At 42.5% G+C, this 72,089-nt stretch overlaps 1 protein-coding gene and 1 long non-coding RNA gene across 2 annotated transcripts; one reads left to right on the top strand and one right to left on the bottom strand.

The window, feature by feature from the left end:
• The first annotated feature begins 27,224 nt into the window (after positions 1 to 27,224).
• LOC121501588 lies at positions 27,225 to 48,794 on the top strand. The gene is made up of 3 exons (XR_005990645.1): positions 27,225 to 27,354; positions 37,332 to 37,477; positions 48,717 to 48,794. It is a non-coding gene; the product is annotated as an uncharacterized LOC121501588 (long non-coding RNA).
• A 3,491-nt stretch (positions 48,795 to 52,285) lies between these two features.
• On the bottom strand, positions 52,286 to 66,988 carry SLC30A10 (solute carrier family 30 member 10). The gene is given in 5 exon segments (XM_041723074.1): positions 52,286 to 57,477; positions 59,856 to 60,095; positions 64,641 to 64,718; positions 66,247 to 66,326; positions 66,328 to 66,988. Coding segments are annotated over 5 exon segments (1,419 nt in total). The 5' UTR covers positions 66,849 to 66,988; the 3' UTR covers positions 52,286 to 56,977.
• Positions 66,989 to 72,089: the final 5,101 nt, after the last annotated feature.

Here is a 72,089-nt window from a genome sequence, read left to right as displayed (position 1 = left end):
CAACCTTTCCAGTTGGACTCCTTAACTCTGTTTTATTAAGAATGATGTCATGCACTACTCCTTAGTTTCTTTAAAAAAAAAAAAAAATTCTCCATTTCTTTCCCCATAGAAGCATCTAACCATAAAGATAGTCTTCAGACTGTAGCCATTTGAAACTTATCCAGTTGGTTTCAAACCAACCAACCACAGGAGGGAAAAGGCCAGAGAGGGGAGGAGGGGAGGTTGACACGGATGCTAATAACAGTACTCCTGGGTAGGAAGGCCGCCAGTCTGAAGGCACTCTGGCAAACACGTAACCAACGTTGCATTTCATTTTACAACAAGTTCAAGGCACAGAGTTTCTTATCTCCAAGCAGTGATTGGGAAGATAGGCTCGACGGTGGGGTAACTGACCCAGGATCACCATGTTTCACATGTCTTGCCAGAACTCCAGCCACCGGGCACCAGTACCCAGAGCCCAGTGAGCGTCTGCAGGCTGCAGACCATGCCAGGGTCTTCGGGCAGGTGATCAACACCTCTGAGCTCCTAAGTCTCACGGCAGGACAAGAGGGCCTGAAGTGGGGGAGAAACCAGCCAGCCACGGGGAGCCACGGGGAGATCAGTCCCTCTGCCTGCTGACTGTCCTGGTGCTTCCCAGTGGACATCCACCCCCAAGGGGTGGCATGCCCCATTCTCAGGAACTACAACAACCTATCTTTTCTTTTTTTCTTTTTGATTTTTTTTATGATTTTATTTATTTATTCATGAGAGGCACAGAGAGGCACAAGAGGCAGATGGCCACAGTGGACTGGCCTGTTTCTCCTTCCCACTGAACCATTAGCACTTTAAGGACAGATGTCCTGTCTACTTAGTTATCATCCCCTAAGTTCCAGGGATGCTGTTCTGGGCACAGGGGGCTTGAAAAACACTTTGTCACACTGACCGCTCATATGACAGGTTTATCGAACAAGTTGGCACACAATGGGGCGTCACCAAAGCAGGGCTTTATCTGCTCCCCTATTGCTTCCACAAACCAGCCCCATAACCAAGGCCTCTCTCTCACCCCAGATGACACCCTGGGGAGATCCCACAGCTTTCCCAAGCACTCTTAGGGAATGTAACGTGCAACTGATAAGCACCCAACACCAGTCCAGATTAATATTACATACAAATTCCTGTACAGTGGGAAATTTGTCCCCCTCTCTCATGACCCCCCAGCTCGGGCCCAATCCCAGAGGCCATTGGGGAGGAGGAGACACTTCCCGTTGTTAATCTACCTCCTCCCCCATCTGGTACCTGCTGTTCCTCTAGTATCAGGCCTAGGAAGAAGACATAAGAGGAAGAGTACAAAAAAGTCACATTTGACAGGCACAGCTATATATTTGGCACCCAGCATACTCTCTTTTTCATAGATTTTTGTATGTTCTTTATTGTTTTTAAAATATTTTATTTATTTAATTGAGAGAGTACAAGCAAGCACATGGGCAGAGGGAGGGGGAGAGGGGGAGGGAGAGAGACTCTTGGGCACATTCCACCCTGAGCACAGAGCCCAACAGGGAGGTGGGAGGGGGGAGAGCTGGATCTCATGACCCTGAGATCATGACCTGAGCCAAAACCGAGAGTCAGACCCTCAACCGACTCCGCTACCCAGGCTCCCTTTATGGGCTCTTTAAAGGCCTCTCCTTAGCAAGGGCCATGCTTTTCCTCCTGCTGTGCCCCTAGGACACTTTCTCGGGCATGGGGGGCCTGGGGTTGCTAACTACCAACCCCTCTGTGCAGTTCCTGTGCCTCTGCAGGAGGCTCTCCCGGGAAGGATACCTGTAAAAAAAGTTGCTTGCATTGATTGGCTCCACACTGGGCCCCAGGAAACCTGCCCATTTTCCCAGCGGTTGAGTAAACAAGCTATTCCCAGCATATCTGTCTCCTTCCACACAGGTACAGATTCAGCCTGCACCTGGTGACTTCAGACTCCCCCAGCAGGTGTAGTAACCATGCCTTTCATTTTCTGCTCTCTGATGCTGGGACATCGAGGACTTCCTGACCCTGAGAAACTGGGCCTCCAAGAGGTAGCCAGTTCCCAGAGACCATAAACAATTTACCCGCTAGGGCACCTGTCACATATAAAACCAACCAATCTAGAGCCCACATCCCCACACACCTCCTCTATCAGGCTCTTACCCTCCACACCACTATTTACCTGCACCAATCACCCCAGAACCAGGTACCAATTAGGTAGGGAGAGCCCCTAGGACCAGAGCCCCTGGTCCAATTGTTCACCCTGGCTAATTCTACGTCTGCTTACTGTGTCACCATTCCTTCCTACAGAAACCATAATAAAGCCTCTTACTCACAGTTTGTCCCTCTGCCTGCTGACTGTCCTGGTGCTTCCCAGTGGACATCCACCCCCAAGGGGTGGCATGCCCCATTCTCAGGAACTACAACAACCTATCTTTTCTTTTTTTCTTTTTGATTTTTTTTATGATTTTATTTATTTATTCATGAGAGGCACAGAGAGAGAGAGAGAGAGGCAGAGACATAGGCAGAGAGAGAAGCAGGCTCCATGCAGGGAGCCCGATGTGGGACTCAATCCCATAACCCCAGGATCACGGCCTGAGCCAAAGGCAGACACTTAACCACTGAGCTACTCAGGTGTCCCAACAACCTATCTTTTCAATGACAGGAGTCTCCTGATCTGTTGGCCTTACTATACCTCACATTTTCTATTAATACACTATATTTTACATAGGAGGGCATCAAACACCAGACCCTACATTTTTCCAAGCTCCTGGGCACATTGACTCAACCTTTTGAGGCCCTGTGCATGGCTTAAGTTGTGGGGACTCTCTACTCATGCCCCTGAGAAGGAGTAAGGACAGGCTACAACCCTCACCAGAGGAATCCGTGCCCTCCAGTCTCTCTATGAATAACCTCCAACATCTTTTATAACCTTGAGGTGGGTGATGAGTGAAAGGTAATGGAATCATGTTGAAAGTCTGTCACACATACCCTGTAGGTGCTGTACCACCTGTGAAACCATTCTCAGCTCTGGGCATCAGTTAAACTAGACACACAAAGAGTCCCATTTTAATATTCCTTCACACAGGCCTCCTGGATCCATGGGTCTCCTCATTTTCCAGCCGTTGGAGAGTCACAAAGTTGTCAAAGTTGTGTCTAGAAGGAGCTTCAGTCATCAGCTACAAACTCACTCTTATTTTATAACTGACAAGGCTGAAGCCATCAATAAGTGAAGCTTTTTATTTGAAAGCTTTATAGGAAATTAGAGAGAAGAAAGCATAAAGAAAGGAAAAGACAGGGGCACCTGGATGGCTCAGTTGGTGAGTGTCTGACTCTTGTTTCTGCTCAGGTCATTGTCTCAGTGATAAGATCAAGCCCTGCATCAGGCTCCATGCTCAGCACAGAGTCTGCTTACAACTCCCTCTCCAACTTCCCTCTCCCCTTTCTCTCTCTTGAATAAACAATTCTTAAAAAAAAAAAAAAAAAGGAGAAAGATAAATAAAACCAAAGCAAAACAAAATAATCCAATGATAGCAATAATAAAAATTTCACCTAAAACCTGGCCATATATCAATGTATCAAGGTAGACATCAGCTTCACTGAGGAGGGCGCAGTTTCTGTGTTCCAACACACCCCCATGCACATGTCACCATTATCCTGTATTGTCACTGTTGTCCTGCTCCTTGTCTCCTCCCTAGACCAGGAGCCACTCGAGGACAAGATCCAACTTGGCTTCAAAAATCCATCAAAAATTACTTCCATAGTCAAGACCCTGGAATAAAAAATAGGAATAAGTTGTGGTTTCTGCCCTCAAAGAGCTTACAATCTAACTTCAGCAGGTGAAGGATGAGGGGGATGAAAATAAACAGATAATTTCATTTAAATTTAATAATTTAAAACAGTAAAGGTAATCACTGCAGGATGTCCAAGATCATACGAGAGCGTAAGAGGCTAGCCGAACAGGCAGGGAACATCTTCCTGCAGAATGACAGCTTTGTCTTGAAGGATGGAGGGAAATTAACCTGTCACATTTGAAAGGAAGGGATGACAGAAGGGCGCTTGCAGCAGGAGGCAGGTCCTGAGCCTAATGTCATGCTGTGTGCCCAGAACCACCAGTCATTTGGTCTCCCGGAGAGTCCAGTTCAAGACCAGAAGCAATGGGAACCAGCTAGGAGGCAGCCTGGGTAGAGGAAGGGGGTGGTGAACCACATGAGAGGGAGCTTCAATTTACTTCAATTTACTTAAGTTCATGGGGAGTTGCTGCAAGATCAGGATGTGCTGGGGAGACCTGCAGGTGCTCAGAGAGAGAGCAGCAGGAATAGGGATTTGAAGAGGGTGCTACAGATTGGAACACACCTGCACAAGCATGGAGTCCCAACAAGCTATGCTTTTCCAAATGTATCAGGTCAAATTCCCATTCTTTGTCCCACTTCACTTAGCTCCATGGCTTCTAGAACCTGCAAAATGGATTTGATCTGCCAGGCTTAAAATTAAGACAATCTCTGACGAATCAGGCCAACCGGTCACCCTACCAATGTTGCTCATGTTGAGAATATTCCAACCAAGTGTTGTACGTGAGCCTCCTGGAGGCACCAGAACATAACCAGGAAGGAGAACTCTTTACTGAGCTAAGATCTTGGCAAATCCTTTCTGTGCTGTTTTCTTTGTGGTGAAAAATAAAATGTTTTTAATTACTTGCTAACTATAGCATCTCCTTCTCTAAAATATTATGAAGATTTGATCGAGGAAGTTCAATCTGGCCTATATTTATTTTATTACATTTCATAGGAATGGATTCAGGGAATAATTGTACTCGGTGGTGGAAATGAAAAAAGGATGCAGGCCCAAAACTTCAAACCCCCTAGGCCAGCAGGCAATTGGTTTACAGCATGCAAATGTCTTAGTGGGCATCCCCATGGATGTCATTTTCCTCTGGAGCTTTAAAACTTCAAATCAGAAGTTCCCTTTCACCAAGGGTCAGCCCTGCAAAATTGCTCCCCATCCCCACAAACCATACTCCCTTTTGGGATTCCCAAGCTGAAATCGATTTCCTGAATTTACCAAATGCTTATTCTCATTACTGTTTTATATCCTCTAATTGAGGAAATTCTCTCTTTCCAAAGGCGTAACTATTTCCAACAAGATCCCACTGTTTCTCTGCAAGAAGCATGCCAGGAGAATTGCTGCTATACATTTCAATACTTTCTTATTTCTGCCAGCCAAAGGAAGGAACTTCACCAACATCATCCCCTCCCTCAATCAAGATTTATTTATTTCCACATCATCACAGGAAGCAACAGAGGTAACCTGCTGATTCCCTTGGAGCAAGAGGCTTGCAGGCCAAAGTTTTAAATTACTGTTATTTATTTATTCTTCCCTCTATTAGAAGACCTCTCTGCAATGGTCGGTATCTATCTCCTCACCCACCCAAGTAAAAACACTCACTTAGGGCCAAGTGTTGGGGGTGGAGGGGTGGGGAGGCGGGGAGCCATTGTAAAGGAATGCCAAATAACCAGAGCAGTGTATCTAAAGTGAGTGGATGCTCTGGACTGGTGTCATAATTACAACTATTATTATCTTATTAGATCTGTATAGAAAACACCGTGCTTAGACAAAAGAAAAGCTCAGCGGTAAGCTGACTTCCCCATGGTTATATAGCTAGAAAGCAGCAAATTATGGAGCTGCAGACTCACAATCTTGAAGCCGCCTGACTCCACACCCAGTATTTTTTGTTTTTTGTTTTTTGAAAGAGAGAGAGGGAGAGTACAAGCAGGGTGGGGAGCAGCAGAAGGAGAGGGAGAAGCAGACTTCCCACAGAGCAGGGAGCCCGATGCGGGCCTCGGTCCCAGGACCCCGGGATCATGACCCGAGTCAAAGGCAGACCTTTAACAGACTGAGCCACCCAGAAGCCCCACACCCAGTGCTCTTTCCTGTGTGTCTGCCATACTGGAGAGGAAGTAAACATTTTCCGTGCTAAGATCTGATTGGACCTATGGCTGCATTACAACAACATATGGCCTTCAAGAGATAACAAGTGCTGGCGTAGATGCAGAGAAAAGGGAACCCTTGTGCACTAGACAACTGTTGTGCAATCCAACTTGTTGGATTGTAAATTTCCACAATGGAGGATCTTCAAAAAATTAAAAGCAGAACTACCCTATGATCCAGCAATCCCCTTCCGGAAATAAATCCAAAGGAAATTAAAACACTAACTCAAAAAGTTATCTGCATCTCCATGTTCATAGCAGCATTATTTACAACAGTTAAGACATAGGAACAAACTAAGTGCCCATCGGTAGATGAATGGATAAAGAAGGTGTGGAGTATATATACTAGGGAATATGATTCGGCTATAAAAAATGAGGAAAACCTACCATTTGCAACATGGATTCCCATTCCCAACATGGATGGACCTTGAAGTCATTTTGCAAAGTGAAATAAGTCAGAGAAAGACAAATACTATATGATCTCGCTTGCATGTGGAATCTAAAAAAATAAGACAAAGTCCTAGAAAAAGAAATCAGCCTTGTGCTTCCCAGAAGGGGCAGGTGGAGGGAGAATTGGAGGAAGGTGATCAAAAGGAACAAACTTCCATTTATAAGATAAATAAGTACTAGGGGTGTAATGTACAACACGGTGACTGCAGCTAACGCTGTTTCCTGGTACATGGGAAGTTGTTAAGAGAGTAAATCCTAAGAGTTCTCATCACAAGGAGAATAAATTTTTTTAATTTTCTTCTCTCTTTCTTTGTATTGTACCTAAATGAGCTGATGGATGTTAACTAAACCTGTTGCGATAATCATTTCCCAAGTTATGTAAATCAAACCATCAGGCTGGATGCCTTAAACTTATACAGTGATGTACGTCAATGATTTTGCAATAAAATTGAAAAAAAAAGATATAGTCCTTAATAATCAGTGCTTTTAAAATTATATAAAACTTCAGATTTGTAAAAACCATCCCAGCTATAGTGCCTTATGATACTACTTTATACCTTGTCAAATAAATCCTTCCTAAGCTGAAATGCAACCCTTCTATAGCACTATTTATCTATTCAAATAATTCCATTGACATCCCACTTCCAAATGATAAAGTGCAAATTCCTTGGTGGGTATCAGAGCCCTTTGTTTTGAAACAGGGACTTTGGGCACTGAATCCCTATGGCTTCTTCTGGTTCACTAAGCTGGAACAGATTGTGGTGGACCAGAGGGCAGATCTAAGCTATCTGCTCTATCATAGTTAAAGCTGAATGGTAGGTACCCTCTGGGTACTTCCGGTATGCTTGAAATTTTTCCATAGTAAAACTTCTTTTTTTTTAATTACACACTTATAGTACAGTGTTTCCCAAACTTCAGGTTCCATGGAACACCTTCATAGTTTTGGCCATCTCTTAATTGTATTATTATATAATAGCATGTATAATATTTGTCTTTATATTGACTTCAAGGTGATCCACTGTTTTAACAAAACTTGTGCTATTAATGAAATCCTAGGTTTAATGATATCATTTTCTACTATACATTATAACTGATATATAACTATCAGAATGAAAATATTCTTATATATGCCATGAATATCATTCATACCAACAATGGTATACAAATCTTACTTTGGGAAATACCAATAGGAGAAAAGCATTGAGCCTTGGCCCTTCCTTATCAAGAACATCAGGTACTTGGGGCATCTGGCTGGCTCAGTTGGTAGAGCATGTGACTCTGGATCTCAGGGTTGTAAGTTCAAGCCCCACATTGGGCATAGAGATGACTTTAAAATACTTTTTAAAAAAAGAGGGCAGCCGGGTGGCTCAGTGGTTTAGCACTGCCTTCAGCTCAGGGCGTCATCCTGGGGTCGCAGGATCGAGTCCCACATCGGGCTCCCTGCATGGAGCCTGTTTTTCCCTCTGCCTGTGTCTCTGCCTCTCTCACTCTCTCTGTGTCTCTCATGAATAAATAAATAAAATCTTAAAAAAAAAGAAAAAGAACATCAAGGAGTTCTACTACATTGAAACAAAAAGGATGTTGAGGACAAGAGTAAGTACTGCCTGTGTAAAGTCTGAATTTGGCCAAGCTGAGAAAGATCTTGAACACCACTCCACTCTGGAAATTTCTGTTATTCCATGTTTTTCATGACCTCAACAGTTTTGAGGAGCACTGGTCAGGCAACTTTTAGAATATACTTCAGTCTAAGATCATTGAATGTTTTAATCCTAGTTAGACATGGGTTATGGGGTTTGGGGAATCCACAGAAACAAAGTCCCTTTGTCATTACTCAGGGTGTATATGACGGCAACATGACATCACCAGGGGTGTTCACCTTGATAATTTTGGTTAAGGTTTCTCTACTGTAAAATTACTGTTTTTCCTTTTCTATATTTTATGCATTGTAAATGAGTCACTAAGTCCAGCCCACACTTGGTTGGGGTGCAAGGGTGCAGGAGGATTAAGCTCCATTTCCCAGGGGGATAGGACACCTACATATATTCTTTGGAATTCTTCTGAAAGGAAGATTTCTCTCTCCTCCATTTATTTATTTATTTATTTATTTATTTTTATAAATTTACTTTTTATTGGTGCTCAGTTTGCCAACATATAGAATAACACCCAGTGCTCATCCCATCAAGTGCCCTCCTCAGTGCCCGTCACCCAGCATTTATTTATGTATTTATCTCATTATCTCTAGCTGTATAGGCTCATGTATATTTATCTCATACTCTGGGTTACAATTCAATACTATACGTATTTTTTAATTATTCAACTTGTCCCAGCTTTGGCCATCAGGAGCTCTTTCAGGTTGGTGTTTATGTCCCTTTGACAAGCCTCTATCCTTTCGTGTTTTGAGCACTTCTTTATTTCCTGCCACAACAAGATTCTCCAGGTAAGTCTTCTATTTTCCAGGCTCTAATCCTAGAACCAGCTATTTCTCCAAGGAAGCCTTGTTCATTTTATTGGAGAACAGTATTTAGAAAACAAGATCTGGGCATAACAGTATTTAGAAAACAAGATCTGGGCGCTGGGTGTCTTATGTTCCGGAGTGTCACTACTTCCAAACCAGAAGGCTTTCTTTTAAAACATAAATAAGAGAGAAGAATGGGGGCAAAAGGGATACAACAGTCACCAGGTTTTTGTTGTGCTGATCCCAGTAATGGGCAGAGCAGTGATTTACATTCTGGCTCCTCTTAGAAAACAAAAGAAATCCCACAGATTAGTTAGTTGGGAGGGACAGTGAAGGTAGATGGCTCAGAGGACGCCAGAATTTGAGAGAAATAGAAAATGGAGCAGTGGAAAGAGCCATGGATGACAATTCATCCCCATTTGCTGAGTACAGGCCTGCTATAAGCCTATTACTCCAGTGTAAGTATTATTAATAGCACCCCCTTTCACTTTTAAAAATGTCCTAATTTGGACAATAACTAATCTGGTCACCCTAGAAACTGCCTTGAGGATAAGGTTGTGGTGGATAAATCACCAATGAAAAATTGAGGGTGTTTCGCTATGTCAAACAATGTAACCATTCCTTTTGCACTCTTACAGAAATTTCCGTGAAGATTTAAACCATTTTCCAGGGCACCTGGGTTTCTCAGTCAGTTAAGTGTCTGCCTTCAGCTCGGGTCATGATCTCAGGGTCCTGGGATCAAGCCCTGCATTGGGCTCCCTGCTCAGTGGGGAGCCTGGTTCTGTCTCTACCCACCCCCCACCCCCTGCTCATGCATGCACTTACTCTCTCTCACGCCCTCTCTCCCTGTCAAATAAATAAATAAAAATCTCAAAAAAAAGGGATCCCTGGGTGGCACAGCGGTTTGGCGCCTGCCTTTGGCCCAGGGCACGATCCTGGAGACCCAGGATCGAGTCCTGCGTCAGGCTCCAGGTGCATGGAGCCTGCTTCTCCTTCTGCCTGTGTCTCTGCCTCTCTCTCTCTCTCTCTGTGTGTGTGTGTGTGTGTGTGTGTGTGTGACTATCATAAATAAAATAAAATTTAAAAATCTCAAAAAAAAATATTTAAACCATTTTCCAACATTCCTTGTATTTCAAACAATGTTTCTGTTAAATTTTCTGGCACCCACTTGGCCTCCCTGGGCAATGACCTCCAAAGAGGTCAAGAGTGTCCATCCGAAGAGCCCATGGTCTTCTAAATCTATTAACCCAGCAACTTTGCTGGATTATCTCTGAGCTCCCCTTTGGTGCCTTAAGGGCAAATACTACAAATGGAAAGGAAAAAGTTTACCTTCTAATCATCTTTTCTTACCCTCGCAATCGTCCTTGAGCCTGCCTTATGGATTACGTGTTCACCTTCTGGCCACACCTTCCTCCACAGCATGTCCTTGCCATCCCTCGAGCCGTCATCTTGAAGGACACAGAGTGGAGTACAAGCCGAACTCCATCCTGTAGGATTCAGATTTTGAAATTTGGAACTGACATTTGTACAGCAAAAATGTTTCCCCTTACATAAGAAAGGCAGAGAAAATCATTCAGTGTAATTTGAAAACTCCAGTTGTCCACCCAACGAGTAAAACTTCCAGTATTTCCTGGCAACAGCAGAATGCAGGGAAAATGCGAAGTGCTAAATTTGGAATCTAGATGAACACTCACTCTTAAATAGGTTTTATAAAGCAAGACTAGCTCCAGGAATTGTGGTCCTAGAAAATTTAATCAACTGCAAAAGAGCCGTAATAGTTTGTGCAAGTTTGAGAATTAAACGGTTTGAAATATTTGGACTACAAGGGTCTCCTGGTTTCTTTCAAACTAAGTTGCTCCAGCAAGAGTTACCTAAGTGCAAGCAAGCCCAGGTGACATTTTTATATTTCCAGGAAGGTCTTGTGCCAAGATTCAGCCCACAGAGAATGATCAGGTCTTCATTAAAACTCCCAGAAGTAGGAATTGAGAGCAGGAAATAAGACATGCTCCCTGCACCAGCATGTCAAGCACCAGGACTCAAATTGTAAGAGCTGCTCAGGAAACAGATCCCAGTCCTGGCAGAGGATGTGTTATAAAGCCCTTGGCTCCCATGGCCGCTTCCCTACTTCCTGCAGTAAGGAGAGAGGGTCGGCCCAGAGGTCAGAAGGCAGGTGTGAAACAGCCTTGCTGGAGTGGCTCCCTCGGCCTGGCGTCCCGGGAGTGAGAATGTGGGCCAGAGCCAAACCCAAGAGTATGTAGGGGTTGGCCTGAGGTTTCTGGGTGGTGCCCCTCCCTCCCCACCTCTTTCTTGGCCTCAAGGTCAGGCCCTGCCATGGGCTGATCTCACTCCTGGTGGGTATTGGAATCACCTGCAAAGGCTTTCAGGCTTCACATGCCTGCTTTCACAACTCAGAGCAGTAATTCCAACAAGAGTTTCATCAGCTATGTTCATCACTGATGCCCTGGTTGTTGGGGTTTGGGCAAAGTGAGAGAGGAACTAGGGTGGGTGCCGGTGCTGGGCTGTAGGTCAAGGGGCTTGCACTGTTTTTCTGATACCGCTCTTGACATACCACATGATTTGAGATACATTGCTTGGCCTCGTTGGGATCCAGTTTTCTAAAGTGCAAAATGAGAGTTAGGAGTAGGTAAGTATAGTATAATGGGACGTACTCAGAACCAGGAGTGTCACAAGTCCTGATTTTAAAGCCAAAGCGCATGATTTAACCTCCCTGCACCTCAGTCTTCTTGCCTTGGAAATGCAGGTGAGACATGCCAACACCTTTACTACAAGGCTATCTTGAGGGTCAAATAAGATGATGAGGAAGGTCTTGAAGAACTAGGAAGTGATGCATAAACATACAGCTGGACTCCATTGTCGCTGCTCTTATCATCTAAGCACTCTGCATTCTAGAGTCATGATTTCAAAGGTTTTCAAATTGAAACCATGGTTAACTATCCATGACACCTCCATGGCTCGTCCACAGTCTTATTTCTATTCTTCTTTGAAATGGGATCTTAGGGCAGCCCGGGTGGCTCAGCAGTTGAGCGCCGCCTTCAACCCAGGGCATGATCCTGGAGACCCGGGATCGAGTCCCACGTTGGGCTCCCTGCATGGAGCCTGCTTCTCCCTCTGCCTCTCTCTCTCTCTGTTCTCATGAATAAATAAAATATTTTTTAAAAAAAGTGGGATCTTAGAATAAATGAATGAACCAAAAGCTAGCACCAATAGCAACCTTGGGTTTTTTTTTTTTTTTTTTTTTTTTATGATAGTCACAGAGAGATAGAGAGAGAGGCAGAGACACAGGCAGAGGGAGAAGCAGGCTCCATGCACCGGGAGCCCGACGTGGGATTCGATCCCGGGTCTCCAGGATCGCGCCCTGGGCCAAAGGCAGGCGCCAAACCGCTGCGCCACCCAGGGATCCCGCAACCTTGGGTTTTAAAAAAAAAAGCACTGATGGGTCAGGTGAATCAGGGTGAGGGACAACCTCTTAAGCCCCAACTGTTCACCAGCAGCTGGGTGGTTTTTTTTTTTTTAAGATTTTATTTATTTATTCATGAGAGAGGCAGAGACACAGGCAGAGGAAGAAGCAGGCTCCATGCAGGGAACCTGATGTGGGACTTGATCCCGAGACCCTGGGATCATGACCTGAGCCAAAGACAGACAAGTCAACCACTGAGCCATGCAGGCGTCCCGCAGCTGGGTGTTTAAAAGCAACTTTTCTCATGTTAAACCCCATGGAATGCAGAGTGCGCACAGAAAATACTTATGCACTCAACTCAACAAGTGTGAGAAGTAGAATTTGGATTTGGGGATATTCTGCATGTGTTCTTAGAAGCACAGAAATGGGTCAAATGTCTCCATCACTGTAGAGCTAGAGGCCCCAAGTTGGTGTTCCTGCTTTTAAACTTTTGGGGGTGGGAGATAGTTGGTGTGGGGATGGTGTCACAGGTGTGGGCCTTTGATCTGATAGGTCAAAACCTATCAGATTGTGCGTTTCAAATATGTGCTGTTTATTCTAGGCCAATGACATCTCGGTAAAAGTATTTTTGAAAGAGGGTGGGTGGTGTTCGACACAGAAAAAAACATCTTAAGAGATAGATGCATTCCAACTGTTAACAGTGGCTTTGGGAATAGAGAGTTTGGTGGGCATGAAGGGAGTAAAAAGAAAGCTTTGCTTTTCACTTTCATACACTTCTGTATTGATTGATTTTGTTATCACGATCGTGTATTTCAAATTCTATAAATTAATTTCAAACTATGTCATTTAAAATTGAGATTTTTTTTCAAACTGCTTATTTTAACATATTACTTTCCAACTGTATAGACTTCTGGAAGGGAAGGAGACATAGAGAAAGCCATTTTGCTTAAGAGTGGGGAGGGAAGGGGAAATTGTACCACAAGGTACTGCACGGGGAGGGGCAGGCCCAGGTGGGAGGCTCCAGAAGGAGGCTGGGATCATCCAGGAATAACCCGAAGAATTGCTTCAGAACAGCTTTAGGAAGAATGGAGAGGCCTCCCTTCTACACAGATTCCACCACTAAGTGCTGATTTGATTCCCAGGTGGGCCTGGGGTAGGGCCCAGGAATCTGCATCATGGCTCTCAAAGTGATTCTGACGTGTGGCATCTAATGATACTAAAAGTTCTAAAAATCTGGACTGGTTGATGTTCAGTTTTACTTAGAATAAAAACTGTCCAGTAGATGGTGCTGCTGTCTCTGAAACTAAACTGAGAAACCATCCAATATAAAATGCAGGCCTGGGGTATTTGGGGAGGCCAGGCTGTGGAGAGCCTAGACTGGCAACCAAAGAAGTGTGAGTTTATTGTCTATTCACTCCAAGGTCAGTCCATGGGGTGAGCAAGAGAAAGGAATGATGAAAGGCATTTCTCAGAAAAGTTAATAGGAAACCAAAGGATGAGTTGTAGAGACAGTGGTTTTCTTCAAGGGTGAAAAAAAACAGAAGGACCTTGAGCTTCTAGAGTCTACAGACAAGTCATAAAATTAAGTTATGATAAGTAATTATTATTGTATACTGTATATAAATTATTCATACAATGTGCTATTATTTGTTTATTATAACTATTGCTACAAGCACTCGGTGCCAGGACTCTTAAGCACGCCACATAACATTAACTGTTGAGTCAGCACAACAGAGCTATGAAGTAGGAATTCTTAGTATCCCGTTTTTACAGACAAATAACCTGAGGTTGAATAACTTGGCCAGAGTCACCCGGTTGATATAGGTGGTGGGGCTGCAGCTCAACCTCCAGTGGTCTGGGTCCACAGTGTGCTCTGATCGTCTCCACTGTGCGGTATTAGGTTTTCCAGCCTCAGCGGCAAATAACAACCATGACGACAATGATAATACCATGGCACAAAGAGGGTGATCATGAAAGCTGTGATGGGAGAAGAAGGTGACATAATGAGCCTGGCCTTCCTCTCATTGGATTGAAGGTGAGCCCAGGGCACCTGGCATTCAAACTACTGAGGTCATTTGGGCATTGAAAAGTGTGCAAGTCACTTCTTCCTAAAAGCTAGACTCTCTAGTTGGCCATAAATTGGCAAAGCGCAGAGGTGCAGTGAATGGCAGAAACTTGGCAGGAAGAGAAAAGAGAGAGGAACCACGCTGTGGACTGTGACAAAGCTGCCCGAATAACAAGATAGGAACAGGAAGTCTATGGAACTTCCCAATCCCAAGAGCTGCTCCATCCATACCATCAGACAACAAGCAAATTCATGGTGAGCTCCTGAATGAAGATCCAAGGAATCACTAGACTTCCCAATCTATTTTTTTTAATTTTTTTATAAATGTATTTTTTATTGGTGTTCAATTTGCCAACATATAGAATAACACCCAGTGCTCATCCCATCAAGTGCCCCCCTCAGTGCCCGTCACCCAGTCACCCCAACCCCCTGCCCACCTCCCTTTCTACCACCCTTAGTTCATTTCCCAGAGTTAGGAGTCTCTCATGTTCTGTCTCCCTTTCTGATATGTCCCACTCATTTTTTCTCCTTTCCCCTTCATTCCCTTTCACTATTTTTTATATTCCCCAAATGAATGAGATTTAACTTGAGGATTTTCTGTTGAAACACTACCACACACAAACACACACAGATCATCTTACTGTGTCATTTCGTGCAAATCCTTGCTAGCTATACAACCTTGGGCAAGATGCTTAATGTTCCTTTGCCTTGGTTTCCTTGTCTATAAAAGATGACTTCCCACCTTGTAGGAGAGTTGACAACAACCAACGCATGAACACATGCGAAGTGGTTAGAACGAGGCCTGATACATAATCAGCGCTCCATACATTTTAGCTCTTATGTTCACGTTACCTATTATCTCATTTGAGTCATAACATCCTTATGAGATGAGATGGGTACACAGTATTATTTAAATCACTTACAACTGGGTTTCACAAAGGCTTTTATGAGGCTTTCCCAGTCACACAGCCAGCCAGTCCCTGAGAGAGAAGGAAAGCCATCGACATCCGGTAGATGGCAACCAATGTTTGCACTTGCTGTCACTGTCATTGAACAGTGCTCACTTCAGTCAGAGTTTCTGACTCCAATCCCAAATTGTATTTTCTTTCTTTTTTCCTTTGTTGTTTTTTTTTTTTCCCTGCACTCAAGTTCCTATGGTGAATAGCAACATAATTTAAATCTGGAGTCCTAGCCAGATTCTGTTTGTGACTCCTTCATTTGTAAAGGACTTCAAATGCCCAGATTATCCAAGTCTTAATAAAGCAAAGTAAACTTAATGCCTCCAATTAAAAAAACTAAGGCTTAAATATTCAGCTTACACGGAGTACATCCTCATACCTTTGATCAACTTCATTTTTTACACTTTTTATTTAGAGGCAATGCTTTTTTTTTCTAACTTTCAGAGGCAGACCCAAAATGTTCATACTGATAAATAATGCAATGTTAATTTTTAAATTATATTCTTTTAGGGTGTTGGTGGGGTGGGAAGCAATGAATATTAAGGGATGAGGAGAATGTGGAAGAAAGGAGCAATGGGAATAAAGTTAAATAAATGGAAGTTGGGTTCAAGACATAATCATTCCTATTCATAATTTTGAGAAGACACACTGGACTCTATATCACACTCCACTCAAGAACTCTTATATTACAACTCTGTACATGTTTGAAAGTTAGATACTTTAAGTTTCTCTGAGAATCAAAGGGGAATATATATTTACATGAATTTTGATGTTTTAAGTTCAAATCATTGGAACAATAAAAAAACTTCCTAAAATAAGTCTTTTGGTAGTCTTCTTAAATATAAATGCAATAGACGGGTGCCTGGGTGACTCAGTTGGTTAAGCATCCAGCTCTTGTTTTCAGCTCAGGTCTGATCTCAGGGTTGTGAGTTCAGGCCCTGTGTTTGGCTCTCCATGCAAAATAATAATAATAATAAGTAAATGTTTGAGTTTCTCTGTCATGATACTTTATTAAATTTTTAAGCCAATGCAGAATTTGGTTCTTTAAGCAAAGTATAAATTGAATTTAGAACGAATCTTCAGCAATATATGTTTTTTTTCCTGTGGTGGCAATTTTTGTAGAAAAAAATAAATCTACATCCTCCATTTTCTATCATTTTTTTAAAAGATTTTGTTTATTTATTCCTGAGAGATACAGAGAAGCAGAGACATATGCAGAGGGAGGATCAGGCTCCCCGTGGGGAGCCTGATGCAGGACTCAATCCCAGGACCCCAGGATCATGACCTGAGCCAAAGGTAGATGCTCAACCAGTCATCCAGGTACGTCAATTTTCTATTATTTTTAAATGCTAGATTTTGAGTTTTAATCTATGGGTAAGAATCCACATGCAGGACAGTGAGTGCTCAGAGATATCCCTGGATAGATGGGATCTGACGATTAGGATTATAGAGGGTTCGGAGAAATTCATCTTCTTTCCAGGATGGTGATGACAGTGTAGGAAACCAAGGCAGAAAGCTTAGAGTACATGTTCTGGGAGAGTGGGTCCCAACCCCACCTTTAATGTGACAAAAACCTAACACTGTGCCGTCTGCCACTTGGGCTGCAATGTCCGCCGTAAATCAGCAGTGTGCTCAACGCTGACGTCAATGCCTCCACATAGTAAAACGTAGACTCACTTCTGTCCCTTTTGTTGAAGGAAGAGGGATGTGTCTGCTTGTTCATGTGTTTGCTTGGAATTTCCACAATTCAATCAAGAAATGAACTAACACAAGCTACTATCAGTAAATCCAACAAAGTAGCCAATATTTGTATGCTCCCATTCAGCAAAAATAAACCAGAATATTCTTCCCCTTGTTTCTGGTAACCTCGGAAGCCACCCCATGAGCAGAAAAGGCCTTCTACCCTACAGGGCCAGACATTCCCTCCTGCCTGCCCACAGGAAGCCTCTGGGCGATCCTGAGCTTCCCTCTGCTGATGAGTGTCTCAAGAGGAACAAGCCCCAGAAACCATGAGTTGTGTCAAGAAACAAAGGCTGGTGTGTAGACTGTGTCCCTCCAATTGCCAACAAACAGGAGAGAAAGCTTGGACACTTAAAATGACCCTCTTCGGATAGGCCCAGCTATGACACAGGTTCTTGTGTTTGAGGCTGTTTATAGGCTGCTCTTGAAAATATTTGAGAGTCATCAAACAATAGGAAAAGCACAAGAATTCCCCTTATTGATCTGTCCCTTCTACCTGAGTATCCTAGGCTACCTCCTCCTTCCTCAGAGAATTGCTTTCAGGAAACACCTTTAAGCTGAGTAAACGGACGGCCAGACTCTTAATCCTGGGTCACTCCAATTCAGCAGCTTTTATGGGGCTGTTATCACACTGGGGTCTCACACCTAAGGTTACCAGGTTTGTCTGCTATTACTCTCAGTATTTGCTTTGGCAAACCTTGGTTGTGAGGGTAATTTAGTTACACATAATCACAGTCTAAGTCGTGTGTGTGTGTGTGTGTGTGTGTGTGTGTGTGGCAAGAAAGAGGAATTCACTCTCCACAGTCAAAGATCATATTAATATCCCAGATGGTAGGACCTAGGACACACACACCCTTGTAATGCCCACACACCCCACCAGCACCTCCAGTGCTCAGCACAGCATTTTCTGGACAGGCTGATAGTCAATGTGCAGAGAAAGATTAAATAACCGAGTCTATATCTACAATTAAAAGAAAGGACTTAGGTTCACCTTCCATTTTGTTTGATCAACAGATAAAAGTGCCGAGTAAATCATGTTTTGCAGTGGCTCACACATATTATACATAATCCTGCCCTAGGATTTTTAGAATCCTGGGTCCATATTGTAGAGGAGGAGGTATGTATGGTTGAGTTGCAGTAGCATCAGCAAGTCCAAGACTGCCAAGTGGAAGAATCGGAAACCACTTGACTGATGGAGAAGAGGAGCTCAAGATAGGTGGAGGGCAGAAAACACATTGACTTTGGCATCAAACCAACCTAGAGCTGAATTCTAACTCCAGCTGGTTTTTTTTTTTTTTTTTTGAGAAGGGTAATCTCACTGAGCCTTACTTTCTAATGTGTTAAATGAGGAGTTAATGATGCCTCATTTTCAGAGATGTTGTGAGGATTCAGTGAGCAAACCTGGAAAAGCATGTGACATATTTCCTGACTAGCGAATCTTTGGAAAGCTTGGATTCCTTCATGGTGGAAAGCTTGTGGGAGGCACAGAGTGACATATGAAAATATAAAGGTACATTTCCTTTAAAAAATATGTTTACATTGAAAGGAGCACATGTAATTTTGACTTAAAGTATTCAGTTTTTGCTTCTTCATACATCCAGATGGCTAGGCTGTGCCATCCTGGGACTAGACCTCTTGCCTCAGCTACTCATCCCCCGCCCCAAGCTTTGGAAGCCTGTATCAGCAGCTAAACTCACCTCATGCACCCTCTACTTTCTCTTCTTAGGCCCTTTATTTCCAGCGACGTGGTCTATTGCCCATCTTGGGTTGAAGTGATATCAAAATCTCAAAAGTAACACTTCTCAACAGAGGTGCTGAGTCCTCTGTTGAGTCCTCAACAGAGTTCATCAAAGTGTTGTCCCAATTCTTCGTGGCTCAGGAAATAGATGAGTAAGTTGCCTACCTTTCTGATTGGTGGTTCCCTACTTAAACTTTGTGGTCAAACAAGAACTACTTCTTTAGCGGTTCTCAAAATAATGGGATTCAAACCCAAGTCCACATGTCAATCGGGCAAGTGTAATCTCTATTAATCTGATTTACCATAACATTTATTTATCCAGAAAGTACTTATTACCGTTTGTGAAATGGAATTGCAACTTTATCTCATCTACAGTTTGAATTTGCAAAGGAGAAAACACAGATTCTTGGGCAGCCCAGTTGGCTCAGAGGTTTAGCGCCGCCTTCAGCCCGGGGTGTGATCCTGGAGACCCGGGATCGAGTCGCACGTCACGTTCCCTGCATGGAGCCTGCTTCTCCCTCTGCCTGTGTGTGTGTCTCTCTCTCTTTCTCTTTCTCTCTCTCTGTCATGAATAAATAAATAAAATCTTTAAAAAAAAAAAAAAAACACAGACTCTGGTTTCAAATGGCCTAGTTTTGAATTCTGGTTTGGTAAGAACTGTGCAACCTGGGGGAAATTTCTAAACCTCTCTGCTTTAATATCCTAATTTAAATTTAGCACATGCCTCAGGCATAATAAGTATTCAATAAATATTAGCCTCAGTATTATATTTATTTCAATATTGCTTCCCTTCTTATTCTACTTCCCCTGGTTAATGGGAATAATGTCTTAAAGACATCTCTAAGTAGATGTTGGTCTCTCCAGGAAAAATTGTCCATTGTCTTAGATTGTTTGGTCTTTCACACCATCATCCCCCTTTCTTCTCCAAGGCAGCCTCATGAAGAGGTGTGGCCCACAGAGCCTTGTGACAGAAGGGGAGGATCAGGGTCCTAAGGCATGATGTCCTTTACTTCCTCTGGCCTCCAAGGAACCTATCTTCTGTGCAGGTGCCAGGAGCCCTACTGGGCACAATGTCAGTTTGGAACTAGTAAACTCACAGTCAACGTCTTGGTCCACAGAGTCAGACCTGCTCCTGGGAAGCCAGGACCATCTTCCTTTCATGATTCTGTCTCATCTCCATGCCTTCCTAGCACAACTGATCTCCTAGAAGGCCAGATGCTACATCCACTCAGCTCCAGCCTGGACCACCTGTCTTGCAGGTACTACAAGAGCCACCTTGCACCCATCACACTAACTCATTCTAGCCAAATCGCCAGCACCCCCTCCACACCATTTGGTCCTATCCTTGACCTCTGTAGACCATGGAAAGCTCAGAAAAGTTAAGGCCAAGGATGTTCCTCTGCCTCTCAATACAGTGATCCTAAGCTTATAGGGCCTTTCAAGGTTGATGCTGGAGCAGCCCATGAGACACTTTCCTCTCTCAGACAGTGAGGACAGCACCCCTAGGTCACTGGTATTCTCTTCAATCTATCTACCACTCTGAGGGCAAATAAAAACCCACCCATCTAACCACTCTCCTCACCTCCTCACTCTCTTTCCTTCCCTCCTATCATAATCCTCTGACCTTTGATGTCACCAGTATCATAGCAAAGCAAGACCAATGGCCATGCTGGCTGGTGTCCTTTCTTTTACTATACAGTAACTCTGAGAGCCTGGCCATTCATCATTTTAAAAGAGATACAAAAGAATTGAGATATCTCATTTTGATATCAGAAGTCAAATATTCCTTCTCCCCTAAACAGGAAGAAGCCCCAGGCCAATCAGTGAGGATAAGAATTCTGAACAACATAGGAGAAAAGTTCATAAATATATTCCGAGATGCACTTTCACTTTTTGTGTAGACACAATGTTGGAGGAAGGAGTACACACAAGGATAAATAAGGGATGCTTCTTGCTAAGATTCTGATCCAATGATAATTCTAATCACCAATTTCAATGCTATGGGGAAGTAGTTCATCACCACCACCAGGCATCAGCTGCGTCCTACAACTTAACTCAGTCCTGACACTATCGATCTAGAGATGATGTCGGATCCCACAGATTAGTGGATCAGTCCTACAGGATTGGCCCCCTCCACTTCACACACCCATCACAAGCTCGGGTTGTCCCCTGTGCTTCTGACAGGAGGTTCCAATGACTCTCTCCTTGGGCTCAATAAATCTACTAGAATAAAAGCAGCTCACCGAACTCAGAGAAACATTTTACTCAGTGGGTTACAGGTTTATGATAAAAGGCTGTAACTCAGGAATAGCCAGATGGAAGAGATGCATAGTGAAAGGGCACAGAGCTTCCACGCCCTCGGAATTTGCCAGTCTCCCCACACCTCCATGTGTTCACCAACCAGGAAGCTCTCCCATCCAGTCCTTTTGGGTTTTGTGGAGGCTTCATCACATAGGCACAGTTGATTAAATCACTGCCTTTAGGTCATTGAAGTTAATCTCCAGCCTCTCTCCCTCCCCAGATCAGGGAGTGGGCCTGAACCCTTTCAACCTTCTAATCATGCAGTTGGTTTCCCTGGCAACCAACCCCCAAGCTTAGGTGAGATCCAAAAGTCACCTCACTAATATAGCAAAAAACACCTGCCTCTCGTGGCTTAGAGAATTCCAAGGGGTTTTAAAGCTCTGTGTCAGAATGGAAGACAAAGATCAAATCTATATTTCTTCTTAGAAATCAAAATATCACACTTGCCCTCAAAAATCTCCTAATAAAGTCACCTGCCTGACTCACAGCTGACCTTAGATTTTTGAGCCCTGCTGAACCCGACTCTGAGCAGCAGAACCAGCAGACCCTCAGAGCTGGAAGCAAAAATAAATGTTCACTGAAGTGTGTCATTGGGGTTCAATGGTTGCTTATCGTGCAGCACCGGTGTGGCAAGAGATAACCAATTCAGAAACTGTCACAAAAGGGTAGAGCTGTCATCGCAAAAACCAACAATATGTGACATTGGCATTGGAGACTGGAAAACAGGAAGAACATAGAAAAAGCAGTAGGAAACCACCATGAACAGCCTGGGAAAATGGAAATCCAGGTTGTGTGGTAGAAAAACAGTGGGTAAAACTGTCACTTGTGGCAATTTGGGAAAAACTGTCTGCATTTGAGCAAGATGATTTCCAGGGCCAAGTGCTCACAGTGTCAGCTGGCCGCTCCTAGGTGCTTATGATACAGTATGGCAAGAAAGAGATGAGCTAAAGAAAAACTGGCCTGGTTGCAAGGATAATGTTCAGGGACTGTGGAGATGTCAGAACTTGCTGAGTTGCAAAATAAAACAGGTTTCTCGGGGCACCTGGGTGGCTTAGTTGTTGAGTGTCTACCTTTAGCGCAGGTTGTGATCTCGGGGTCCTGGGATCGAGTTCTGCATCGGGCTCTCCGCAGGGAGCTTGCCTTTCCCTCTGCCTGTGTCTCTGCCTCTCCGTGTGTATCCCTCATGAACAAATAAATAAAATCTTCAAAAAAAGAGAAGAGTTAAGACAATGCCTCGTAGCCCCTCTTCCCCAGACAAAATGACTTGTACGAATGTTAAGGATATTGTCCCAAAGAAGCCTAATCCCTAAATAACAATAAATAAGTATCCAGAGGCACATCGCAAAAATAATTATGAATATGGCTTTTATTGACTGGAGTGATCTTGGAATCACATTCATAAGAAGGCTACAGTATTTTTAAGGGAGTCGCATTGGGTCAAGTGCCACCAGCCTGAACTAAAAGTGAATGAGGTTGCTCAAAACACAAAAGGGTCTCTGGGACTTAACATTCTTAAATCAGGTTGAAAAAAACTGCTTAAATGACATATTTTCCACTGCCCTCTTTAGAAGTGGTGAGTAGGATAGAAAAAAAACTATATCTCAGAGGGCAGAGCTAAGAGACATACAGGACAGTGTTCCCTGGGGAAGCCACCCCAAATAGCAGAAGCGGGGCCTAATAAAGAAATACTCCTCATTCCAAGAGGATCTGCAAACATCTTCCCAGGGGGGATTTCAGTGGCTGCTATGTGACTCCCCTTTTTGAATGAGAGTGTTTATTGTCATTATCCTCTCCGTGTATCACTGTTGAATTTGGGACAGGTGTGGAGGGAGGCAGTGGGACAACACATCTTTTCATTCAAAGATCTTCAGGTCAAAAGGAGATTTTGACATCCAAGAAAACAATAAATGGTTATAATTTAAACAATAAATGGCCCAAGTCTATCTCATAGAGGGTCCAGTGAAACCATGGACTGAGAAACCATGAAACCTTCCACTTGTTCCCCTATTTATAGAGCAAGGGCCATTGTGGGAGGAAGAACAAAGTGAAAGCCTCTGAAACTGAAGGACAGTAAATCAGAAGTAAGATCAGCTTCTTCAGGGCGTCAGAGATTATCACCACCATCGAAAACCTGGAGGATGCCAGAGCATGGAGCCTCAGCATACCCACCTTCATTCATCTATCTGACGTCTGTAACCATGAGATGGATAGTAGCAGGTAACAGCGAGCTGCCATACTCTTAACCAGGTGAGAGCCCAAACCTCAGTGAACATGTTAAAGCTGTATCTGAACAGAAGCAATGAGTAGACTTTGTCACTTAATATGTGCCTACTAGTTGGGCGAATGCTTCTTATCCACAGCAATCTGGAGCAAGGATGGAAAGCAGTTTGCCCTTACATAGAAAGGGCAAACACACTGTCCTGCCTTGCGGTAAAGACAATTCTCCTGCTCTTTGTCATAATACATTCGGCAGGGATCCTGCTCATCTTGACATTTTACAGAAATTCACCCTACTTCCATATGCGTACAAAATCATGCTAACCATATCCGTTTATCAGGAAGTGGCTACCACACTGGATGCTTTAGTACAGAGGTTCTCAAATGTTTTTGATTTCAGCGCTCTCTTGACACTATTAAGAATGATCGAAGTTGCCAAAGAGCTTATGTGGGTTATAGCTTTCAATTGTTACCACATTAGAAATTAAAATTTAAGATATTTTTAAATATTATTAATACATTGAGAGATAACACACTCAATACGTGATAAGTAAAAACCATATTTTTATTAACAATAACCATGTTTTCCAAATGACAACGAAAAAGTAAGAGTGGTATTGTTTTACAGTTTTGCAAGTATCTGGCTTGATAGAGAACAGCTGGATTCTCCGAGCTATGTCTGCATTCAATGTGTTGTTCTGGCTGAAGTATGAAGTCCGTGGAGAAAATCTGGCCTCACAGATGTAGTTGGGAAAAGGAGTATTTTGATAGACATTTCAGATCATCATGGATAGCATTTTTTTTTAAGTAATCTCTATGCCCAGCGTGGGGCTTGTGCTCACTAACCCCAAGATCAAGAGTCGCACACTCTACAAACAGAGTCAGCCAGGTCCCCCTGGATATGCTTCTCTGATCTACACAAAAACACAAGAAATGATCATTTATTTAAAGTTAGTTGCAACATAGAATCTGAAAACTTACCAATGAGTTTTTACTCTATAACATTAAAAATCAATGTCTCATACTTTACATGAGTCTTTGACTTGTGCCTGATTTTATAATATCATTGATCATGTGGAAAATATTGATTGAGTTACACAGATATTTCGAATATTGACACGCTTTGTTATGCAATATCAACAAATTGAATTTATTAACATTACCACCACTCCAATATGGAAGTATTGGGAAATTTTCACCCCTGGGTTAAAGTGGTCTTACACTGAGCTCATTTTGATACCTCAGTAAGAAACCTTAACTATCATGGGGTCCATGATCCTCTATAACAAATAGAACTCTTTAATGCAGATATTACTTTGCAAAGTTTCTTCATTTTCCCATGGTAATAGTATTTAAAATGGTGGCCAGTTTCCAAGGCTAAATCACAAGAATCTGCTTACTTGAACATCAGCCAAAAAAGAGGTGGAGGTCAGGAGGGGTAGGCAATAAAGGGAATACAACATTGTTATTATGATATTAGCATTTAAATGTATTGAGGAAGATAAATTCAATTCATACATATTATCTATTCATTGTAAGGGTCAGTGTTGAATAAAGGAAAGTTTGATCATAGAAAAGTAAGACAAATGGGGACTTTTGTAGAATTACTTTTGTGACTTTCTGGACACTTGCAACTGACCACATGAAAGTTTTTTATTATGCATGTTAACTCTAGGAGTCTCACTTTGCTTTTCCGAGGGGGTGGTACCTGATAGAGATGCTTAACTGATACAATCTTAATGATACACTCCGATCACACAAGGTTATTTATGAGATTCTTTGTGTGGCAGCTAATAACCCTTTAACCCAAATTGTTTTCTCAACTTTAAAACACTAATTTGAAAGTCTTGTTAAATAAAGTACAGAGGGTTTTTTTTTTTAGCTGAGTTCCTATCCAATTACAAGATAGATTATTCAAGCTTAGAAAGTAAAAATTAATTAAACCCATATTTAAACCATATGTATCCCAAAAGAGCCCTTGGAAACACACAAGTGTTTCCCATGGAAATGATATCAAGAAAAGCAATATCTATTATCATCTAGTATCTAATATGTTGTAATGCTTTTCTAAAAACAACAGGAAGTCATTTCCTAATATGATGTTACACGACTCCTTTTCTCTGACTCCTGTGGAAATAGAAAATCAGGAACACGCCTGATTGCCAACGTTGTTTTAATTAAGCCTGTGTCGACTACAAGACTGGTTTATTATTTATAGCCAGATTTCTCCCACAATGAGTTCAAGGCAGCTCTCAAATGAATTTATTAGAACCTGACCCTCAAGATTTTAGTTCCTGATGAACACAATGAAGATGATGCCCCAGTCATACTGAAATGAAAGTCTAAATTAGGTGGAGATCTATTTTCAGGTGTAAAAGCAAAGACCTACGTGAATTTAAACTCTTGCTTTTGATCACAATCATTCTCTCTCTAGCCCTGTCTTCTTGCCCAGCTGCAGTTAAAAGCTTTCTGGCTTCCTTATTTTGTTAAAGCCAGGAAATTTTGACCTATGGAAAAAATGAACTCCTCCAAAACACATTATGCATTCAACTCAAACAGAACCACCTCTGGTTCCTACAGGCTGCAGAACATGGCTCAACTATTCTTCCCTATTCCAGAAGTTTCAGATGCTGACCTTTGAAGGCTGAAATCTGGCCACATTTCAGACACGGGAGTGCTGAGCTTGGGCACCCCCAGGAAGCCCTCCATGGTGCTCTCAAGGAAGCTATTGTTAAACATTATGCTCTTCTCCAATCTGACTACATCTATTTTATCCTATCAGAAAAAGTCAAGGGTTTGAAATGTTAAGAATAATGACTACTGAAAACTTGTCTGCACAAAAGCAAAAGATCATTCCAAGACCTTAGATAACATCGCATACGGCAGGTTCTTTATTTTTTTATTAGAGTAGCACAAAGAATGTCATACAACTTTATTATTTTATGATCCTTTGAACCCAAGGACCTCTTCCACCCTTGTTGCATGAACCCAGTAAACCCTTCCAACATCAGTGGATTGGTGGCAAGTTTTCGGTTCCATTTGCTTACACTGTGCTGCTGATAGACACAGGGAAACTGCTTGTTCACCATGGTCATCGAGTTCAATGGGAAGGTGGAGTGGGTGGCAACTTGGTAGTGTGATATCCAGAATTCTAGAAATGGTAGGTTCAAAACAAAGACCACCTCCTACGAATGGTTCAGGGCAAGGGTGAGGCAAGTACACTGGGGGCAGGCAGGGGCAGGTGGTGGGGAATGCAGAGCCAAAGCCAAAAACTCAGTAATCAAGATAAATCATATCTCCAATAGAAAAAGAAATAGAAATCAATGCAAAAAAAAAAAAAAAAACCATGATGAGCAACTTAACGACATTTTAAACACAGATGGAATTGGACCCTCTACTTGACTCATTTGGCCTCACTCACCTCCTCCTAATCTTGGCCCTTCTGTACTCATTCAGCGATCCCTGAAATCCCACACTTCACAAACCCCATTTTTTACAGCACTGCCTGCAATTAAAATGCAAATCTCCCCAAGGGAGCAGCATAATAAATCTCCGCATGTTATATTTCAGTGTAAAGTAGTCTACGAAATGCCTTCCAAAAAAAAAAATAACAGATTTGGGGAGGCTGGAAAGAAAACAAGAGATTACTGGCACTGGGTCTTCAGGGGGCAGCCAGTGAGACACAGCAAGTTAAAGCCATTTCTGTCACTGACAGTCCCAGACTGAAGCCACTGGTTTTGGCTTCTCACTCAACCAGATTTAGGCATTTGTTGTATATTCCAGATCCTGAACATAAGGGGGCGCTACCAGGACGGAGATGAAGGTTCAGAATTAATTTCTGCTTATAACTTCTAAAACTCACTAGAATCTGTTGCAGTCCTGCAGAGAAAAGCACAGAATTTTTCTCAACAGGCATACTCAGCATTTACAGACTTTTTTTGCTGTGGTTGTGAACTTATCCAAGTACAGAGGATTTGTAAAAACTCATCCAATTCAAGAGGACCTATGGAAACTTTCTCTGGGCCGCAGGGTGAGTAACAAAGCCAGAATAAATGTATATAGTAATAACAATAACAATAAAACTATCAGTTTTTTCCTTCATAGCCATCACTTGCAACCAATATAATTTTTTAAGATTGGTTGCAGTATTTTATATGAATCCGAACTCCCTTAAAATTTTAAAGATGAAAAAAAATTTAAGATGCTTATTTTCAGTTAAAATACTCAATAGGCTACTTTCTCAAGCAATGGTAAGAGTATCTCAGGCCACCAAGACCAAAATAATATGCAACAGAAAAGAATTTACTCAAAACATCTTTGTAGATTCAGTAGGATTCCCCTTCTAACTCTAGATACATGGTTTCTCTTCTCCAAACCAAAAGTGTTTATTTTGTTTTTAACTAAATCTACTACAACAAATTTACATACTAAAATATCAAGTAGTCTCTTCATTGCATTTATGGGGATTTTTCTCCTTTCTAAAGTGTCTAGAGATGAAAGAACATGGTGTTCATATCTCAACCTTCCCTGTTTTCATTGTTCCTGGTCCTGCAAAAAAATACGCAAATATACCAAGAACATATAAAATACAGATCTTATGAAACCAACAGCTAATTTTAAGGTTTGATGCTTACATGAGGGGCAGTCCTTTATCTGGAAGAGAAGAAAGTGTTTAAATCAATGCCAGAAAACTCAGACTCTCCCCAAATTAAATGAAATGGGCAAATCAGGTCCTGCCACCAGGAATACAATCAATGGCAATAAATCAAGGAAGCAGAGAGGTCTAGCAATCACTCACAATCTTACAAAACTAAACTTTTAGACACAATGTGATTTGTGTGTAACATTAGCTTTGATAGCAGAAAATTGCAAAATATGGGTATAAATTCAGAGGGAAAGAGGAAAGAATGATCAGTGTCTTCTGTAATGAGAGAAATTAACTTACAGGTCTCTATTATATCTTTAGTCTTAAGGAAATCAGAGACAAAATGTATGCATAATATACACATTTCTTACAATATGAACTGGGTGAGATGCAGAAGATATTTCAAGCTGATGAAGGTGAAAACGAGTATTTAACAAATATTAGTAAAAGTAATACACTAAGAAGTAAACTTTCAAAATTACAGGTTAGCCAACCTCTGGAAAAATAATTTCTTAGAAAACAATTGAAATAGAGGTGGGGGAGAAGCATTACTAAATCTAAAATTTGAGAAGATCTTCGATGATTTTAATGTTGATCTTGAAATCACCTCTTCTGTTTTCTTTATTCTAGAAGCTTCGCTGGTTTTATATTGCTGCATATTAAACTCAACCATGTCAAAAAATTATTAAGCTAATCAGTGATTTATCCAAATGTTTTCTTTTTTTATACTATGCATTGATAAACATGAACTTATCAATTTTGGACAGAAATGAACTCTATTAGACTAAAACAGTCAACCTTGGAAATCCTGATTTTGCTCAGAAAAATCTCATGACAAACCTGTAAAATACAAAGCACAATCTTAGCTCACATACAGGTCTTAATCCCAGGTGAGACTTCAGAATTCTGTAGTCCTTCTGTGAGCAATTAAAGAGTAAACTCTTCAAAATTTTTTCTAAGCCAATTTTTTTTCAGAAATTTTTCTCTGTATCTTAAGGAATTACAAGGTGCTAAGTGCCATCAATAAAATAAAAATATTTTATTTACTAAAGGTTTGAAAAGTTAGCATTTGATATTAAAGAGTCCTTTTTTTTACAATTTGAAAAACTTTAACTCTTTGTGAGTGGATTAATTAATACACTAAGGTTTCATGTTACAAATATGTTTTCATTAACAGTCACAAAACTATAATCAGATCAGAAAGATTATTTTCTTTATCAAGTTATCAAATAGCTCTTCAGATTCATTTTTCAAAGAAAATCAAAGGGAAAAAAATCAAGATATATAGATATTTCATTGCACTGTAACCAACCAGGTAAGCTGGTGAGTTGCTCACAGTTTAAAATATTGAGCTGTTCAATCATGATCATGTGCAGGTCATTTCACTGCAACGAAAGCATTTTCAAAATAAAACCAAGTCCTGCCCCATTACTCACTCGACTCAAAACCATTAAATGAAAGAATGTGCTAAAAAAAAATTTTAAGGGTTACATCCAATTTTGTGATGTATATAAATTTAATACTTCAGGAATAAATAACACTGAAATAGAGAATTTTTTTTTTTTAAACTTTGCCTAGGGGCACCTGGCTGGATTAGTCGTTAGAGCATGTGACTCTTTTTAATTTTTTTTTAATTTTTCTATTTATGATAGTCATACAGAGAGAGAGAGAGAGAGAGAGGCAGAGACACAGGCAGAGGGAGAAGCAGGCTCCATGCACCGGGAGCCCGACGTGGGACTCGATCCCGGGTCTCCAGGATCGCGCCCTGGGCCAAAGGCAGGCGCCAAACCGCTGCGCCACCCAGGGATCCCTGAAATAGAGAATTACACTGAGAGAAAATGTTGATACCTTGGTTTCACCAAGCTTAGTACAACTGACCATTCCTGAACTAAGGCAGAAGGGAGTCTAAGGATTAAATATTTTTAGCTTTGAATATCACAGTGAATTCTTCTAGATGACATGAGATTTCAAATGGGAGGGGATAGATTCCCAAGAGAATAAACAAGATTTTAGGAGGTTTAGGAAGAAGATACTGAATTTTATATCCTTCCGTTTGTTTCTATTCCATTTTATACACACAGAAAAAACCTACTGAACTCACAAATGTCATGTCATCTTCCTGCTAGTTTGATGTCAAGTTATCATGCCAAAGGTCTAAAAATTGGTATCAAGAAAATAAATAAACATGCACAAGTTAAATAATATTTAACCTGTAATCTTCTTATTAAACCCAAGTGTATTATTGATTCTACAAGAGGAAATTAAATCCCTGAATAAGTACTTTGTTAGTTTGGCAATCAAATGAATGTTTCACTTTAAAAATATTTCAAGCTTAAAATTTATTAGTGAGTGTCATGTTTATAAATATATATTGAAAATTGCCTTCTTAAAATTTCCTGCCTTAGGTTCCAGGCAACGCTGGATAAACTAAAGGTTTTAAGAAACGTAACAAGATTATTGTCAGCATGAAATTTGGAAGTCAAAAGCTCATTTGCCTAATACAATTCTCCTACAATCCTTTACCACTATCAGTGATTTATTTTCCCTTAGCCATTGAATCAAAATGTTTGGCTAATATTCTTGGCTGCTTTGCACATCAAAAGTATCCAAATAACATTTTACATTGATATCAATTCTCTTACGGTGTAACCAATAACCACATCTAATAAATCCATTTACTCTAATATAAGGAAATGTCTGCCTTATGTATAATGTTTGTTATTTGGGGGTAATTTTTAATGGCATCTGCATCCTTATTATTTTATGAGTGAATTCGATTATGTAATGTTGAAAAAAAAACATTGAATGTGCCCAGGAACTAATTAAAGCTTAAAGCTGAATGGAAATTGTCTATGTTCTGAAACATCAAGAAAACTAAAAATCAGGATTTAGGTCTATCATTTGGAGCCTTTTTGTAGTCTTTTTGGAATAAAACTAACAGAAATTTTTTTTCTTTTGCATCTGGTGATTTTTCATAGCCATTATTCGAGCTGATCTTTGACAGGAAAAAAAAATCAAACAATGTAGCCTAATCAATAACGTAGCAAAAGGTACGTGCCCATGAATCTTGTGCCTTTTGTATGGGGCTTTTTGGCGGGGGAAGGAGGTTGATTTTCTCTGTGTCTGATACCAGTTTTTCATTGGACTTATTACATGCACCTTTCTGTGTGCATCTATAGCTGCTAACATGCATTGATAATAATTATCTCTGTGTTTAAGCTATAGAAAGCTAAAAGTAGTTTATTGGCATCATCTCTTGAATCCTTTCCACTCTCTACAAGTAAAGATAATAAGAAAGACTTTTTCTGCAATGACGATAGTGTACTAATTTTCTTTTTCAAAGAGTAACTGTGAGAGCTGTGTCTTTAGCTAATATTTGAAGATAAACAGTCTTTGATATACTTGCTGGCATCTTTTGAGAGGCAATGTAGCTTCACAGCCAAGAGCAAAGGCTCTGGAGCCAGACCACCTGGGTTCAGATCTTAGCTTTGTTACTTGCTGGAAGAATTTAGGCAAATTACTTCATCTCTCCACAGCTTGGTTGTTTTCATCTGCCAAAGGGGAAGGAACGTGTGCTTGCTATTTTTTAAATGATTATGTACTTTTCATGAACATGCATCTAATCTTCCTGAAGCAGTTGTTTTATTTTCCCAATCTTGCTGATGCTCAGCATCGTAGCTTTACTCTTGTTATCGTTCATCTTTAATAACTTGCAGGGGCAGGAGGCAACAACTGAGAACTCCCAACTTTTGTTTCAAATCTCTCCTTTTTCCTTTGCAACTGACTGACCTGTTTAAGTCTTATTGTGAAAAGCTACTAAGTAGTAACTCATTTGTATTTTTGCTTCTTATGTGACTGGCAACTGCATTGGAGGTAGGATGACTATCAATTTATGATGAAAAGCAAAGATGCTTGATCCTAACATCTTATTAACAAATGTGGTTTTGTTAGAGAGTGTAATTTTTTTGTGTGTCTTATTCACCTGCTATGAAAAAAATCCAGTTTAGGGTTAGGGCTTTTCAGGTTATGAGATACCTGCCAGTAAATGATCAAAATAGAAAAGTATATCCCCCTGCCAAATAATATGCCAACATAAAGTTTATTGGGAAGATATTATGGGGGAATAGAAGATTCATTCATTAATCTATTCAAAAAATATGTAGTGATTATCTCTTATTTGCTGGAATAAACTAGAATTCAAGCAGGTCCTATAGCAGTGGTGAAAAAAAAATTTTATAGTATCCAGGAGCAATATTATGAACCCAAATTAAACCTTTCCTTTCTTGCCCAGGAGTCAATCTAAAAGTCTATGAAAAGTGGCATTCAGTTTGTATTCAACCCTTATTAAGTTGTCAGAGGGCTATCATAACAGCTGTAGCTCTCTGCACCAAAAAGTCGGGCTCACGCCCTTGCTGAGTAAACCAAGAAATAGGAACGGATATATAAGGAGGCAATAAAAAGCTCCCTGGGCAACTTCACGTGGTCTGTATCACTTGGATGCCCCAGTTTGGAAAATCCTCCACCATCTCAGTGAGACAGTCACTGCATCTACTCATCTTTGTCCTGTAAGGAAATACATGCAGCAAAGGGATGGATGTCTTGCAAACCTGTAATCGTGAAGCGAAAAAGCACCAAGTTTCTTTAAGAATCACAGTGCATTCCCTCTCTTCCTGAACAAAATAAAGCTGCCTTGGGAAGTGATCGAAAAACTGAGATTCTGCTTCTACTCTTCTCAGTTACCCAGGCAGCTGGAGGTTTTTCAGCCAAGTCTCTGAGAATCCCTCAAATGCAGTCTTTTTAGCCAGGATGAGGATAATTCTTTTGAGTCATACCATTAAGTGCTCTCTACAAGCAAAAGACTGATTGGTTAATGCTCAAGGGACTGAAGAGAGAAACAAAGATCCTCTTTCTTCTGGATAAGAGAAAGAGGTTTTTAAAAAAAAAAACTAGACCAATACGTTTTATACTTGATTAACAGACAAGAATACCGCAAGAGGAATTTTTGAAGATGAGAGGAAAAGGAAAGAAAGATTATCTTCAGAAAAGTAGAACAATAGATGAAACAGCAAAAACCAGAAGATAAAGGAATAATATATTTAAATTCTTTTTTTCTTAAGATTTTATTTATTCATGAGAGACGTAAAGAGAGAGAGAGAGAGGCAGAGACACACGCAGAGGGAGAAGCAGGCTCCATGCAGGGAGCCCAACGCAGGACTCGATCCTGGGTCTCTAGGATCATGACCTGGACCGAGGTGGCACTAAACCGCTGAGCCACCTGGGCTGCCCATATATTTAAATTCTTAAAGAAAATGACCACTGACCTAGAATCCAATATCTGATATAAAGACTTTTTATAAGGCTTTAGCAATTAAGACAGTGTGGTACACACTGCAAGGATAAATGAATAGACCAATGTGAAAGGACAGAGCGATGGAACAGATCCACGTGTACAAGAACACTTACCTATAACAAAGGTGACCAGAGCAGAGCAATGGACTGTCTGATTTCCAATAAATGGTTAAGGGCGCCTGGGTGGCTCAGTTGGTTAAGTATGTTCCTTCAGCTCAGGTCATGATCCTGGGGTCCTGGGATCAAGCTCCATGTCGGGCTCTCTGCTCAGTGGGGAGCCTGCTTCTCCCTCTCCTCCTTCTGCCCCTTGCCCCACTTGAGCTCTCTCTAATAAATAAATAGAATCTTTTTTTTTAAAGGATCAATTCGTTAGCCATATTAGAAAATAAGTGAAACTTAACCCCAGCCTCACACCATATCCATACATTAATTCCAGGAGAACTGTATACCGACATGTGAATTGTAAAACAGTCTTTTGAGGATCCCTGGGTGGCGCAGCGGTTTGGCGCCTGCCTTTGGCCCAGGGCGCGATCCTGGAGACCCGGGATCGAATCCCACATCAGGCTCCCGGTGCATGGAGCCTGCTTCTCCCTCTGCCTATGTCTCTGCCTCTCTCTCTTTCTCTCTCTGTGACTATCATAAATAAATTTAAAAAAAAAATTTTAAAACAGTCTTTTGAAAATACCATAGGAGTGGGCACCCGGGTGGCACAGCAGTTGAGCATCTGCCTTCAGCTCAGGTCATGACCCCAAGGTCCTGGGATCGAGTCCCACATCAGGCTCCTGCAGGGAGCCTGCTTCTTCCTCTGCCTGTGTCTCTGCCTCTCTTTCTGTCTCTCATGAATAAATATAAAATCTTATTTTTATTTTTATTTTTTATTTTTTTATTTTTTAATAAAATCTTTTTTAAAAAAAATACCATAGGAGAGACTTTGTGATCTAGGCGTGGGAAAAGATGACTTAAATAACAACTGTATAAAAGGGGAGGGGGAAACTGATAAATTGAATAACATTAAAATTAAGAAGATCTTTTTAGCAGAAAACATCACTGAGAGTGTAAAGGTAAGCCCCTAGTGGAGAAAGATGCTTTTAGCACACATAATTAGAAGAATAGCTGGTGTTTGTCGATGATAAAATGGCCACATTTCTTTACTCCCTTGCTATGTCCCATTGCATCTGCTGCTAGCCAGCCAAACGGTAGGGGAAAGGATTTGCACACACTACTTCTACACGTGTTACATGCCCCCACCTGACAGGCCATGTTCTGAATCCTTGATTCCTTAATTCCTTGATTCCACAGCAGCCACCCACTCTTGGGACCCACTTTTCACCCAGAACTCTTCTACTTCTGCAATCTCAGGCTTCAATTTCCCACTCTTCGAAATTCATCTGTCATTCCCTGTGCACTCTGGTCCTCCTCTTTGACCTCATTGAGCCTTCCCTTGGGGTCATCCCCAGTGTTCCATCCTGCAGAGCAGCTATGTATATTCTCACTACCTTCCTCTGGCCTCACCTCATAGCTTTCCTTCCCAAAAGCACACCACTTCTGAGTGAGATAGAGACAACATAAGGGGACACTCTCCTCTTACTTTCCCCCTACTACCAATTCCCTTGGCTCTTTACTTCTTTCTTACCTCAAGATGTTTTTCCTCCTAAGCAAATGGATGTTCTTATTCTCATTTTACATACTAGGAAAATGGAGATCAAGTCCTCTACTCAAGATCCCCACAGCTAATCTATTGAGGAGCTGTTATTGGCAGCCAGGTCTGTGTGATACCAGTCTTCAGGTAGGAATACAGAAAATGAGGACTAGTAAAATAAATCGCCCTACTTCTCAAGTTCTGTTAAGATTTTGGAAATACCATAAGTAAAGCATGACAGGAGAGCTTGTGTTATTTTGGTGCCTAGATGATTTGGAAGTGGTGATGTTACTAAGAAAGTTAAGGGGGTCAGGAAGAAGAGATGATTTGACATAAAGGATAATGAGTTTGTGTTTAACGTGTTGAGTTGGAAGTGCTGGTAGGATCTCCAGGTGGAAGTTGTCCAGCAGGCAGTTAAGAACAGAGCTCGAGAGCTTACGAAAATAGTGACGTGTGTGGAGATGAGATTTGGAGTCATTCATGGAGTGAAAACCACCACACAATCAAGTGAAAGCATAGATTAAAAGAAGGAAGGGGGATGCCTGGCTGGCTCAGTCAGAAGAGCATGCGACTCGTGATCCTGGGGTGATGAGTTTGAGCCCCATGCTGGGTGTAGGGATTACTAAAAAAAACCCAAACTTTTAAAAATATTAATTAAACTAAAACAAAAAGAAGAAGGAAGGAAGGTGGAGGATAGGGAAGGAGTTGAAAAGGAAATGAAGTGAAGGAGACAGAGGACAAGTAACCAGAGAGATTGGAGCCACAAAGCACAGTATCGTGGAAACTGAGGAAAGAATCTAACTCATCAATAACCCACAGGCAGGTCATTGAATTTCTCTGTAACTTTTTTCCTATCTACAAAGAGATAAATAGTAACGTCTGACCCTGTAATATAGGTCATGCTTTGCCTTGTTGCATACATACTTTATGCCAATATTTTACACTTTATTCAAGAGTACTTTGTAAACTATAACATTCTATTCAGTTTTACTGTTATCAACAAATTGTTAGCCCCACAAAGTTGTCTTAAAACACAGTAATGACTTGATCTCTTGCACGCATAATTCACTCTTGGCAATATTTTCATTATGTTAATGTCTTTCTTAAGAGAAAGGGGAAAACCCGTCCTCAACTAATTAATACCAATTTAAAATGTGTAATCATTTGACTTGAGCTAAGCTAGTGACCACCTTTACATGAGCCGTGGAGCATTCACTTTACACACACTTCAAAAATGATAATACTAACCAACTTTAGAAAATGAAATTACCTTACTTATCATGCCAGTCCTGCCCTATACTCAACACTCAGCTGACACCACCCCCCTCTGGAGGCTTCCAGTCATTATTATAGCTTCAAATGCCTCTAAAATGATAGCAACATCTGTGCCACTCATTTGACAACAAGGCATTCATTCCCACTCTAGAATCTGCATACTCAATAGACTTAAACTAACTGCCAATTAGGCTAGCCAAAAATGGAATAAAATATTTTCAACAGTTGAATGAAGAAACCAAATTCCCATTGTGTTCAGGGCTGGGGGGTAGGGGGATGTCTAAGGCTAAGTTTGTCCCTGGAGTCTCCCAAGAACAAAGTTTCACAGGTGGGATCCAAACCCCACATGGTGGGAGGGCCTCCTGAGCTCTTTCCACCACTCCCTTTGCCTCCTAATTCTCCAGCCAGATAATAAATACATGATCACAGACAACTTTTAAATTCTATGCATGGCACCTTCTACAGAAGAGGGACTCAATAAACATGTTTGCTGAAGAAACAGTTGGGAACATGGAATTGATAGAAGAAAAACTAGTTACACAATGAACTGACTAAAAGGAAGAAAGGGGATCATCTGGTCAAAGATCCCACTAATGTGATTTCTCCACATTTACTCCTTTTTTTTTTCTGCTTACCCCACATTATATAAGTTTGTTTTAACTTTGCATCTTCTTCAGAGAAGTTTCAAAATGTATTGAAACTGAAGCCTGATTACTAGATTCAACAGTTAAATTAGAGTTATGACTAATGCAATTTTCTAAAGCTTTTGCAACTAGCCAAGTATAGATATTAGAATTTCTTACCATAATGGTTTCCTATACCTAATCAGTTAATCTTATCTACCCATAGAAGCAGACCCAGCAAAAACCTGTCTTCCATAGGGCCTGACTCAATCAGTTCTTTGGAAAGGCTTTTCTTACCTCACCACATAATGATCACATAATGATCAGTGTGTTACGAATCTTTACTTTGGTCTCTCTGTGACTTAGCTGTGTTCTCTGACTCAGCTCATAAGGTATGTTGGTTGGTTGGTTGGTTGGTTGGTTGGTTGGTTGGTTGGTTTTATTTGTTTGTTTGTTTGTTTATTTGTTTACATCAGAGACCATTTGAAGCCTGAATGAAAGCTCTGGATTCTCCCTATGGAAAGTTTACACACATGCACATGAGTACAAGCCCTGACATCTGAATTCAAGGACCTTGTGACAACACATTTGTAGACTCCTTAAGAAGCCTGTGAAAGCCCAGGTAAGAGTGCCTCTTCTAGTTTTTCCTTATGCATTTGGAGCATCACACACCCACATGCACGTATTAAACTAAAGGTCCATTAGGGCCACCTGGGTGGCTCAGTCGACGAAGCATCTGCCCTCAGTCAGGTCTTGATCCCAGGGTTCTGGGATCCAGCTCAGTGGCTGGGCTCTCTGCTTAGCAGGGAGTCTGCTTCTCCCTCTCCTTCTGCTCCTCCCCCGACCCCAGCTCATATTCTCTCCTGAGCGCACACACTCTCTCTCTCTCAATTATATGAAATTTAAAAACTAAACTAAACTAAACTAAAGGTCCATCAAAAGCTTCCTTTGTATCTCACCTAACATCTAAGTGAGCCCACGTGGCAGGCCTTAAAATTACTTCTTTCAGGGACGCCTGGGTGGCTCAGTGGTTGAGCATCTGCCTTTGGCTCAGGGTGTGATCCTAGGGTCCTGGGATGGAGTCCGGGAGCCCTGCTTCTCCCTCTGCCTATGTCTCTGCCTCTCTCTCTGTGTCTCTCATGAATAAATAAAATCTTTAAAAAAAACCTTCCTGCTTTCATAGGAAAAACATAATAAAATACTGTTAATATTTTTAATTACTTCTTATTTTTTCCCTATTTTCCCTAGCTTTCCCCCAATGGATGAGATTTCATTTTGTGTTTGCAAAACAAAACAAAAATGAGCAAACTACTGTGCTTCTGGAGCCGTCAAGGCTTGAACTAGACAAGGCTGAGCCTCACAGTCTCCCTATCCCTATACCATTTTGGAGTTAAGCTTTAGGGAGGCAATAGGAAAGCTCCATGTAACTTGAAAGGGGAAATTGCTTGGCATCTAGTTCCAAGACAGGGAATAACAGAATACCTTGCATTTTGTGGCCTTTCATAGTTTTCAAAAACACTTTCACAAATATTATCTTACACGATAACACCTACCTTCACCCCATCAGGCAGACAGGGCAGGTATTGTTACCCTCACTTTGTTGATAAGAAACTCAGATCCAGACAGTTTTGTGAATTACCCAAGTCTTAAATGGAAGAACAGAGATTGGAATGTAGAGTTTCAGACCCAGACTCTGCTTTTCCCTACAGTATGAAAGAAGAAAAGGAAAATGAAATAGTATTTAAAACATAAACACACACACACACACACACACACACACACACACATTTATGAGGGACGGGGCTGGGGTGGGCTTTAAAAACCCTTTCAACTGAAATGCATGAAACTTTGTTTTCAGCCACGAAATCAGGCCATCTATTTTTTAAATGCTGAGCAAATCAATCTTTTTCCTTAAAATGCAATTGTCCTTGTATTAGTCACAGGAGTTTAATCATTTGTGAGGAATAAAATGGCCCTATCTTTGCCAAATGCCATTGTAATCACTTGGGTAAATAGTCTGGAGCCATTTATATTATTCCTTATGGGATAATGGGTTCAAAGCTGTAAAATCTGGAAATATTTTACCACAAGACTGTTGCTATAGGCATTTCCCATTTTGAACCAAAGCTGGCTCTGCCCACAGTTACATCTTACAGGTCAGGAACGTCACTTAACGAAACATACAGCAAACAAACCACTTGTGAACCTGCCCACATATGGACTCTCAGAACTGGAAGGGACCTTGAGAGATTGTCTTCATCTCCCACTCCCTTCTCTTCTGATGGAGACACAACCCCTTTCCTATCAGCTTAGCTCCAATCAAGGAATGCACTCTCCTCCTGGCTCTGGTCACCCTGCACTCCATGCGACCCATGGGGAGTCTGACATCAGTAAAATTCACCAGGCTGATCCTGTGTTGGTCGCTGGGGGGAGCAGGAGAGCGGGATCTTTCCTTTTGGTTCTTGGGATCACAAATGTCAAGTGTCAACTATGAATGGCCACCAATAGAAGACCTGTATTTTTTACAGACACCTGCCATGCATTGATAGCTGTTATTTTCTTTCTTTCTCTTTCTTTCTTTCTTTCTTTCTTTCTTTCTTTCTTTCTTTCTTTCTTCCTTCCTTCCTTCCTTCCTTTCTTTCTTTTCTTTCTCTCTCTTTCTTTCCTTTCTTTCTTTTTTTTTTTTTTTTTAAGATTTTACTTATTTGTTGAGAGAGAAAGAACACAAGCAGGGGGAGTGGTAGGCAGAGGGAAAGGAAGAAGCAGCCTTCCAGGGAGAAGGGAGCCCGATACAGGCCCCATCCCAGGACCCTGGGATCATGACCTGAGCTGAAGGCAGACACTTAACCAACTGAGCCTCCTAGGCGCCCTGCTGTTATTTTTTCTAATACTCTCCATATTCACTCATTGTGATGTTTTGCCAATGAGAGAACTGAGATTCACAGAGAGGAGAGGTAATTAATGTGTGTTAACACTTACTGTAGGAGGAACACTTTAGATTTTCTCCATAATTTTATTTTTTTATTTTTTTGAAGATTTTATTTATTTATTCATGAGAGAGAGAGAGAGAGGCAGAAACACAGGCAGAGGGAGAAGCAGGCTCCGTGCAGGGAGCCTGACGTGGGACTTGATCCTGGGACCCCAGGATCATGCCCTGGGCCAAAGGCAGGCGCTAAACCACTGAGCCACCCAAGGATCCCCCCTCTCCATCATTTTAATAAAGGTTTAGTGATGTGTCCAGAAACACATAACTGATCAATAACCAATACAGCATTTGAGATTTGCCTGACTCCAAAGCCCATGTCCTTTCCATCACATGACTACTTCCTAAACCTCAGTCATTCAAATATCATCTTCACGATTTCTTTGAAAATCCTGTACCACGCACTCTATTATTTCCTGAGAGGCAGTGTGGTTTAATGGGTAGAACATAATCCTGAAGTCAATGTGCCTAAGTTCCAGTCCTGGTGCTGCCTCTTAATAGCTTTGTGATGTTAGGCAACAGATGTGACCAGTACATGTTTCCTTGTACTTAAAATGGGGGTGATAGCACCTACCTCTAGGGCTGTTTTGAGGATCAAATGAATTAATATACATTAAAGCACTATAGTAAGTCCTTAATCAAAGTTCACTAGTATTATTTCAGAATTTTCTTTAAATCAGGTTTTTGCAAATATATTGAAAGGAGAGACTGCATAACACAACTGTGAAATTACAAGTTTGGTGTGATAGTTATATTTCAATAAACATTAAAATAAATTCAAAATATTCAAATAAAAGATGTTTGTCCATGTATTGCCTGAAATCATTTTCCATACCTAAGTCCTACTTCAGGAATATGTGGGACTTCAGTCCCATACCACACTGTTTGCTATCTATAAAGAACAAGAAAGAAAGAAGAACAGGAAGGAAGACAGATGGAAGGAAGGAGAGAGAGGGAAGGAAGGAAGGAAGGAAGGAAGGAAGGAAGGAAGGAAGGAAAAAGAAGGAAGAACTATATGGTAAAGGATATGTTTAATAGATTAAATATGTGCATTTCTGTAAGAACCTACCTGTCCACATCGCAGGGTATTTTAAAAACCCAGGAAAAATAAGTCTAGAACTTCTAGGACCTGTTAAGAACTTAAAAGATTAAGAAATGCTTAAGGGTTCCTAACAGATTGCAAAGTTCTATTCCCCAAAGTCTGAGTTGCTGTGAAATTTTACATAAGAGCTTTTACTATTTGAGTCTATTTTTCCATCTATAAACTGGATAGAGCTTGGGCCTTCCCCCTTGCATCAGTGTTTCAGAATGAAATGGGATTTATACTGAGATTGTTCAGCTCCAAGTACAAATGAGGCTATGATAACTCTTGACAAAGACAGGTTTTCCCCCTGACTTTCATGAAATATCTTTTCCAATATCAAACACTAAAGATAATTTTGGATAGATGGAACAGCTTATCACAGGGAAATTTTAATTGAAAATACTGTGATTCTTGAAAACATGACTTGAGAATACAGGACAAAACTGAAACAATGCTCACTATTCATAATTACTGTTCAGTATTGATACAAATTCCATGAACAGGCCAGTGTTGGTCAATGAAGACATAAGGAAATTAGGATACTATGAATCCATTAGGAATGTTTTTCCCTTTAAGTAACAAAAAACTTACCAACAATATGTTTAAGAGAATACGGGCTTTTTCTTCTCATCTAAAAAGCCTAGAGGTTGGCAGCTACTGCCTTTGGTTTGGTAGCACAATGGTATCAGGACCTGAATTTCTGTATGATTTTATTTCTGTTGGAGGCATGACGTGGGGAAACTTGACTTTTCTTGACCATGACAAGGCTGTCACAGCTCACTGCATCCAATCTGTATTCAGAAAAAGAAGAGAGAAAGGGGAGTGTAACAGCTTCTTTTTTTTTTTTTTTTTTTTTTTTGGTCAAGAAAAACAAAAGCCTTCTCAGAACTCTCCCCACCCCCACCCTGAACTTCCTATACTGGTCCTCAGCCAAATCTGCCATATGGGCATCCCTAGTGGCAAGTGAGGCTGGGTGGGTAAGCCCTCAGCATTTCCAGCCTCTACAGTGGAGGCAGGCCAGAGGGAAGGAAAATGGGAATGTGCATCAGGGAAGCTCAAAAACAGATTTTGGTAAATTATTATGATGAATGTCTCCGCTCAGCCCAAACTACTTTTTCCTTTTAAATAAAGGCTGCCCTTTTCAAAATGTTTGTAAATGGGGGATCCCTGGGTGGCGCAGCGGTTTGGCGCCTGTCTTTGGCCCAGGGCGCGATCCTGGAGACCCGGGATCGAATCCCACATCGGGCTCCCGGTGCATGGAGCCTGCTTCTCCCTCTGCCTGTGTCTCTGCCTCTCTCTCTCTCTCTCTGTGACTATCATAAATAAAAAAAAAAAATTAAAAAAAAAAAAAGACAAAATGTTTGTAAATGAATTTGACCTGGCAATACTGAATCGTGTTTTTTCTTTCATATCCATGACTATCTTTTGCATTGTTATTATTTTGATGTTATGAACCATTCATAAAACAGCATACTCTCCTCAAACATTGGGGCTGGGTTTCTAAAAGCTCTCAGAAGAATTCTCCATTGAAAAAAACTTAAGCCCTTATTCATGCAAGTTGAAATGAGGGGCATCTGGGTGGCCCAGGCAATTGTCTGACTTCATGGTTTTGGGTTCCATGTCCCGATGTGAGGGTCATAAGATCAAGCCCCAGGTTGGGCTCTGTGCTCAATGTGGAGTCTGCTTAAGACTCTCTCTTCCTTGGGATCCCTGGGTGGCGCAGCAGTTTAGCGCCTGCCTTTGGCCCAGGGCATGATCCTGGAGACCCTGGATCGAATCCCCCGTTGGGCTCCTGGTGCATGGAGCCTGCTTCTCCCTCTGCCTCTCTGTGTGTGTGTGTGTGTGTGTGTGTGTGTGTGTGTGTGTGTGTGTGACTATCATAAATAAATAAAAATTTAGAAAAAAATTTAAAAAAAGACTCTCTCTCCCTCTTCCTCTGCCCTTTCCCTCTGTGTGTCTGCTCCATTTCTCTCTTTCTCTCTCTCTCCCTCCCTTCTAAAATAAATAAATAAATGTTTAAAAAATATATAAGTTGAAATGAGGCCAAAGGAGGAAACCTGTAATAAATATTTGTATACACCAAAATACACCTATGAAGAAAATACCAAATATAGATAATACTAATGTTTATTTATATGCTGTAAACAAGTATTAAGGTGCCATATTATGATTTCATCATATCATCACTTGCTTGCTAGAAACTGTTCGTTTTCTCAGCCCTTCCCTGGTCGTTTATTCCTCAGCCCTGGCCCCTGTCAGACACACCAGGGATGTACAGTTTCAAGGCCACAGTTAATTTTCCTCCTTTGTTTTTCTTTCCTAAGACATCCTTGCAAGCAGCTCTCATTCTGCTCTGTCAACTGTTTCTTTTTTCTCTTTCTAATACCTAGCTCCCCCTTTTCCCAGATTACCTCCACTGGGGTTGACATACACTTTGCACGTTCTAGCATCCAGATTCTCCCCAGACATTGAGAAGGCACGCAGAAGTAAAACTTCTTATGTTAGAATTTAATGAAATGAGAACTTCAATAAAGTGTATATCTAACATACTTAGAGATGTTCATAAAAAGAACACTAGAGGAAGAGAAAGAAAGAGAGAGAGACAGAAGGGAAAGAAGGAAGGAAGAATGAATCATAACTAAACTGCAAGACATGACCTGCTTCCCGGGGCCTGGATAAGATCACCATGAGGTGTGGTTATTTTCCTAAGGAATAGCACATCAAAAACATTTTAAAAATCCAGAGATTTTGCTTTCCCAGCACCCGGCAGTTCCTAATGCAAGCCCTCTTTTGTGACAAAGCAGTTCTGACTTCTAATGAACAACTATTAGATAAGAGATTAATGAAGAGTCACCCCCACATCTCAGTATCAATAACCAGGGCTTCATAGTAGTCATGATCTAGTAGTCTGATCCACTGAGCTTTACCCTCTGTCTTATAGCAAATGTTTTTTTTTTTTTTCTGAAGACCACTATACCTTTTCCCCAGCTGCCTCTTTTCCTTCCATGTTGTGATATCTCAGGTCCAACAGGCTGAAGAGAATTCAATCGCTAATGCTGTAAAGAAAGGAATTATTAGTGGTCAGATCATGTTGTATTGACTTGGCCTTTGAGGAGACTGGCTTGGGCATGCTGGCGGAGGTGTGTCTCTAGAAGAAGTATTGACTTGCACCATATTTAAGCCAATGAGTTGTAATTACACACATATTGTGTGTCTATCCTTGCACGGATTCTGAAGTAGGGAATAGTTCAGGGCAATGAAAAGGGCCAGGCACTGGAGCCAAAGTGGCTTAAAATCCACTCTCACCACAGCTGAATTGAGTGAATCATTTTAACTCTCTTGAGCCTTATTCTCCTTGCTACTAAAGGAGTGAACTGATTTTGCAGTTTTGTGAGGATTGCACAAGATCATATATACAATTCAAGTATCTGGCATGTAATAAGTGTTGAGCCAGTGTTGTTATTATTAAGATACAATCCATGTTCTCAAGGAACATACTATTTATTTGAAGAGATGAGACATGTAATCAAATCTTAGGTGGGGTAGTAGGAACAGTAAGTATTACTGGAATTCAGAACTGAGCAAAATACTTGTGAAACATGTACTATCTTAAATAACTTTTCTCTGATATTATTAAATACCATATACTCATTATTAAATATTATGAGGGGGTGCAAAAAGCAGAAACATTTTAATGACATTAATTCTAAATTTACACACACATGTAATACCCATAAAATAGTAGAGTAATGCCAATGGAACTTAAAGTCCACATGATTTTCTAAAGGAAGCAAAATTTCTTAATAGGAGTGCAGATTTTACAGTCATGATGGAATACTATGTAGCTGTTAATAAAAACAGAGTAGATTTTTATGTCCTGACTTGGAAAGACAGTGAGAATATATTGCTAATTTAAAAAAGCAAGTTGAAGAACAAAACATATAGTGTGAAGACTTATTTTGTTAAGTATGTTTTCCTTGGAGATTTAAAATGATCTCAAATCCTTTATATGTATCTGTACTTTTTTTTGCTTTATTACCATCTAATAATTTTTGAAAATGTTCTAAAACAAAAAGAATAAATTCAGTCTTCACAATGGAGAACTCTTGGCCAAAGTTTTTTGGGGGGAGGGGAAAGAAGCTGGCTGTGGTCAAAGTAAACACCAGATGGTGCCCTTCATCAGTTTCTTTTTGAAAAACACATACTGTGGTCTGATAAGATAGCAACTGTCCAAAATGGCTAAAATAGATTCTAGAATCAGACAGTAGGTATCTTGGTTCATTTTCAAAATCAGACTGATTTTTTAAACTAATGTTTTTTTTTTTTTCATCAAAACTAGCTTTCTAGGAGGAGTACAATGCATGCACCACTGTTTTAAACCAATTAGTGTGTGTATGTGTGTGTGGTTGTATGATTAAGCCTATTCATCATAAATCTAAATGCATTAGGATTAATGTACCCATGCAGAGTAGCTAAATAGTATGTAGATGTGATCTCCATTGTAATTAGAAAAATTCCATAAATCCTGTATTACCCCTCAAAAAAAAAAGGGGGGGAAGTGAGGAAGAAGGAAGAACAAGAGACATCAAGAATCCCAAAGTAGGGATCCCTGGGTGGCGCAGCGGTTTGGCGCCTGCCTTTGGCTCAGGGCGCGATCCTGGAGACCCGGGATCGAATCCCACGTCGGGCTCCCGGTGCATGGAGCCTGCTTCTCCCTCCGCCTGTGTCTCTGCCTCTCTCTCTCTCTCTCTGTGACTATCATAAATAAATAAAAAAAAAAAAAAAAAAAAAGAATCCCAAAGTAGTGGCACCTGGTGGCTCAGTAGTTAAGCATCTGCCTTCAGCTCAGGTCGTGATCGTGGAGACCCTGGATCGAGTCCCACATCAGGCTCCCTGCATAGAGCCTGCTTCTCCCTCTGCCTGTGTCTCTGCCTCTCTCTTTGTGTCTCTTATGAATAAATAAATAAAATCTTAAAAAAAAACCCAAATTAGTAAAAGACACCATCTTATCAAATGAGCAATGGGCCTCAGAACCTCTGTTTCAGCTGTTATGACCTGCAGTGGATGCGGGTGTGGCAGCCCAAGCCCAGGCGTTGTCCAGAGGAGATAGGAGATCTGCTCCCCCAAACCCTGTTGACTCTTGGAAACCACAGATATCTTGCCAGTGCATTCTTTGCATGGAAGTCTTGAGCGTGAATTGTAATCTGTACAATGGAGTCTCATTTGAATGTTGGTGTCAAAGACCGAAAATAACTGCTTGATAGACTGCGAGGTGAGAGGTGATCTACATTTCACCATTTATATTAATTCATTCATTCATTCATTCACTTATTCATTCATTCAGCAAACATTTATTGACAGTTGACAGATACCTGGGTGTCTGGATAATAGTCTGGCCACTCACAAGTTGCAATACCACACACACATTCACCAGACTCTTTAATCCTTCTTATTTGACACTGTCACAGTGGTGACAGTGGTGGTGACTGCAGTGACATGAGAATATTTTCTATGAACACCTATAAACAACTAAGGCATCTGCAGGTCTTCTAATCATGACATTTAAAGTTATGGTATTAAAAGATATTATTAATTAATGATTAATTATTATGATTAAAAATCATATTTAAAGATATTTTTAAAAGATTTTTTTAATAGTCCCGACACAATGAAATAAAATAAGACAAAATGAGAGTGCATTTGACTCATGTTCTAAATTGAGCCAGTCATGGAGGCAGTATACAGAGGGACTCACCCAAAAATAGCTAACATTTTAACATCACTGACTCTGCCAGGAACTTGTATGATTTCACTTAATTTTCACAACACCCCAGCAGTAGGTATCCTACCCCAGGTAGAAGGTGTGAGGGATACTGATGTTACAAGAGATGAAGGAACTGCTCAGGGGCAAACAGCTTTTAGGTAGCCTCTTAATCAGGACTTAAATGCTCACAGCCTTCTTCATTAAAACACACAAATAGGGGCACCCGGGTGGTTCAGTGGTTGAGCATCTGCCTTCGGCTCAGGGTGAGATCCCAGGGTCCTCGGATCGAGTCCCACATGGGGCTCCCCACAGGGAGCCTGCTTCTGTCTCTGCCTTTCTCTCTGCATCTCTCATGAATAAATAAATAATTTTTTAAGAAAACGCACAAATATATTAAGTACAGAAAATATGAGAAAGAGGCAAAGACCTCTTGACATCTGGAAACTGATACTTAGAGCCCAGCTCTGGTGTTGCTAGGACTGCCTTGGAATTCACAGCTGAGCCAGGGTGTTCTCCTGTGGAGAACTATACAAATATAACATTGTGTGTCAACTATACTTCAATAATGAAGAAAGAAGAAAGAAAGAAAGAAAGAAAGAAAGAAAGAAAGAAAGAAAGAAAGAAAGAAAGAAAGAAAGAAAGAAAGAAAGAGAAAGAGAGAGAGAGAGAGAAAGAAAGAAGAGAAAGGAAGAGAGAGAGAAAAAGAAAGAAAGAAAGAAAGAGAGAAAAAAGAAAAAGAGAAAGAAAGAAAGAAAGAAAGAAAGAAAGAAAGAAAGAAGAAAGAAAGAAAGAAAGAAAGAAAGAAAGAAAGAAAGAAAGAAACAAGAGGCCACTCTGTGCTCTTACCTAGGCGCAGACCAAAACAAAAACACACTCTGCTAAGCACAAAAAGACCAGACACCCCCTCATCCTGCACACTATGAGTGACTGCTGCTTTTTTTTAAAAAAACCAATTAACGTGTGACCCTTGTTTTATCCTTTCTACTTAATAGATAGGATTTATTGAGATACCCAGTCATACAGAGAACAGATTGGTGGCCGCCAGAGGCAGAAGTTTGGGGATGGATGAAATAGGGAAAAGGAGTCAAAGGGTAAAAATTGTCCAGCTATAAAATAAATGAGCCCTCAGGATCCAGTGCACAACACAGTGAGTGTCGTTAATAATACTATATCATGTGTTTGGAAGTTGCTAAGAGAGTAGATCTTAAAAGTCCTCATCACAAGAAAAAAAATTTGTAACGATGTATGGTGACCGATGAGAACTAAATATGTGGTGATCATTTTGCAGTACATACAAATATTGAATCCTTACGTTGTACACCTGACACTAATATAACATTGTATAGCAATTATACTTCAATTTTTAAAAAAAGACCCAGGGGGATTCCTGGGAGGCTCAGTGGTTTAGCACCTGCCTTTGGCCCAGGGCATGATCCTGGAGTCCCAGGATCGAGTCCTGCATTGGGGTCCCTGTGTGGAGCCTGCTTCTCCCTCTGCCTGTGTCTCTGCCTCTCTCTCTCTGTCTCTCATGAATAAATAAATAAAATCTTTAAAAAAAAAAAAAGACCCAGTCATGGAATTATTACCATTGGGGTAATATTGGCAGCACCCCATCCAAGACAAAGCCCCATTTCCTTGAGTCTTCCCCCAAATCACCTAAGACCAGCCCAAAGGCTGTACTAGGTCCCAGTGAACACCTCCTTTGAAGCACTGCATGGTGCCCAGGGTGTACAGTGTCCCCTCTGCATCGAGCATACGCCCCCCCCCCCACCATGTTCAGCCACAGACATGTCCCTGGTGGTCTCTGGCTGGAGGTCAGGGACAGAAATGGATGTTCACGCAGATTCACCTGAAGCCCTCACTGCCTCTGACCTTTGAACCCTGGACCCAGTGATCCTGCAGCAGTAAGATACTGTTGAGTTAAGGTCCTTAGGGATTGAGCCCTGGTGTTAATAATGAAGCCCTTCAGCACTGAATCTATTTTATTTTCCTGGGAATAAGATGTCTGGGATTTTTGGTCATGTCCTCAGGTCTGTGTTATTTTCCGGTGATGTCGAGCGATGTGGCCTCCTCCCTCAAGGACTTTCAAATCTACCTGGCTACAGACACTCAGGTTGGTCTACACTATACATTTTTGGCATTTCCATTGTGAGTAGTGAGTTAAAATAAGAATAAAGCCACTCGAAACCTTACCTATGAAAGTGGGCATTTTAGGGCACCCGGGTGGCTCAGTGGTTGAGCATCTGCCTTTGGCTTGAGCCACAATCCCAGGGTCCTGGGATCGAGTCCCATGTCGGGCTCTCTGTGTGGAGCCTGCTTCTCCCTCTGCCTATGTCTCTGCCTCTCTTTCTCTCTGTGTCTCTCATGAATAAATAAATAAAATCTTCACACACACACACACACACACACACACACACACACAAATAAAGTGGGCATTTTAAAGATCTAGCATTCCTTGAGCATGTTCAGCTCCAGGCCCTGTGCTGAGCCCCCGACGGGCAGTCTCCTGTCCCCCTCACAGCAATCTCGAGAGCCAGGAATTAGGATATTCCCCAGTTTTATAGATGGCAACACTGAGGCCTCGAGAACTTATTTTATTCATAGCATGTAGTCTTCCTGAGGTCAAGCAGCTCATCAGTGGTAGAGCCAGGATTTACCAGCAGGCCAACCTGGAAGCCACGATGTTCAGACTTTAGGCTATACTTCACAGGATACATTACTTTGTGTAACAAAATCTCCCTGTAAAGATCTTTTCTGTAGCACAGGTTTAGTGGTACAATGGGCCAAATCACATCTCCCCACTCAGGCCGTACCCTGCTTTGCAAGTCTAGCTATAAAGCAAGCACCAAGCATCACTCCTTCCAGAAGTGACGTTCTGAATACCTCTGAACATCAGGTGACAGCCACGAACTCACCGCGCTCAGCATGACTTTCTTTAGGTCCCAGCTTTCTGAGCAGGTGCCAGGCCTGGTTATTACCACTCCCACTGCAAGCCCACGTCCATGCGGCCACTCTGAGAATGCTCCCCCCACTCCCAGGATGCAAGCAAAACACCACCAGACCCCAGGTATAAACCCCGTGCCAGTTGCCCTCTTGCACCTGCAAGCCTAAAAGAACCAGTGCAGCGAGCCAGATGGTTTTGCTCTATGTTGGAGCTCACTGTCACTGCGAGGCCACGTTGGTGGTCATGCGGTGATACTATGAGCCAACAGAGGCCTCCCCCGCTTTTGCTTTACAAAAAAAAGATGGGAAAGATCGTGGCTCTGCTTCTGGCACAGGGTAGGCCCGTTTCCGAGTGGGCTCCTGAATCAGGACACCGAGCATGTAGGACTGCAGTCTGTCATCCACAGGAAATCACCTCCTGGGCACGGGGCATACTAACAGAAAAGGTGGAAACTGGCCAGAGAGAGAGAGACAGACAGACAGACAGAGACAGAGAGAGAGCAGAAAGGAAGTAACTTGGTGGGTGTAATTGCAAACTGGAAAAAGTAAAAATGACTTTGGAGCATACAAGGACCAGGTATGATTTCACCCCCAACTCACGCACCACTCTATTTTACATCCTCTGCTGTTCTAACTTCTTTGGGTTTCTATGTGCTTCTCATCTGCTGGGGAAGATAAGGCTGCAGGGGAGGGGGGTGCAGGTGGGAGGCCCCAGTGACAGGCCGACTCGGTCCTTTCAGGATGGTTGACGGGACCTTGGAGGTGGCTGGTGGGCCACCAGATGTAAGATGATCAAGCCGAACCTGAGAGTCGGGGACAAGACTGGAGAAGTAGGGACTGACATCGAGTCCTTGAAGTGGACTTTAGTGCAGCCCAGTGACTGGGGAGACCCAGGATGAGCTGGAGGCAGCGTTACGCATGGCAGCAGGGTCGAGGCAGAAACGCACCCAGGAAGGCTGATCAGGGGACCAGGAGAAACTGCCCAGGAATCTGGAGGAGTGAGGACACCCTCCCCCCAGGGACATGCACAGCAAGTGCTCAGCCATAGCTGGGGGCGCTCAGGATTCCAGGCAGGACAGGAGACAGCAGATGCTCCAACGCTGACCAACAAAGCACCAGAGCAGGGTGAGGAAGCCTCTGGATGAAACCGTTCCCTGTGAATAGGTAGTCCTGGCTTTTCCCCCATCTGCACCCCGCTCCCCACCAAAGCTCTGGGGCCAGCTGCCTAAAGAAGGATGTCCAAGCCTTCAGGCTGGGTTGTCCTTTCAGCCTCTCTCCACCCACTGACCTACTCCAAGGCCAATTCCAAATGCCAGGTCTTCCGTGAAGCCTTTCCTCCTCATCTTCACTCACGTTGATTGTACCACTGTGTCATGCCAATTCGCCTTAAATGCTGCTTAATTGACAAAATGGGATTACCGAGATGGGAGGAAGCAGGATAAGAACCGGAAAAATGTGAATGCCAGGTTGAAAGCATAAGATAACAAAATCACTTGACATTTAACTCTGCTCTCCCGTCTCCTAGGACTCCTACAACAGCCCCACAAGGAAGGGAGCACAGGCCATCATTATTTAAAAAACAAAACAAAACATGAAGCTCAATGCTGTTAAATGATTTATCCGAATCCTGTAACTGTTAACACCAAGAGTTGAACCTATTCATTCATTCATGTGTGTATTCATTCATTCGTTTGATAAATATTTATTGGTGCCAGGTCCTGTGTCACTGTTCCCAGCACGAGATGGGGGCTGAAGAACGCAGCCGTGGATCATACACAGACTTATTCTAGTGGAAGAGACAGGAAATAAGTGAGTGAATGTATGACATGATGTTCCAAAGTCACAGTGCTGTGAAGAAACAGCACGCAGGAAGGAGACCCAGAGGAGGCAGGTTCCCCACTAGATGGAGTAGTCTGACATCCTGGACTCAGCCCCCAGCTGAGTCCTCTGTTCCATCCTGCAGACTCATTGCTGACAGAAGGGGACAGTCATGAAATGTGAAGCTCTGTTCTTGTCCTGATGCTGCCCAGGGCTTGGGAGGTGTGCTTCTGAGCCCCCAGACCCATTCAGCACAAGATCTCCACCCCTACCCCCAAGCTGAGAGTGGGCCTCCTTAAACTCCCACAGAGCTGGACTGCCTTACTTAGCTTCCAGGGCAGGCTATTAGCTTCCTGGAGGCCAGAACCACTTGCATAGTTTCTAGTAAGTATGTATGTCTAGAAACTATGTTTCTAGTATGCTGGTTATCAGTTGATTGGTTGATTCGGTTAAAAACAGTTGGAATAACTGAAGACTGTGATCCCCTTAAACTCTATAGGACTTCTCCAAAATAAGCCTAGCCTCTCCACCATTCCCTAAATGCCAGGAGCTCCCCTTCTGCACAAACCCGCTTGGGCAGCCCTGGGCCACACGAGCCCCACTAGAAACCCAGGTCAGTCCAGGCTACAGTAAGTTGTCAGCTGGGTCAGTTTGGGACATTTGTGCCAAGATGGGCTTGTGACACTGCAGGTGGGGAAGAGTGGCAGAGGGGCACAGAGAAGACGGGAGCAAAACAGAGATGGAGACAAGTCCCACATCAGTGGAAAACCGATCTGAAGCATTACTGAGTAATAAAATGACTAGAGTACGAGACAAAGACAAAATGAGTTCAACTCTCTCTCGTATCCATCTGATTTCCACAAACACCTCAGTCATGTGATGTGTGTGTGGTGTTTTTTTTTATTTTTTTTATTTTACAGCACCATTGAACAACTTTCACTGTTACAAATGTGCACACATTACTGGGGCATTTCACATGCAATTAGTAATGAGTTATTTAAACTTTGTATCTTAAAGTTTTAGTAGTTCCCACAAATGTGACAATTAAACTTTGGCAAAATCGCCTGTGAGGATGGGAGGAAGACTTGAAGCAACAGAACTCCATCCTAATACTGTAACATAACTTCAGACCTCCTGGAAGGAAGGGCTCACCCTCCAGAAATCATCGTCCTCCCTGGATTATTCCCACCAGAATTCACAACAGGTTCATCGTCTCTGGCCTGGCTTTGTACCAAGAGGAGACAGTTGATCCATCCAGCAATGTTCAAGAAAGTTCCACTTAAACAAAAAGGTCCAGAATAAAACACTTGAAAAGAGAAGCTTCTGAACATGACACATCGCATTAGCTAACCTCCAAATTCCTAACATTTAGATTACGGTGAGGATTGGGGTCCGAGGCAATTTCCATTGGAGCAGCTTAGTTTCTTGATGCAATACTTTCATTCCTACCCACGACGACTCATGTGCAAACACACTCAGAAGTACAGACAGGTAACAACTTAGCAGGTGAACAGCAGAGCTATAGAAAAGGCATATTCATGATTCAGTCTAAATTCAAAACCTAAATCAGGTCACGTTTCCTCATTTTTTTTTTCTAACACAGTCCTTTTCTGCAGTCTTCAATTGTAAGAGTGTAAAGATACATTTAAAAGCGAGAAATGGAAAAAAAAAAAAAGGGAGAAAAGTCTCGACCTCCTGGAAAAAAAACAGGATACGATTTGGCAAAGGGTTAAGGTAACTACAGACAATTCCAGATTTCGTTTTAGCATCTGAACTTATGATTGGCACCAAGATGAGGGGCTTGTCTGGAACCAATAGAAGAAACACCATCATGTTTAAAACTGGTGGAGAATTAAATACTTGAGCCCCAGGAATCAATCCTCCTGGAATCTTTTGCTCTCATTTTTTAGTGAATTCATCAGACCGAGGACATTCGTGAGTGAAGGGGTCACGACATGACAGTGAGAGCAAATGCTTTTCATCTCATTCGCTGTTATACTGACTCATCTGCATAATCAGATTTGTAAAGCCTTTGCTGCCCCCACAAAATTATATCATTTCTTTAAATGTCCAAAGTTCCTAAGTAGAGATGACTGTCATTTTGATTAACGGTTTGATCTCTGCTTTAAAAATATTTTTTGAAGAGTGAATTGTGCAGAACTAATTCTATTAAAATGATTACCGGGCTCTGGAGGGACTTTTACCAACAATAATTCTCAACTACTCAGGATAAGTCAGTGGCTCAGAACTAGAGGCCAATTTGCCCTCAGAGGACCGGTGGCAATGTCTGGGGACATTTTTGGTTGTCACAACTCATGAGTGTGCATCTAAGTGAGCAGAGGCCAGGGATCCTGCCAAACATCCTACAATGCACAGGACGGCCTCACACAACAAGGAATTAATCCAGTTGAAAATGTCAATAATGCTGAGAAAGCATAACAAAGACTCTTACTACTTACAGGGCAGCTGCCTTATTATAATCCCAAATCCACCTCAGTGATTTCTTTAATCTTGAAAGCACTCTATCCTACTGAACTTTGGAGTTCCTGATTTACCCCCACTAGGGTTTGGCCAGCTGGTGGCAAAAAAGAAAAAAAAGTAACCAATACAGAGAATATTTTTAATTCTTCCTCAAACAATGTCTCCCTATTTTATTGATACTTTAGCAAAAATTAGAGGGACAATATATATATTGTCCCAAATATCATGGGACATTTTGGCCCCTGAGACATGGGCCAAATGTCATGAAAAAAAACCCCTAATCTCTATTTTCACAACCAAAGTTGATATTTGGAAGATAAAAGCAGACACAGTGCTTCCCAGAGCCTGTGCTGAAATAATGTGGAAAGGACTCTATCGAGATAGGAGGACAGAGGGCAGCAGCAAGGGCCATCCTCTGTGTCCTCCAGGTTAGGGCTCAGGATGGCTGGTCCCGACCCGACACACAGAGGTTGCCCTCGACTTTTAAAAAGTTATTTTCATTTCCTTAAAAAAAGACAGGAAATCAGTGTTGGTAAAGCCACTGTTCATCAGGCCTACTGCCACCAGGTAAGGCTGACTCAAAGAGGGAAAGAAAAGTCTGCTTTTCCTTGGGAGAATTAAAATGCAGGACAACTAAAAGGAGAGCAAAACCCAAGTAAAGGGATGCATGGGTGGCTCAGCAGTTGAGCATCTACCTTGGACTCAGGGCAAGATCCTGGGGTCCTGGGATCAGGTCCCACATCAGGCTCCCGGCAGGGAGCCTGCTTCTCCCTCTGCCTCTCTCTCTCTCTCTCTCTCTCTCTCTCTCTCTCTCTCTGTATGTCTCTCATGAATAAATAAATAAAATCTTAAAAAAAAAAAAGTAAAAATACCATACCGCAGGCATCACAGCACCAAAGAGGACAAAGGAAACCACCTAACCCCACAGAAAAATATTGCACTTAATTAGCTTGTTGGAACACTTTAAACGTACTCAAACTGTCTTCAAAAGGGATTATTTCACATTAGCTCTATGTGAATTAGTGTCCATCAAGCAACTTTTCTGAGGTCAATTTAGTTATACTGGTGCCATTTCCTTTCCTAAAAAGAAACTTTAGAAACTTAAAGAACATTATCTAGATGCAAACTAGCGTGTGTTTCTTTAGCCAGCTGCACAGACACTATAAACTTATTATCTTTCCCTTTTAATAAAAGCAGAATGATGTGAAATCATATTAGACCTTCAAATTTGAAGTGAGGGACAGATTTCTTCTTTGGTTCCAGTCAAGACACCTCAAACAACATCTGTCTAGAATTTGGTTCACTCATCACTGGGGTGAGCTTCAAAGAGAATCTCCCGTTTTTGTTTTTGCTTTGTTTTTGTGAGTATGTGCTGTACTTTTAGTATTAAATATAAAAATAAAAATGCTGTCTTATAGTTTACCCCTCACTTGGCCATACAGACTAGTCCAATAAACTCCTAGGACTAAAAATGGGATTTACCTAATTCATGGCAAATTTAAACACAGATTCTAAAATTTCAAGGAATGAAAAAAATTCCTATCCTACTGATCACAGCTGCTTACTTATTTCAGCCTTAGAGTGAACACAAAGACATTTTTTTAAATGGTATTAGTGCTGCAAAACGTGCGTCCTTTTTCCATTAACAACCCAGGATTTCTTTTGACTATTGTTTAGATTCTAAACAGGACCCAGTGCCTGCAGCCTGAGAGATGATCGTTATCAATTTTGCAACCCATCAAGGAAGACTCTAGTGCTCTATGAGGGCATCTCCCATTACTCAGACCTATTTTGAGACTGTTCTGATTAAAATTCTGCTGCCTCAACAACTTGTTCGATATGTGACAGGTGGTTCTCCACTACTAATCCATTAGTATGTCGATTATGGATCCAAATCAAATTATAATAAATTTATTTGAAATTGGTAACATGGGTCAGAGTCGGAAAAGGAAGTAAAGGAAATTGGAAGCTCCTCAAAATGCATTAAAAGGCAGCAATTAAATTAATTCTCATTTTTCCCTACACATACACTTCTCCAACAAGTTACTGGTTGGCAACTATAATAAATACTTCAAAATATGTCTAGTAAAAGAAAAGTCAATCTAGCTTATTTTGGGGCAGGAATGAATACTCAGGGCCATATATGCTTCTCTCCTAGGGATACCCATTTTCTCCTGGTAAATGCTACATATATCAATGTGATCATGGAAAAGAAGACCCAAGGGAAATTTGGACAAATAAACTGTTGAGCAATAAATGAGAACGATCCCAACTGGACTGGTTCTGCAATATTAGTATTGCATCATACTTTAGGAAGTGCAAATATTCCCACACTTCCAAGTGAAAAAAAAAAGTATTTTATGCATGAAACACTTGAAGCACCCTATAGCTGTAGTTCATTTCACAGCGGAAAGTAAACACTCGTTTTCTCTCCACCTCACAAAATGAAGAGGTAGTCAGAAAGCATTTTCTTCCTGTCTTCCCCCAATAAACTCCACTTCCTCTAATGTTCTGAGAATATTTTCTACTTTAATGGGTATTCATTTTACACGTATTCGAAAATGAGTCATGGAAGAAAAACTTCCACAGTGATGGGACTGTCCAACTTTTTCCTCTTTTATGATCTGATAATGGAATGGGGAAAAAAAAAAGCTATCATGGCTTTTAGGCTTTTTCAGTGTACTAGGCTATGAGCTCACCTGAGAGTCATCTACAAGTTCCAATCACTTTAAAACAAGAACCACTTTGAATCCTGTGTCCACCACCACGGGGTCTCAGCCCTCAATGTCCCCGACATGTATGCGAGTGCAGGTTGCTTCTTAAAATAAATGCTCAAACTAAAACAGCCAGTTTGTTGAAGAGCAGCATGAGACCCCCAGCACGACCTAAAGGGGTTCTCAGGCACAGAGGAATTAACAGACACATGCAATTAACATCCCAAACAACACAGAGCGTGCGCACCGCAATTTTGATCAGTGCCTAGAGCCCACAGAGATCTTTCCAGAAACCAGAGGCCTCGTCTATACAGTCTGTGTATGCGGAGACCAGATTAAAAATGCGTGCTGTTGACATAATGTGGGTCCTCCTGACTTTTGCTGGGGGCTTGTCCGTGCTCACTCAGACAGCTGTCCAACGATACTTCAATAGCCACTTCTGTTGTTTCTCGCCTCCGGAGGCCATCACTTGGGTACGTGTCCAGAGGGGGACAGCCATTGTGCTCCGCACAGCCATTGACGTGGGCCAGAGGCAGGGCCCTGGGGGGGCAGCACAGCTGCTTCTCACAGCCCTTGGAGATGCAGGGGGAGCTGCAGAGCAACAGCAAGTCCTTCTGCTCCACGGGGTCCTTCAAGTCCACTTGCTCAAACTGGATGGTCACGTTGTGGATTCCCACACTGTGGAAGATCTCTCGAATTTTCCAACTGGCGTCCTGATAGTCCCTGTCCTTCTGATACTTGATGTGCAGGGTGGCGATGATCTTCCCACCTGTAAGTTCCCAGATGTGCACTTCATGTACACTGCTAATCCCGGGCACGGCCAAGAGTTTACTCACTACAACAAGGAAGAGCGAACAATTAGCTAAGGCTACTGGAAACAAGTACCTCTATGGGAGGGACATGGTCCCTGAAGGCATTCTCAACGATGGATTTACAACAACGGGAAGAAAAAGAGCTGTACCGATGTGGGGACATGTTTCCATACTCTTCTTTCTCCTCTCTGAGTCCCTATACCACCCATCATGAACCCATAAAGGGCAATCCAAGAAAATAACTTTAACACCCCCCAAAATTTCCAAGGTTGTTGAGTTTACAAGGGAACAGACACCCAGGGTGTGTCAAGAGTATAAAGTAGGATGCCAACTTGAAAGGAGAGAACTTGGCAACGAGGCCCGAAAACTTTCACCTGCGTGTCTAGTACTAGGAAGTTAACCTAAAAGGAAACACCCAAAGATTCATGTACAAAAATGGTTTGGGCAATGTTCTTTGTATTAACGAAAAAAAATGGAAATAAGGAAATAGATAAATCAATTATATAAAAGAATATGACAGCCATTAACAAGTAAGTTGCATATTTCAGGATATGAGAAAAGGCACAGAAGGTATCTTTAAGTGAAAAAGCAAATAGTTTTACCGTATATACTGCATGATTTTTTTCTTTTTTTTAAAACAAGCATCAGTGTATACACACACACACACACACACACACACACACATTTTATACAGGTAAAGCTTTGTCTTACTGATGGATTGATTCAAAATTAAAAGTGGTAATTTCTGGGTGACAGGATTATGAGAGATTTCCTTTTTTTAATTTAAGTCTTCTATATTTTCCATAGTTTCTCAAATGAGCATGTATTTAGAGAGATGATGTTGAATGATGATTATGAGCAAAGACCCTGTAGCCAACTAGAGTTTGAATCCCAGTTTAGACTGGTCTTGGGTACTTTACCTAACCTGCAGTGCCTCAGTCTCCTTATCTGTAAATCGGGAATAATAATGATAGTTCCCCATAGGTTTACTTTCAGGATTTAAATGAGTGAATATAAATAAAGCACTGAGAACACTACTAGCATGTAATAAGTGCCAGAGAAGTGTTGCTACTGCCATTATCATCTATTTTTATATATAATATATATATATCTTACTTTGTTAAAAGGCAAGATAAGCCATTATATATCACAAATTGTTTTGATATGTTTATCTTGTTCCCTCAACTGGGAAACAAGTTCCTGGAAGGTGGAGACAATGCTGTGTATCTGCTCCTGGTATCTCCTTCCCCACCTCCTACCTCCTCTCCCTGCAGCACTGGGCAGACTGCAGGAAATGAAGGCTGATTACTTTACCTCTATACAGTAAAGCAGCCAGAGCGCTGGCCACACCTAACTGACTCTGAGACCGTAAAGTAAGCAATGCTGCCAAAGATTAGGCTCCAAAACGCAAAAAGAACATCTAGGGGGAAAGACTGTAGGAGAAGCACCAGCTGTTAGCAATGGCTGGACCAGCTGGTCCCAGTGCATGCTACTGAACAGGGGGCTGGGAGGGCTACGACCTACACTGACCACCATAAATCACACCCTCCCAGGGGAAAGCCTAGCTGTGGCCACACAATATATTAAGACCCATTCACACCTCATTTCAGGGATCTGACATGAAGTAAGGTCTTCCAACTTTGAGCCTCATAGAGGGCTGGGCTCTATCTGCATGGTTCCTGGCTCACTGGTGAAGCAACGATAGAGTGTAACAGCAAATATGCAAGAAAGCTTTTTTTCTATAAAAACATAATCTCCATTTAGAACCACTAGAAATAAAGGCGCACATTCAGTTTCTTGTCAACATCTGGATAGTTCTCATTTAGAACTCTGCAAAGTCTCCAAAATATGGAGGGACAGATGCGCCTGACTAAGGTAAGAGTTTGATTTTCTGTTTGAGCAAAGCAAAGGAACAGATTTCATTACTGAACGAGGTCATGAATGATCTGAATTTAAAACATGGTCCTTTTTATGGTATTAGACATGGTGACTTGCATGCCCATAAAAAAATCAATTAACAAGAAAGCAGGATCTAGAATACGAATCAATGATTCATGTTTTCAGAATAAGGAGAATAAAAATCAAGTTCTTGGCAAGGTAATCTTATTGGAATTAAAATAAATCTTTGACATGAAGGTAAAAGCCGAGGAACAGGTACTGCCCAAGCATTATATTCTCAAAAATTTGCAGTGGAATCAGTCATGGGTTGCAAAGGACCTTTGGTTCTTGGAGCTGTGAGTCATCCTACTAGGCTACAAAACATACGATAGATGTTTCTTTTGCCAGGTGATTTAAAGTATTTCAGGATACATAAATCAAACACTGCTTTGAAATAGCGCAGGCCCTTTGGCCTGAAGAGCATTAAGCGGGCATGGTTCTAGATAAGAAGCATCTGACTTACTCAGCTCTTCCATGTTAACTCCTTTGGGGACCATCTGCAGCAGAATGGCAGCAGTCTCCTTGATGAGTGGGAAGGCAGATGACAAAATAATGATAACCATGATGATAGTCAGGCTGGGGTCGATGTAGCACTGCCAGTTACATGGGTCCTCAGGTTGCAGGGGACGCACATAAAATATGATGGCCGTGATCACCACCACCACTGACCCCAGGGCGTCGCCCATCACATGCAAAAGTACACCTGCCGGGGAGAAAGAAAGGCCACTAAAGCACAGATCCAAATTTGGGAGCTGGGAACACGCAGTGACCCGGGTTCCCAAGTCTAAGAATATATCAGTTGTTATTTGTTTTCTTTTTGGTTAGGACAGCAAGATGGATTCAAATGAAAAAAAAAAAAAAAAAGTCAACTACTTCATAGAAAACAAAGCCCTAGGCCACCATCCCAGAACCCAGAGAACCTGCAACAGCCTCGGAAGATTCTGAGCTGCAGACACGCATGGGAAGAGGGACCATGCGGGTTCCTAATGCTACACCACTGCCGCCTGCCACTCATCAGAAGACACCAAACCGGAAAAGAGGCTATGCAAATAGTTTCTTATTCTTTGAGACAAATATCTGCGATTTAAATTGTTTTAAGCATTTTGAAGAGGAGAGGGAACTAATAACAAAAGAGCGGTTCTTATTATTCCTTGTCTTCTCTCTTCCTGGATCTGTTTCCCCTTTCCCTACATGCCTCTGCTACTCCCCCCTTAGCCCGAGTCATTCAAACTGGATCTGGTTCAAGACGTCCTCGGGAAGAGCCTCTGGCAGCACTGCCACTGAAGAAAGAGCCATTTGTCACAATAAGATTCAAATCAAAGAGACAATAACCCAAATTGTGGCTGCCCTTAATGCAGGGAACCACTCTTAAAAGTTTTCATTATGATCCAGAAAATATGCAATCCTAACAGAGAAGATCCGGGTGCCCCGGACGCCTGGGTGGCTCAGCCGTTGAGCGTCTGCCTTGGGCTCAGGGAGTGATCCCGGGGTCCCGGGATCTAGGACCACAATGGGCTCCCTTGTGAGGAGCCTGCTTCTGCCTCTGCCTGTGTCTCTGTGTCTCTCATGAATAAATAAAGAAAATCTTAAAAAAAAAAAAAAGATTCATTTTGCCTCTCCAAGTATCCCACAGATCCATTCAGTAGAATTAATAATAATCCAAAATTCTAATAGCTCACTCATGGTTACAAGTGAATGGTCTCACCTGGAAAATGCTTTAATGGAGCTAATGCTTCCTCTTGGCAATATTTTTTAGGATTCTGAGTAGCTGAGTAGCATTGGAGACAAAATGGCATTCTGTGGACATATTAAATGCGGTTTGTGGCCACCTTGCCCCAAAATAATATAGGAGTAAAATGTATCTCCTTCTGGCTGAGTGTTTAGGTATTAAAATAAGATCCTGATTCAATAAATACATTAAACAATTCCATTCTTTCTAATTCTGTGTCCCCTTTCCGCTCACACCCCTGAGAGAGCTTTTTACTCCCCAGGCCCTGTTCTGAGCCACGAAGAGAAAGTCCCGAGAGTCGATCCATAAGGAGACTGAAGTTCAGAGACATTAAGTTACTTGTCCAAGGTCACCTAGCTTAGTAAAAGGCAGAAGCTGAACTTGAACTGAGCACTTCTCATCTCACTGTAAGTGTGCACTGGATGGGAATAGGGGCGGGGGTAGGAGAGAGACAGTATAGGTCTCGGAGGAGATGGGGCAGCCAAGGAGAAGAGGGCAGAAATGCCTAGAAAGGAGTGCTGACACTGGCACAGCAAGCCCGCGAATGTCAGCAGTGTTAGGACCTTATTCTGGAGGAGGTGAAGATCTCTGAGCAGATTCTGAAGTGATCTGATCACCTTTCTGATTCAGAAAATAAGTCAGGCAACATTACCTGAGAGACAAAGATGGATTGGCAGGCAACTCAATCATCCAATTAGTCAAACTGTTCCCAAGGTAGCTTTACAATGAATGACAGGACATCTTAACAGCTGGCCTCACTTCCTGTCTTGAGATTCTTTAAAAAACTCAGAAACTGGCTTATAACACGGCAATTTGACATAAGTTGAAATCTGATGTGTCCCAGCATTTGGAAAAGCCATCAGTGTTGTTGAGTTTGTTGGTAAACCAGAAACACTAGCTCTGGGCAGTAACAAGTGGTTATGGAAAGATGAGAGATCTTTGTTATTGGAAAAAACAATCAGAAAGAAGCATCTCGTCCAAGGAGACTTATTTTCAAATGATGTCAGGGTTGTGGTGTATCTATTTATACTTATACTGAAATACAAAAAGTTAATTATCTTTCTGACATGCTGTTGCAACATTTTTTAATGTATCCCTTTTGATCCCATCAAATAAAACCAACCACTACAATTGACGAGAATCTTTAAAGGATTGTGCTTTCTTTTTTTTATATATATATTTTTTTATGATTGTGCTTTCAATGTGCTTTGCAGAAGATGGACTGTGTTTCTCAGAAGGCATTTGTTTTATTCCATTGAAATAAGAGAAACACTAATTAAAATCCAGAAATGATTTTTGTTCACGAGAATCCCATCAGTCGTTTGCTCCCCTGCAGATCGGGGAGGACAGTCATGCTTTCTAAAGCAACCATTAAATGGCAAAAGTGTAACCACTCAGTGGACTGTCTACACTGGAGAAACAAACCATCTTTCCTGGAGCGTACAGGCAGTGTCCAAAACGGGGAAGCGGTGGAAATGTGAAGGCAGGTGCCAGACCTGCCTCTGCTACTAGCCTGGGTGTCTTGGGAAGTCACCGGACTCTAGGGACCCTGTTTCCTTGCAAAGGAAACCTTCCCACCCTGCAAAGCGAGGGGATGGAGTCCATTCCCACTAAGGCCTTTCCAGCTGTAACACCCTGTGGGCCTTCTCTGAATTGTGGCTCAGAGATGAGGACGTAGGACCTAAGCTGAGGCCAGCCTCCCCCTTGGCCTGAAAGTGGAAAGGCCACCGAATGAAGCATGAAGCATGAAGCATGAAGCGGAGGCAGCACAGGGTTGAGCCCAGCAATTCCTCTCACTACCTGAGAGACAACAGCTCCCACCCGGTGAGATTCTTACAAATGCTAAGCGACTCACTCATGAATGGTGCCTGGCACAAGCATGCACCCCCTAAAAAGGGTAGCTGCTTTTCCTCCCATATCACATCCTTTATCTAACAACCACCCGTGAAGTAGATACTATTTTAGAGAGAGTGAGCTGGAGGCTTAGAGAGTCCAAACACTTGCCCAAAGTCAGAGTCTTAAATGACAGAGCCAAGATCCCAAACCCAGGCATCTTGAGCCCAAATCCCAATCTTTCAGCCACTGCATTATTCACCTCTGCCAGAAACCAGAGGTGGACACTGGTCAGTGCCTGTGGACCACGGGGCTGAGCCAGGTACAGCGAGGTGCTTTACCCCCCAGATTTTTCCACCTAGGAGCTCCAACAGCTTTAAAGATTAGCCAGATCATACAAATTTGCCATAAAACATACTTCCCAAACAGGGTCACGATATGTACTGTCCCACTCTTCATTCCTCTTACCATCTTTCCACCTACCTGTTCTCCTTCTCTGCAACATAAGAATGAATGATTAACTGAATGTGCTCTGAAAAGTTAAAATGCTATGGAAAATCTATGATACATATATAATATATATATAGTATGTATTTGATACACACTATATATAGCATATACTATATACATATTTTTATATTGAACCCAAAGAAAGATAAAGGGTAGAGATTTTTCATTTTAGATGTCTCTTTCCAGAAAGATTCACCACCAAGCACTTTAGAAATTCCCCTATTGCTGTTCAATTTTTAAAAAGTGATTCATGTAGAAATTTTTAGAAGCTCGTGTATGGCTGTTATTGTTGCTGGGGTTTTTTCTGATTTTCCCCTAGAGATCCATTCCAGGTATCGCACTATAGAAAAAGCCAGGAGTCTCTCAAAAATGAAAATGTCTCCCAATTATTACTTTTTAAAAATATTGTTTCCATTGAAGCCCTATATAGGCTTCCCCCAAATCATCTGAAAGTAAAGGGTTGCATAATCTTTATTTGAAATCCTCAAAGTCGAGATTGGGGACTGACCCTTCTGGAGTCAATCTGAAGCAAAGCCTCTGCTCAAGAAGTTGGAAGAGATGCTGCATACAATATTGGTGTCTAGTGAGAGATGCACCTCTGAACTCCCTGAGCTAACCTTTGCCCAGTGCTGGTGACCTTGAGCGCATGGTAGAGAGAAGGCTAGTAATGTGCCTTTCATGTGCCTCACCAGACCCTCCCCTTTGGGCCTGGAAATACGGATTCAGGTAAGTCAAGAGATCCATCACAGACACAGATTTCTGGCAGAAATACGCTGAGGCCTGAGAGTCAATCAGCAATGTCATGTTGGATAGCAGCCACCTACCCTCTTCTCACCTATGTCACAATTACATTCAATTAAGACAGGCCTCATTTTACGTTAACAATATCCAGGAGTGGACAAAACCAAGTAAAGTAATAGCATGCCACTGATCTGTGAGGCTCTGAAGCAGGTAGCACTGGCCTGGCTCTAAGTGGAGCAAGGATAAATCATTAGCAACTAGTGTGTCACTCAGAATCAATGCAATGATTAGGCAAGAGGCTAGGGTCATAGTCTATTCGTGCAACTGGCCTCCTTTCTAACACACGTTATTAAAAGGCAAACAGAAATGAAGGGTACAACACAGTCATTATGTATTACAGAAAAGGGTTTCAAATCGAGCCAAAGTCGACCCTACCTCTGATATTCAGGGCTTCAGACTTTTTCTCCTTTTTCATAGTCTCTTCTGGTTCATTCTGGGTGTTCAGAGAATCACCTGCATTCAAAGAAGAAACCTTGTGTTGTGTATAAGTTCTACAAACAAAAAGAACCAATGGACTCAAAAAAAGTTCCGTTATTTTAAACTCCTAAGCTCCTCAGACCCCCTGCCTCTCCACACACACGGCCCAGAATAGTACATTTGGGCCTTGACATGAGCCTTGTGAGCCACTTTTACATTCAATTCACACTTCCATCCAAGTTAAGACAAACAAACAAACAAAAAGGAGCAAAGTGGGAGCCCACCCCTATCCCCCAACCCGTTAACTCCCAGGGGGACAAAACGATGCACAAAGGGGGAGGGAGAAAATAAAGTGCAGACAGCATCCAATGAGGGGCTAAGGGTTGGGGGGTTTGCTATCTGTTGCCCAGTAATAACTGGTTTTTGAGAAAATGAATGCTCCAAGGCAGACAGAATAATGGGGAAGGGGAAAAGAAGAGAAAGAAAAGAAAAGAAAGAAGAAAGAAAGAAAGAAAGAAAGAAAGAAAGAAAGAAAGAAAGAAAGAAAGAAAGAAAGAAAGAAAGAAAAGAAAGAAAGAAGAAAGAAGAGGAAGGAAGAGAAGAAAGAAAGAGAAAGAAACAAAGAAACAAAGAAAAAGGAAGAAAGAGAAAGGAAGGAAGGAAAGAAGGAGAGGAAGGAAGGAAAGAAGAAAGAAAGAAAGAAAGAAAGAAAGAAAGAAAGAAAGAAAGAAGAAAATGGAAGGAAGGAAAAGAAAGAAGAAAAGAAGGAAGAGAAAGGAAGGAAGGAAGGAAGGAAGGAAGGAAGAAGGAAGAAGAAGAAAGAAAGGAAGGGGGAAGAGAAAGGAAGAAAGAAAGAGAAGAGGAAGGAAGGAAGGAGAGAAGGAAGGGAAAGAAAGGAGAAGGAAGGGAAAGAAAGAAAAAGGAAGGAAGGAAGGAAGGAAGGAAGGAAGGAAAGAAAAAGAAAGAAAGAAAGAAAGAAAGAAAGAAAGAAAGAAAGAAGAAAGAAAGAAAGAAAGAAAGAAAGAAAGAAAGAAAGAGAAAGGAAGGAAGGAAGGAAGGAAGGAAGGAAGGAAGAAAAAGAAAGAAAGAAAGAAAGAAAGAAAGAAAGAAAGAAAGAAAGAGAAAGGAAGGAAGGAAGGAAGGAAGGAAGGAAGGAAGGAAGGAAGGAAGGGAGGGAGGGAAAGAAAGAAAGAAAGAAAGAAAGAAAGAGAGAGAGAAAGGAAGGAAGGAAAGAAAAGAAGAAAGAGAAGAAAGAAAGAGAAGAAAGACGAAAGAAAGAAAGAAAGAAAGAAAGAAAGAAAGAAAGAAAGAAAGAAAGAAAGAAAGAAAGAAAAAGAGGAAGGAGGTCAGGCCTGAGGACCCAAGAGAAACAAAAGAGACCGTGGGGAAGACGCTACGTTAGCAGCGGAGAATAAAGCTGCAGAAGGCATAGATTTTTTTTTTTTTTAAACAAAATAGAAGCAGCCGCAACGGCCAGAAAGAAAAAGAGGGCGTGGATGCCGAGCACGCGCCGGGCGGGAGGAGGGAAGCGCGGAGAGGCCCGGAGGATGCAACCGAAAGGCACCTGCTACGTTGGAGAACACGGTCGCCCCCCGCTCCTGCTTCCTGCCGGCCGGCGGGCGGGCGGGGCCGGGGCCGGGGCCGGGGCCGGGCCGGGGGTCGGGTCGGGGCCGAGGCCGGGTCTGGGTCCGGGCGGCCCGGCGGCGGGCAGCGGCGGCGGCGGCGGCGGGGCCCCCAGCAGGCGAGGCAGGCGCCGCAGTCCTGGAAGATGAGCAGCCCCAGCACGTTGACCGCCAGCCCGAGCGCGCCGACGACGAGCACCAGCGCGGGGTCGTCGATGCGCTCGGGCCGCGCCAGGCGCAGCACGGCCTCCACGGCGATGGTGAAGCAGAGCGCGCTGAGGAACACGGCGTTGCCCAGGGCGCCCAGCACCTCGGCGCGCGCGTAGCCGTAGGTGGCCCCCAGCCCCCCGCCGGGCCGCCGCGCCACGCGGCCCGCGCCCAGCCCCACGCACAGCGACAGCAGGTCCGACAGCATGCTGAACGAGTCGGACAGCAGCGCGATGGAGTTGCCCAGGTAGCCCGACACCAGCTCGGCCCCGAAGAAGGCGGCGGTGAGCACGAGCATGAAGAGCAGCCGGCACGTCTTGCCCGAGTAGCGGCCCATGTCGCGCGCCGCCGGCGGGGGCGCCCCTGCGCGCCGAGCCCGGCCGCCGCCTTATAAGGCCCGCGCGCGTCCAGAGTCCAAGGGAGGGGCCGCGGCCGCAGCCTCCGAGGCCCCCCGGCCGCCTCCGAGGCCCTGCAGCCCGGCCCGGGCCCGGCCCCGCCCGGCAGGTGGCCGCCGGCCGAGGTCTGGCCTCCGAGGACCGCCCCGAGCGGCGGGCGCAGGGGGCGGGTCGGAGCGGAGCGCCCCCGCCACCGCGACCCCGACCCCGACCCCGACCCCGACCCCCGCGGCCCCAGCCCCTCCCCTCCCCGGGCCCCGATAAGGCCCTGCAGCGCCGCGGGGCGTGTTCGCCCGGGGGACGTGGACAGCCTGGCCTACGTGCCCGGGCGCCGCTCGCCCTGCGGATTCCGCAGCCACCGGGTGGGGCCCCGGGCCAGCCCCGCCCAAGCTGCAGGGTTCAGGGTGCCGAGCCCTCCCTCGGCATCCCCGTCCACCGAAGCCTCCCGCGCATCATCATCATCATCATCATCATCGCTGTGTCACCCCCCCCCCCCCCGCGCCCCAGGGCACAGAGCCTTCCCTGTCCCCCGGACCCCTCCCAGCGCCTGCACTCACCAGGCCTCCCTCCCCAGGTGAACTGCAGGCGGAGAGAGCGCGCACATCATACCTTGACAAGCCTGGACTCCCCGCCAAGCGCTCAGAAATCAGTCCCCCCCCCCCCCCCACACACACACACACACAAGGGTAGACCCAAGTCGCTTGACCACCAAGAAGCCCGGGCGGGCCTCCTCTGTGCCCTGGTCTCGTTTTCCACTGGAGAGAATATTCTCTTCATCCCCCCATGTGTCCCTCACAGCACATGACCTGATACTCAAAGTTCAATTCACTGACCTCCATGAAGGCTTATTCCAAATAAAGCCTTTCCTGTTGACAACAGGCTCTGTTCCAAGGAAAAGTTATCCAGAAAGAGAGCTGTCCCCAGGACGCTGGGAGAGGCCCAGCGCTGGAAGCCCTTGAAGAAGGGTGTTCGCTGTTGGGTGTTCAGGGAGGCCCCGGTGGGAGAGCCCTTGCTGTTTTCATTCTTGGTTTGTTTTTGTTTTATATTCTGTTCTCATTCCCCAAAAGGATCTGACTGTGAAGTTGTGATCACTAGTCCCCCTCTCCTGTCCCTAACCCCCAAACATTAACCATTCCTGAAACACATGCCAGGTTTGGGCCTGGAAACAAATGCATCTGTTAGTAGCACACTCCAATTCTCACCCCATCCACTGTCTTAGCCTTATAAATGACAATCTTTTGTCTTTGAGGACTAAGGGACCCCAACAAACATGCTAAAATACCCTTGACCTGAGGGCCCTTCGTATACAAGATGAGCATCCAAACTCAGGGAACGTGATAGGCGTTCCCTGCCCATCTCGGGAGAATGTCCCTACATTGAGAACTTGAGGGAACTGATCCTCTGAAGTGCCTCTGAAAACGAGTATTAAAATAGTCAAATCATTTAAAAGAAACAAAAAGATACAGATAGGCCGAGGAAAGGTTTGAAGCTGTTTGGCCTTGGACAAGTTCCTTAATTGTCTGGTCTGGCTTTCACTCCTGTAAAAAGAGGAATAATAACAGTGTCTCCTTATAGGTTTGTGAGGATTAAATGGGTTAATATGTGTAAAGTGATTATAACAGTGCTTGGCACGTAGTAAGCACTCAACAAGTTGTTTATTTAAAAATGAATTAAATAAATAAATAAATAACAGACAGGAAGGAAAAGAAGGTGTGAGGGGAGGAGGAAGACTGGGCAGGAAGAGGCGGGAAGGGCAAAGTGGTCCGGAGGCCCCCATGTTATCATCAGCATGCTAGTATTGATATTAGCACTTGGGCACATGCGTACCAGAATTACTGTTGAACTACAGCTGTCACACTCTGTTGGAGAGAAAGATATCCCAGTTTCTGGCTTATCCTGTCTTCAAACTGTGAAGCCTCTGCAACATGAAACGTAGGACAGCAAGCAAAGCAGTCGAAGCAAGACAGGGGGCCTGGTGGAAACCACTTGGCAGTGCTCACAAGGTCCCTACTGATTGCATTTCTTTGTCATTCACAAATGACAGAAAAACCCAAGGTCAGCAGAAATCTATCACTTGTGCCTGTTACCCAGTCGTCCTCCTAACAGAAGGCAGATAACGAGAATTATGTCACTGCCCCAGGAGGGTGGCTGATGGAACTAGAAGGTTCAGCGTGAGGGGCCCTGCCCAGAGCCTCATTATTTGACTTCCAGACAGGTTGAAGGTATCAACAAAATGCACTTAAGAAAAATGCTTTGGCTAGCTACCCATGACGAGATAGATAGGTAGACCTATAAAGTTTATATATAGAGAGAGAATATATATAATCTAAGTTAATTGACAAAAATGTAGACTGCCTCTTATGCATTCTTGTAGATGATAAGTTTTTTTTATAAAGATTTTATTTATTTATTCATGAGAGATACAGAAATAGAGGCAGAGACACAGGCCTCTCCACAGGAGGAGAAGCAGGCTCCATGCATAGGAGCCTGATGGGGACTCAGCTCTGGGACTCTGGGTTCAGGCCCTGAGCCAAAGGCAGACGCTCAACCGCTGAGCCACCCAGGTGTCCCGATGATGAGGTTTCAACAGCTTCTGTCTGTTGGGCTTTGACTGCCCAACCCTGTGCTGAGCACTTTACAGGCACAACCTCATTGTCATCCGCACAGATGACTCATAAAACTAGCAATGTCTTATCCATGAAGAACCTAGAGCCCAGAGATTTTAAGTAACTTGCCCAAGATCACACAATATATAAGGGATAGAATCTGGAGATCTGATCCAGGCATCAAACTCTAGAACTTAACATTCTTCGGCCCCACATTATACTTATTTGATCATTTTCAACATCCTTTTGTTCTAAACAAATGAAAGGATTCTTTTTAAGCTTACATTTTTTTATTATTATTATTGGCATAGACCTTGATGCTCTACAACTTATAGAGATGATAGCACTAAAAGTTCTTCCTACACTGGTATTGACCCAGAAAGTAACAAACTTTTTTTTTTAAAGAATTCGAAAAAACAGCCGTTTATGTTTTTGTTTTGTTTTGTTCTAAGTGACCAGTGATGATGCTCCCTTCAAAGAAGAAAATAGACATCTCATCCAAAGCACCAAACTATTTTTCAAAAGAAGACGTATGCGCAGCCTGGGTGGCTCAGTGGTTTAGTGCTGCCTTCAGCTCAGGTCGTGATCCTGGAGTCCTGGGATCGAGTCTCATGTCGGGCTCCCTGCGTTGAGCCTGCTTCTCCCTCTGCCTCTCTTTCTCTCATGAATAAATAAAAACATCTTAAAAAAAGAAGAAGAAGAAGAGGTAGCTCTTTTTCCCCATAGCTCCTGCCTCCAGATTTTAAATACATCATCAGAATCTGGGTACTTCTCACCTGTAGCCCAGCTGGAAACCCGCAGAGCCTGATAATATGTGGAGACTTTCTGAAAGGAAATTACTTCTCCAGGTCGCTGAGGCATCTCCCGTCCACACCGACTCCTTGCTGACAAATTTATATAATGTGTATTTTTGTAACACTTTGTAACACAGATACTTTTTGCACCCCAAAATATGTATTTTGTCCTTCCATGTTTTTTAAAGTACATTAAATTCAAGAGATTCTTTGAGATGACTACACATTTTTTTGATGATAGAGGCATGAGGTATAAAAAAATAACACATAAGTAGTGGTCAACTCCCCTCGGAATGGGCTGTTTAGGGCGAGTACTCAGCGGTGTTGTGAGTTGAAGCCCACTTAGAAAGAGGCAGCTCCCACATGAATTTAGAGCTCTGCCCATCAGCCTGCCAAGTGGCACCACCAAGGCTCCTCCAAAATGCCACTTTCTTGTAGCAAAGTGGTAGCTAGGCCAGGAAGTGGTAGGAATGCAAGCCTCATCACAACATCAAATACTATAACTTGCTTATTGAAAAAAAGAAAAAAACCAGACTCTAGATAATATTAATTTTGCACTCACTTTAAGAACACTTGAAAGGTTGAATAGCACAGCAGTTCATAATTTGACCTTTGGAATCAGACAGACTTGGAACCAAATCCCAGCCCTGTTGCTTGCTTGCGTGACCTAGGACAAGTTCCTTACAACCTTCTTTTTATACGTGTGTGTGTGTGTGTGTGTGTGTGTGTGTGTGTGTGTGAACTAAGGACCATAATAGTATATATCTCATGGGGTTGTCACGAGGCTTGAGAAAATGTATGCAGATTACCTAGTGGAGTGCCAGGCTCATAAGAAGGGCTCAATAAATGTTAACAAACTTCTATTTTTTATAAACTACCCGGTCTGGGGCACCTGGATGGCTCAATGGGTTAAGCGTCTGCCTTCAGCTCAGGTCACAATCTCAGGGTCCTGGGATGGACCCCTGCGTCGTCTTCTCTGCTTGATGGGGAGTCTGCTTCTCTCTCTCACTCTGTGCTCTCTTTCTCTCTCTCAAATAAATAAATAAATAAATAACATCTTTTAAAATACTTTTAAATACTTTGTCAATACTTTTAAGTAATCAATCTTGGGCAGCCCTGGTGGCTCAGTGGTTTAGCGCCCCCTTCAGCCCAGGGCGTGATCCTGGAGACCTGGGATTGAGTCCCACATCAGGCTCCCTGCATGGAGCCTTCTTCTCCCTCTGCCTGTGTTTCTGCCTCTCTCTCTCTCTCTCTCTCTCTCTCTCTCTCATGAATAAATAAAATCTTTAAAAATAAATAAATAAATAATCAATTTGTAGTATTTTGTTAGCAGCCTAAATGGATTAAGACAAAGTATAGGAATGCAAGTTACCAACTGTTGAGTACACAGCTATAAACAAATGACTATGATCAGTATATCCCACCAGGGATGCTGAGATTGGGCTATTTGATACATTTGGCAGTAACAATGCCCATGTTATTTGGGGTAATTGTGGACATTGCAGCTCTGGTCTGTGTGCTTCTTACCATCTGCAGATCCCAAAGTCATGCCACGATGGTCATGGGGAAGTGCTATGCGTGAAGTGTGGAGAGGGAGAGGAGGATGTGAACCAGCAAGTGGAAAGGGACACAGCTACTGGGAAGAAGGGGGAAAGGATTAGAGGCAGAACTAGGAGTTCAAGACACACATCATCTAAAACTCATCACTAACTGACAGAATTTGGGTGTGAAAACTCCTGCTTGGTGAATAAGAGGAACAAAAAAATCAGCTTTTGGACCATTT

Source organism: Vulpes lagopus, chromosome 11, assembly GCF_018345385.1.
Source record: "Vulpes lagopus strain Blue_001 chromosome 11, ASM1834538v1, whole genome shotgun sequence".
Lineage (NCBI taxonomy): Eukaryota > Metazoa > Chordata > Mammalia > Carnivora > Canidae > Vulpes > Vulpes lagopus.
This window is presented reverse-complemented; position numbering and strand designations above follow the sequence as displayed.